Source organism: Tursiops truncatus, chromosome 6 (genome assembly GCF_011762595.2).
Source record: "Tursiops truncatus isolate mTurTru1 chromosome 6, mTurTru1.mat.Y, whole genome shotgun sequence".
Classification (NCBI taxonomy): domain Eukaryota; kingdom Metazoa; phylum Chordata; class Mammalia; order Artiodactyla; family Delphinidae; genus Tursiops; species Tursiops truncatus.
The window spans coordinates 45,790,784-45,862,195 of record NC_047039.1 but is presented as its reverse complement, the minus strand read 5'-3'; the positions used below and the strand labels follow the sequence as shown (position 1 = coordinate 45,862,195).

Here is a 71,412-nt window from a genome sequence, read left to right as displayed (position 1 = left end):
GAGCATACGCGCTTCTTAGACAGAAGCAGTGAAGGTTTTTAATGGGCTCCTTAGCAGGGAGAGTCTGGCTTGAACTCCAGAGTCACCCTCATGGCCTTGTATAGTTGTCTTTATTTAAATTTCTAGCCTCAGCCCATTAAAACATCATAATACTGAAGAATTGAAATAAAAATATTATTTAAAAAATCATTTGTTAATAAAATGATATTTTTAGCAGTAATATAGGAATGGTTTCTGCTTGTTTTAGGACCCTAATCCTTAGGAAGGTTTCCAAACCTCTAAATGTACTTTAAATGTCCTTCTGACTTTAAAACTACCTACTCAGTGCTGTATGCACCAACTGGAAAGAATAGAAAGATGATTGATCCATCAGTGTCCTCTTTCCAAAGTGCCTAAATTAAATAAATGAATTTCCACTTAGCTCTTTGTTGCTTTTAGAAATTGTGACCTTCCAGTGTGCATGTTACTGATACCTGCCCTGCTGGAAAGGCTCTACCCCAGTTGTTGCTAAATATATTAAAATCCCTGCCTGTGTCCCTTCTATTCAAGCATGTTTTATTTTGTTTGTCTTTCAAAGGGGCAAAGACATCATGATGGAATGTAAGAAATTCCTTGGATTGCATTGTCCCCAGGAATATCCTTCCCTGCTCTGTGATTACTTGCTGGGTCCTAAGGACAAAACAAGTTTGCAGCTGGCACTGAGGTAACCCTCGTCCCTTCCAAGACTCCGCAGGCTGCTGTGGTATCAGTGCTGGGGACACTGCTAGTGGCCACATCCTTATGGGAGAACTCTGTGCTATCGCATGCACCTCATTCTTTTCTTCTCTGAAAAGGAATGTTCTGGAGAACACATGCCTCGGTGCAGCTCATCTGTGTTCTTCCATGTCCTGAGGACCTGCCGCTGTTCCAGTGAACGCTTTAAACATCTCCGTTCTCCTTCCAAGTTCTCAAGCTGCTGCTGCCTTTCAACTCCATGTTTCCTGCGCTTTGGGCTTTTTGAGCAAATAAGAGTCCTGAACCAGGTGAGTTCCTCCTAGTGCAGTCAGCACGTGGAAGTGTGCAAATAGAGGCACAGGTGAGCTCCTGGATTCTCCACCACTGTTCAGTGTTGGGCAGGGTGCCATCTATTTACTGTGTTTCTCTGGGAGTCTGGACAGTCTGGACCTGCAGTGCTTGGCAGGCGGAGAGCGTGGAGTCATATGAGAGTTTCTGACAAACCTAGAACTTTCACTCAGCTTCTGCTTTCCATTGGTGGCTTTCTAGTCTTTAGGGGAAATTGACAGCCAGAAACCCTAATGGAGAAGGAAACAGCGGTATGAATGGGCAGTAGAGCTGAATGCAGAGTGAATGGGGAAAGTACACTATGGATTTCTACACTGGGTGGAACTGAATGATTGTGATATTTTAGTGAAAGAATGAGATCCAGGAAAACAGAGGGGAAGGGGAATTGTGCCATTCATCAGAATCAGCAGATAGATATATGGTATATTTTATACTATGTATTCATATATATGTACCATATATGTATATTATTGTATGTAAAATTACATACAATTGATGACGCACTTTCTCCCAGTTCTGTTTTTTAGGCTGTCATTGTTCTGCAGTCAGTGACAGAGAGAGGGGGAGGAGAATTCATTATTCCCATTTAGACCTATATGAAAAATATAGGAAACAACACACTACCTGTTTAGCCCTCACTCTGTGGATGATACTCTGCTAAGTGCTCTTAAATGTTCTGGTTGGTCTAATATTCAATACAACTCTAGGAATATTTTCCGTACTTTATATTTGAGGAAACTGAGGCTCAGGGAAGTTAAGTGATTCCCCAGCATCACACGTGTGTCCTGGCAGAATCTAGACTCAATGCAGAAACCCATATCACATATAAATAATTATTTAACTTCCATCCTCTGTAATTCTCAAGCTCTTTGTTTGCTTCTTTGGTGCTTTCTGAAGATCATTTTTCCCTGCTTGACTCCTAAGTGCACTGGCTACTCCAGCTTTGTGCCCTCTTCAGACTCTCCTTCTCTTTCTCACTCCTAAAAGTTGAAGGTCCTCATGAGCTTTCGGTCGTCATCTCGTTCTACACTCTACTCCTAAGGAACGACATCCACATATGCTGCTTCCAATGGGAAGTCTGTCTTTAGATGTTTCTTGGCCACTTTATGGAGTCCATGTGCTTTCTCCCCTTCTTGAGATGCCTCATTCCAGATTCTGGTGAGAGAATCCCCTTTTCCCTATCTCTCATTGTAATAGGAAACTTAATTGAAATAATTTAGCATGATTACTGTTTTTATATCTTTTATCTCTTGCAAACTGAACTCTCCAGAAGAATAGGTTTGGCATTCTCTTTTTTCACCTCTGTATTCTCAGAACTATCATATATCCAATATAGAAATATGAAGTTTTAAAATATAACCTGGAACTTCCCTGCTGGTGCAGTGGTTAAGAATCCGCCTGCCATTGCAGGGGAAACGGGTTCGATCCCTGGTCCGGGAAGATCCCACATGCCGCGGAGCCACTAAGCTTGTGGGTCACAACTACTGAGCCTGTGCTCTACAGCCCGTGAGCCACAACTACTGAGCCCACGTGCAGCAACTACTGAAACCCGCACGCGTAGAGCCCGTGCTCCACAAGAGAAGCCATCGCAATGAGAAGCCCGCGCATCACAACGAAGAGTAGCCCCTGCTCGCCACAACTAGAGAAAGCCTGCGCACAGCAACAAAGACCCAGCACTGTGAACAATAAATAAAATTTAAAAAAATAAAATAAAATATAAACCACTGAAATAAATGAATGATGAGAATGATGAGTAGAATTTATCATCCATGTTTCAGTATGCCTTGCAAATTAAAGCTACATCTTTTTGTAAGAAAAAAAAATCCAAATGTCATCTGGGGGAGAGTTTCATAAATTAAACAAGAAAATAATTTGAAACAATATAGAGGTAAGCATATTTTATTATACTGAATACACTATAAAGTTGAACATGGTATTATATGAACAAAACTATTTTAAATACCATACATAGTATGATTGAGATTAAGTAGAAGAATAAATAGATGACTTCATGAGAGCCCTTTGCACTTTAATCACTATCATTTTGACTCCTGGTCTGATCATTTCTAAATCTCTACTGTATATGAGTCTAGTTGTGATACTTGCTCTGTCTCTTCAAACTGTGTTTTTCACCTTTTAGTATGGTAAGTTTCTGTTGAAAGTTGAACATGATGTATGGGGTAAAAGGAACTGAGGTAAATTGGCCTTTAGGGTGAGGAGTTACATTTATCTTGCTACGAGGTTGGCTGTGTTTACTTCTAGTCCTGGGCTGTGTTTCTGCCCTCTTTATTTTCCATATCAGCGAAGCTGGCTTATCCTTTGGGATTGGTCTTCTTGAAAATAGATTTATTAGACCTGTTTGACAAGTAACCACCATAGGTGACAGGTCTATATCTTGTTCACCATTTTATCATTAGTACAGAGTTCATAATAATTATTCCAAATAATTATTAACAAAGAGTATTCTTAGATTTTCCATTAGACCTCCCATCAGAAGCTTCTACTGACCTCGCGTCAGAGCCTTATATTGAAGTAATTATTAAGCATCATTAGATGATTCAGTACATTTCTACTGAGCCTCTTGGTTCATCATTCTCCATCTCACAGTGAAGACGTAGGGTGGTAAAAATGTAGGGCATAGGATGCTAGATACAATTAGCCTTCTCTGCTTTCCTGGTGTCAGAGTCTTTGTAATGTTATACGTTCTTTTTCATTTAGTATTTTCTGGGCAGGGGTTGTCTTGCTACTACTGAATTACTTCCTTTATCATCTTGAGTTGAGTATCTTAAGAGGGAAGCAAAAATGGAAACATAAAGGGCCCATACCATGATTTTCCATAATGTGCAATACATCATTGATTTGCTTCTCCATTCAACTTTCTTGGAAAGCTGTCCTTGCATTTGATGTACTGAGGTAAAAGGAAAACAAATGCAAATCTGACTATGATGAGAGTGAAAGAAGTAAAGTGACTCCCCAGGTGAAATAATGACAATGGGAGTTCTACACTTGTTACCCTTCCACTTGCTCCAGAATGGGTTCTGCTGATTAATTTCAGCAAATCAGCTCTCACTAAGGTCAGTTCTATCTGTTTCCCTTGTAGTGGATGGTTTCAAGCGCAGAGCAGCTTACTGACATTCAACATCATATTCATCAAAATAATGATACATTATCACTGTAAGTGATTAAATGTCAGGATTTAAAGTAAATCAAATCTTGAACATTGATACGAGTTTTCAGTACATCAAATCCATGAAATGTCTTCAGAAGCAAAAAATAGTTCAAAAAAGGAAAACAATGCAGAGAAAAAAATAATCCACATCCATTCTAGGTTCCACCCTATGTCTCTCCTCCAATTCAGACGGCAACTATCTCAAACCTATTTTCTGTATATATTGTCATTCCCTTCTCTTATTCATCCTTCCACCTTCTCCACTATGGTTTCTGCTGATTAATTCTACCAAACAAGCTGTCACTAAGTCGCCAATGCCATCTCTTTCCCAATGTAGGAGAACTTTCCATCTACGTTTTCACGAATGCATTGAATCTTCTAAGCAGTTCCAGTCTTTCAGACATGGTGTTCTCACTTTTCTCTCTTGTCCTGTTAACATATGGCCATTCCCCTTGCTTTCCTTTGTAGCGTTCCCTCACTTTTAACGTTAAGGTCATAGGATTCAATTTTCAGTCCTTTTCTCATTTGATACTCTCCTCCTGTTTGATCACTTCTTCTGTTCTATGCTTTACACTTCATGGAATTGCTTATAAATTGCCATCTCCAGTATCCAATGGACATTTGCACTGAAATGTCTACTAGTTAACTATAGGTAATATCTACTGCTTTAATTTCTATATCCTCGCATGACATGATCCACCTTCTGCTGGGGGAATTCCATTTTCCCACCTTCTCACTGTAGCACTAAATTTAACCGATATTAATTTCTACTACAAATTAGTACTATTTTAAAAATAATTAAATTTAATTGTGAGTTAACTGATTTTTTAAATTTATTTATTTATTTATTTGGCTGTGCCAGGTGTTAGTTGTGGCACACGGGATCTTCATTGCTGCGTGCAGGATCTTCATCACGGCATTCGGGATCTTTGGTTGCAGCATTCAGGATCTTTTAGTTGCTTGCGGCATGTGGGCTCTTAGTTGTGGCATGCAGGGTCTAGTTCCCTGACCAGGGATGGAATCCGGGCCGCCTGTATTGGGAGAGCAGAGTCTTAAACACTGCACCACCAAGGAAGTCCCTGTATTAACTGATTATTGTTTTTAGGTTACTTTCCTTTAAAAAAAAAAATCAAAGTTACCCAAAGCAGAATTGGATTAGTTATGTTCACCTCTAGGTCCTGAGGGCAACCCACGACCTGGCTAGAAGCAGTCTATTTTTATTTCTAACGTGAAAATCGTAATGATGGGTCAAGGAATTGTAACATACATTCTTTCATCAGGTTGCACATTCAGGCTTGGTGTTTCTTTCTTTTTTTTTTTTTTTGTAGTGGTACGCGGGCCTCTCACTGTTTTGGCCTCTCCCATTGCGGAGCACAGGCTCCGGACGCGCAGGCTCAGCGGCCATGGCTCACGGGCCCAGCCGCTCCGTAGCATGTGGGATCTTCCCAGACCGGGGCACGAACCTGTGTCCCCTGCATCTGCAGGCGGACTCTCAACCACTGCGCCACCAGGGAAGCCCCTTGGTGTTTCTTTTTTAAAGAAAAAAAACAAAACAGGAAGTTTTCTCTAGTAAGAATTTAATGCACAAAGAAAACTCCTAAACTGAGTTAATACAAAGTATATATTTATTCTCTTAACCACATTGTATACATGCACATAATATTATGTAAATAAAAATAATTTAAATCTTTATAAATAGTGAAATAAATATTAAAATAGATAAATAAATATTTAAGTAGGTAAGTAAGTAGATAGATCAGCATGGGCATCTATGAGGGACGAGTGCCTGTAGAGTAGAACATCATGTTGCTTAATATTCCTGAAAACACTGGACAAATTAACTCAATTCAGGGCATGATGAGAGCAGAAATGAGAGTCTTTGACATGGCAGCACAGGTGGAAGTGTGGTCTTGTTAGTGAGAATCATTTCTCAGGTTGAACCAGGTGTGTGTCATTCCTTCCTCCTGAGTCTTTCTTGCAAGTTCCGTTGATGAAGAGAAGGATCTCATGACTTCTGCTCTGACAATCTCCCAGGCACAAGGGCTGTACTTCTTCTCTTGCAGATAGACAGTGATTCTGTGGAAGTATTTCCTCACAGCCAGGATGGAGTCCTCCTTGAGCAGGGGAGTCCCTTCCAGCCCCGCCTCCTGCATCAGACAGGCTTGCAGGTCAGTGAGCTGCTGATAAAGTGCAGTGCAGAACTTGTCCAGGAGGGTCTCATCCCAAGCGGCAGCCGAGCCCTCTGTGCTGAAGAGCTGGAAGGTCTGCTGGATCATCTCATGGACGACAGCGATGGCTTGAGCCTTCTGGAACTGGTTGCCTCCAAACGCCTCCTGGGGGAATCCAAAGTCATTTCTGTCCTTCAGGCAGGAGAAGGGGGAGATTCTCCTCATCTGTTGCAGGAGCATCAGGGCCCTCGTGTTAGCCAGGCTGTGGGTCTGAGGCAGGTCGCAGCCCAGAGAGCAGTTGGAGTTGCAGCTGAGCAGCACCAGGGGCAGGAGTAAGGACAAAGGTTGGGGCCATCGGGGACCCTGCAGATGCTGCCGGCCTGGCTGAGGTGGGGACTCTGTGAACCCTGCTCTCTAGGTTCTCTGAAGACCTTCCTTCAGGCCTGGGTCTTAAATGGGAGCGAATTGGTTTCCATTTTCTGAATGTTCCCTCTAACTTTCTACTTCTGTTTTTGCTTTTCATTTTGCACTCTCCAGATGGGTTAGGACAACATTTCTCAACCTTTTTTTTCCCCATTATTGCCTCTTCTCCTGCCCACAGATCCTTTTTAGATAGGTTTTTTCCTAATTGCCCCCAGCATGAAATTTTGATAACACAGATATACTGTGTGTCTAGTTTTGTACTTCATGGGTATATTTACTTTATATGTAGACAGAGAAAGTGCAAAGCTTACTGTTTGTATTCTATGCAGGGTTAAGAATGACATAAAATTGAAAGCTATAAATTAAGTGGAAAAGCTATTGAATTTTGTTATAACTTATGACTAAGTTTGCAGAATGATTTTTGAGGTAGGATATTTACTTATATAAATAGTAATATATCAAATTACATATCCATATAAGTTTTATATAAATACTTTATAATAATACCAAAGTATAGATATACTTAAAAATAATTTAAAATTGCTCAAAATCATTGAAAATCTTAAATTATTTTCTTAATATTTATTTTTCGGTAATTTAAATTTTGCTTCATATCAGAAAATAATTTTTAATTTCACTGGCTGCTAGATATTCATCAGATATTATCAACATTTTTTTTTGTTTATCACTTGCCATAATTATGGATGTGTTGAACAACTTTAGTAGAATTAAACAATAAAATATCATAGAACCTTCCCTGGAACCGGGAACAGCACTCTTCTCTACGCGGTCGCAAGAGGGCACAGGATGTCTTTTGATCGGATGTGTTAGGGAAACGCCCACGTCGGAGAGTTGCAGGTTCCGCGGTTTGGGCAGCACGAGAGGGAGTGGGTCGGGTTCTCACGGAGCAATTTTATACTGATATAGTAGTGCGAAAAACCCCCTTCATTTTCACGGTGCTGAGTGCTGCAGAGGGAACCTTAATGCGGCCTCTCCAGCGATATTTTTGTCTGGTAGCAAGCCCGGAACCTTGCATTTTCTGGGCTTCCCCTGAGTTTTGTGCTTTATTTTCGCACAGAAACTTGAGCGAGGCCATTTTTGGGAAAGAAGCCGTTTTCTGAGGGGTTTGAAGCTGGGAAGCGAGTTGGGGCCGATTTTACAGATTCGGGCTCGTTTCTGGCGCTGTGCTGCGAAGGCTCAGAGAGAGGGGAACGCGGCGGCGATGGGACGACAGGACAGTGTCGGGGACGCCTTGGGGGTGAGTCGGAGCGCGGCCACCACCGGGGCTGAGGACGCGGGAGCTGAGCGCGCCTGTAGATGCTCTGGGACTTCATGGTGTCTTTCAAGGATACAGCGTTAAAGTGGGGGAGGAAGTACTGAATAACTGAAAAGTGGGAATATTTTAAAACTCACAGTATTTTTTAATATTTTTAAATTAAATTTATATTGTTTTATTTAAATTAAATATTTTAGAATTTTTTACATTTTAATATATTTTCTGAAAATATTTTAAATATTGAAGGTAGGGTATTAAAATATATGGTTGTTAAAACACAGCATTTTATTAAACTGTTTAAACTATAGTTTCTTCATACTAAAACAAGAATTTAATATAATTTTACTTTCCTAGCTTTAATGGAAGCAAACTCATTAATATTTTCAAGACTACTTCTTTACCTGTTTGAGAGAACTGCAGTGTTTGACAATTTCTTGTGACTCTGTGACAGTCTTAAATAATTTCTATTTAACTCGAGTTTCTGAAACACCTTTCTCAGGACCCCAGCTCGACTGTAGTGTACAAAGACGAGTTAGTGTCCTGTTCAAGCAGTTGAGGACATTGACCGGGTCTGAGCTTCTCATTTTCTTTGGTAAGAATTTTAGAGACTGAACAGAAATTGCCCAAATTTCATTGGCAACGTGAAGCCTTCCTCTGTAAGACTGTCAGCGTCATCCAAATGCAGGGTCATTTCTGTCTTTATCTAAAATTTTGCTATTTTCTTCAGCATGTATGTTGTGGAATTTCCATTTTTATATATTGCGTTAAAATATGATTTATCTTGATCACTTAGATTTGGTGCCTTCTTACATTCCATGCTTGAGGGAAGCCCTCCCTTTCTTTACCCAAATAGCCAGGAAATAGCTTTCGAAGTAACGTTGTGACCTTCCATAGCTAAAAATATAGGAATGTCCCATTTTTCATCACCCTCTGCCCCATCTACATTTTATAACCTATATCCTGGTCTCTATAACTTTTATTTTTTTATTTCGTTTATTTATTTATTTTTGGCTGCGTTGGGTCTTCACTGCTGTGTGCGGGCTTTCTCTAGTTGCGGCGAGCAGGGGTTACTCTTCCTTGCGGTGCACAGGCTTCTCATTGCGGTGGCCTCTCTTGTTGCGGAGCACGGGCTCCAGGCGCGCGGGCTCAGTAGTTGTGGCACGTGGGCTTAGTTGCTCCACAGCATATGGGATCTTTCCGGACAGGGATTGAACCCGTGTCCCCTGAGTCGGCAGGCGGTTTCTTAACCACTGCGCCACCCGGGAAGTCCCTCTATAGCTTTTAAAAACATCTTTGTCTTAAAATAATATCACCAGAGGTGGTCTGAGACTAACTGAGGATGAGGGAAGGGACCGTTTATCTCATTTGTACTATACATTTATACAGAGCAGCCATTTTTCCTCGATGCTGGTTCTCTGCAAATGTTTCAAGTGCTGTAGGATTTCTCTCCTTAATGTACCAGACACTGCTCTAGGCCTGGAAACTTGGGCTTTGCTCCTTCACAGTCCAGAAGGCAACTCCTCTCCTAGAGTTTGCATTTGGGGCCTCAACACGCACACCCCTGACACTGTTAAGGGAGCGGCAGTCAAAGCCTCTCTTGGTGGGGCTGATCATGGACTCTACAAGTTACTATATGTCACATTAATGCTAAAGGCAGCTATGTTCACTAAATTCAGATTCTCAGACTATAATCTGCAAACTTCATTTAATCTTTACATTTGCCTGTGTGACAACTACTTGAGTTGTCTCAGTTTTTTAGAAGAGGAAATCAAAATCTGATGTCATTTAAATTGAGGAGCCCCAGATTTTTGTCAGAGTGGAGCCTTCTGCTGCTCCCAGGCCCTCCTCTTCATCAGCTCTGAGCACTGGCCCTCAGCTGCACTGAGCACGTGGTGCTTCCCTCATCCTAATCCTGCCTCTAGTGTCTGTCCTCCCTGCTCCCTGGAGGGCAGTCACCATCCCTGCCTTACTTTCCTAACAATCCACATTGCCAAGCACATTGTTACACATATATGCAGTGAGTACACTTTTGGTGACAGAAGGAAGAGAATGGTATGAATTAGCCCTTGGTGTTAATATTTATGCCACTCTTATCCGTAGACTATGTCTGAAAACATGAGCTATGACTCCTGTAAAGTCATGTAGAGGAATTCAAATCTAATGTCTTAACCCCTTAAAGGAGAAATGGAGAGAGGTGAGGCTAGTTGTATTTTGGTGCATTACAAAGCGTGAAAATAGAGTAAAATGTCAAATCTCTAAGTACTCTTATTAGAATTCAAAAAGAGATAGATTGAGACTCAGGTTTTTATTACAACCTTGGGTCTCATTTAGATGAATACATCCATTGGATTGATACTCTTTCATGTTCCAGGAGTGTAATTTCCAGTGTAATAAAGGAATTGAAGTTGCGACATTTTATGTTGCCCATAAATGGAAGACAAATTGCAAAAACGTGGAAACAACAGTGGGATAAGTAGAGAAATGACATTCCTGGCCTATTTAAGAATCTCATTTGCAGGCAGGTAGTCAGAGCAGCTGGATACAGGCTCCCACAGCCAGACACCTGCATCACCAGGCTCACCGGGGCCTGCCACCCTCCTCACTGAGGACACCCAGGATGATGTTCTCCAGCCCTGTCTGCACCCTTAGCTGTGACCAGCCCCAAACCATGGCCGGCCAAAGCAGGAGACCTTCACAGTTCTACACCTAAGGGGGAGAATCTTCCTTGTTTTCCTGCCTGAAGGACAAGAATGTTTTCAGGTTCCCTTAGGACAAGCTGGATGACAGTTGGTTCCAAAATGCTCAGGCTGCCTCATTCTTTATGAAATAATCCAGCAGATCTTCAGTCTCTTCAGCCCAAAGAGCTGAAATTCCTATTAGGCTTGATCGCCACTGGGAAGATCTAGAGACCAGTTTGGTGCAGGAGATGGAGAGGAAAAGACTCTGTTGGGCAATGAGGACTCCAGCCAGATTTTGAAGTACTCCTTCCAAAGGACCAGGCTTGATCTGAAAAGAAAGTCCACAGCTGCTGTGACCGGGACACTATCAGACTGGAAGCTGTGAAAGTCAGTGTGTGCTTTCCTCGTATGTTCAACCTCAGAGAGAACCCGGGAGTGGGAAAGGAGATTTGGACCCAGTCTTCCACAATGGGATCTTATCTACTTATAGGTAGCCTCAAGCATGTCAATATTCACTGAGTTCAGAACTTTTTCTTTGCTTCAGTTGTTAACTGCATTGAGTCATCTCAGCAGATTGTTTTACAATAGTAAGAGGAAAGTATAGTTTTGAGTTTTTATTTGTAATAATTAGAATTTATTTCTCTATGGTATTTTTTTACTTACAAAATTTATTCTTCATATTATTATGTGGTCCTTTGTGTCTTGTTCTGCTTTGCTTTTGGGTGCAAATGGTGTATTTTATTTTACTTTTAAATTTATTTTATTGAAGTATAGTTGATTTACAGTGTTGTGTTAATTTCTACTGAACAGCAACCTGATTCTGTTATAAATATATATACATACTTTTTCTTATTCTTTTCCATTATGGTTTATCACAGGATATGGAATGTAGTTCCCTGTGCTACACAGTAGGACCTGTTGTTTATCCATTCTCTATATAATAGTTTGCATCCACTAATCCCAAACTGCCAATCCAACCCTCCCCCTCGGCAACCACAAGTCTGTCTCTATGTCTTTGAGTCTGTTTCTGTTTTGTAGATAAGTTCATTTGTGTCATATTTTAGATTCTACATATAAGTGATACCATTATGGTGTTTGTCTTTCTCTTTCTGACTTACTTGACTGAGTGTGATAATCTCTACTTCCATCCACGTTGCTGCAAATGGCATTATTTCATAGTTTTTCGTGGCTGAGTAGTATTTAAATGGTGTGTTTTATTTTTCAATTTTTTAAAATTAATTTTTATTGGAGTATGGTTGCTTTACAATGTTGTGTTAGTTTCTACTGTACAGCAAAGTGAATCAGCTATACATATACTTATAGCCCCTCTTTTTTGGATTTCCTTCCCATTTTAGGTTACCACAGAGCATCCAGTAGAGTTCCCTGTGCTATACAAGTAGGTTCTCATTAGTTATCTATTTTATACATAGTATCAATAGTGTATATATGTCAATCCCAACTCCCAATTCCTCCTACTTCCCCTCCCCCCTTGGTATCCATACATTTTCTCTGCATCTGTGTCTCTACTTCTGCTTTGCAAATAAGATCATCTTTACCACAAATGGTGTGTTTTAAATGTTAGGTCTTCTCATACTCTTAAAGAGATAGGAAGTGTCCTTAAACCTTTAATCTGCCTTAAAATCCAAAAGGAATGTAAATAGTTTTGTTCGTTTCATTGATTTTGAAAATATTTTGAAGTATCTCTGCTCCCAGTAATTTTCTTGTGTTTGTGAATATATTGGCCAATAAAAGAAAGATATTACTTTCCTAGTGGAGCATTCTGTCAGAGAAGACAGGCATTAAACAGTAAGAAATTAGGTAGGAACCCTTTTCAGGGCTGTGAAGGAGACGCATAAGGCACTATGACAGGTTATAGCAGTGGAGATTCAATTAAAGGAATGCTAATACGGTGACAGGGAGAAAATAGGATACTGGGAGCATGTGGGATTGCATGGGTCAAGGAAAGCTTCCAGAGGAAGCAGTTGGTGATCTGGCATCTCAAGGGTCTGTAGGAGTTAGCCAGGTAATTAACTAATGGTCAATTTTGGACATATTATGTGGAAATATTCTAGGGTAGCAGGTACATATAAGTGCTTGGAGAGGAACAAGTGTTTGGAGATGTGACCCTGGGGAAAGACATGCATATGGAGGTCACAATCATAGAGAGGACATTTGGAACTATTTGGGAGGTTGAGAGTGTATGTGCAGAGAGGATGAAGTGTGGGACTAGCACGGAATTTTGAGGAACACCAATTCCCTAAGATGAGAGGGAGCAGTCAACAAAGGAAGGAGAGGAGGAGGGGCAGAAAAGCAGAGGATGGTGGTGACACGGAGACCAGATGAGCATCAGACCTTAAGATGGAGGGTGTGGTAACAAGTGTCCGATGCTTCTGAGATGTCAGCTGAGGCTGCCTGACAGCGATCTCTGATCTCAGTAACATGTAGCTTATTATAAATCTTGGCTGAGCAGGAGAACAGGGAGAACAGGGAGGCTGAAGCCAAATTATAACAACTGGAAAAATGAGGTGCATGTGAAGTTAGGGACGGATATTGCAGAGAATGCTCAAGATGTTTGGATGTGAACAGAATGACAGAAGCAAGATAATAACCTACAGGTGGTTATTAAGAAATGGGCATATTTAGGATGAAGAAGATGAAAATTAAGCATATTAATATTGATCAAAACTAGACAGTAAAAAGGAAAATGTTGATACAGCAGAGAGAGGAGGTAACTGATAAAGCATAAGCATCTTATTGTACTAAGGCCTTCTCTACTTTGCATCAAGGGAATCTCTCCCAAAAGCTAAACCTTCTGGAATTCTCCCTCTGTTTGCTCTCACAGAGGTTTTTCACCCTGGTTCAGTGAACCGTGGTGAGGCTTGGGATGAGTAAGAGGTACTTTCTTTTTTCTTTTATGAAGTGATATGTGGTCTAAATGTGAGAATGGCTAAATGTCCATCTCTCTTCTCAGGCCAATCAGTTCTATGCCAAGCATGATGGCGTTAAAAATCTGCTTATTGAAATATTTAAATAAATTTGAACACTTTTAAAAAAATATTATCTTCCGAATAATTTTTTAAAATACAGCTGTTTGATACAGGAAAAACAAAATTTTCCTTGTCATGTCAATAAGAGCATTTGGATAATTAGTAGCTAGGATTTATTATTAACACCATGAATTAATAAACTCAGAGAAACATTTTGTTTGATACTTATGACAATCATATATTGATTAAATATTATATATGTCTAAACATTTATAATAATTTTAAACTTGTATAGAAATATATTGTACTACAGATCTTCAAACCAGTATATTACAAAGTATAAAATCAAAAAATGTTTAAACATTTAATGAATTTGGATTCACCAGTAAATCCTGTCTTTCCTTATTAGCCCCTGTCTGATAGATATTACACATCCACTTTTGGATTCAATTATATATCGGTTTACTAAGAAACCAGGCAAAATGACTTCCTGCCTTAATATTTGTCCCTGAGCAGATTAAATTTTTAAAATATCTTTTTCCTGGCATATTCAAAGATAATAAGAAAATAAAAGAAAAACAATTCAGAACCTGGAAACAAGTAGGTTCTCTTCTTCATTAACAAGTTGACAGGAAAACTCAGGAATTAAAGAAAAAATACTTTGATTCTCAAGATACTGAAGTTCACTGACTTTCACTGGTACTTGAAGTTAAGCAAATTGGCTAATTTCACTGCCCCCTTTCTGACTGGTTACTAATTAAAGGAATGGTTGATGCAAATATTTAGACCAAGCCATGGTTAGGGAACAATTGGTTAAATGGTTTCAAAAAAATCCAAACTTTTTTCAAATAATAAATTACAGTAAAAATTATTTTAGATATTTATTTGGGATTATCCCTTGGGAGGAACCAGACAAAGCGTATTCTTTCTTGTAGCCTCATTTTACTTCTTGCTGTTTCCTTTCTCTCATCAATACTCCCTGTCAGGTATGATTTGAACTTGAACTATTTAGACACAATCTAACTAGTGTATTATATGAGCTAAATGACTGATGTCGTGCATCTTAGTTCAGGCTGCTCTAAAAAGGTACCAGAGACTGGGTGGCTTATAAATGGCAGAGTTTTATTTGTCAAAGTCTGTCGCCTGGAAGTCTGAGATCAGCATGCCAGCACTGTTGAGTTCTGGTGAGAGCCCTCTTCTAGGTTGCATACTGCCAGCTTCTCTTTGTATGCTCACATGGTGGAGAGCAAAGAGAGGAAGCAAACTGTCTTGTGAGTCTCATGAAGGCATTAATCCCATTCATGAGGGTTCACCCTCATAACCTCATCTACTCCTAATAACCTCCTAAATATCCCACCTCGTAATACCATCACATTGAGGGGTAGGGTTTCCGTATATGAATTTTGGATACGCACACACATTCAGTCTGTAAAGCGGTGATAAGAAGATCTGAAGGTATTGTGTTTATGGCAAGGATTCATTAGAATGTATTTCATCTTGACATTTATTTGAGGATAAAGAACACCTTCCTTGATGCTGCCCTTACTTTTAATGGCACATTAAAACCTGTACTGATTATTAATTAAATGTTACAATGCTACTGTGAACATGATTACCAAGGACCTGCCAGACAAATTCTACAGACTTTCAGTCTTTATCAAAAATGATGATGACAGCAACTACAAATTCCTTAGCCCTTATAGAGGACTCACTTAATCTTTCCAACATAGTTGAAACTGAGTTGTTAATATTCTAATATTCTCGTTTCCAAGAGTCACCTGCTAAGAGTTTATGTGTATAAAACAATCTAATAAGTAAATGGTAAGTCCAGGTTTCACAACCTAGTAGGTCATATTCCAAATTCCACCTCCCTATCCACACCTTAGACATCTGTGCAAACGGCATGTATTGAACCATAACTTATTTTCGGGAAAGCCCTATACTTTTCTCATAACATTGATATTCCTTTGTCGTCTCATACTTCGCTGTTACAAATTCTCTATATTTTCATAAGTTTATCGTCCACCTACAAATTTGTAGATGCGTTGACCAAATTACAAAGTGTCCTGATTATTTTACATAATAAACAAAATGAAATTATCAACTGGTAATTATTTCTGATAGCCTTAAATGTGATCAACAAAATTAATAATTCTAATTATTTTAAAATAATCATATTTAGCACAGGGAACTCTACTCAATATTCTGTAATAACCTATATAAGAATCTGAAAAAGAATGAATATATGTACGTGTATAACTGAATCACTTTGCTCTATACCTGAAACTAACACTATATTGTAAATCAACTATAATAAAAATTTTTTTAAAAATCATATTTAATTGTCCAAGGATGATTCATATAGATTGTTCAGTTAATTCTCACCATAAATTTATGAGCTGCGTGCTAGACAAGACCCTTGAGAGTTTTGACCCCTGCACCAGATTGGATTACAAACATTTCAACGAGTCCTCTGTAGACAACACCAAAGCTCTAGTGGATTCAGGCAACAAATACTTAACGCTACCAACTTACATGAATATGGGAAATGATTGGAAGAATATAAGACGATGTATACTAACGGGTAAAATGTGAGGGATGGAGCAGAGCATCCCCACGGCCATCAGCAGCGAGATCAGGAGTCCAGAAATTCAGCGCTTCACCTGGACCACCGCGAAAGGGAGCTCAGGTCCTCCGCAAGGCAAAGCCCTCAAAGCTGCCTTCGCTGCGCCGCAGCGGCCGGGAGGGGGCGCCCGAACTCGCCCCAAAGGACCGACGGGCACCGCCCACCCAGCGGGACCCGCTTCCGGATCCAGCTCCGCTAACTCCGGCGCAGCGCCCGCGGGAAGAACCGGCGAGTCGCCGTCTGCAGGAGCCCCGGCCCCGGAAAGGCGCCGCCGGGGCCCAGGGAGCGCGTGGGGCCGCGAGAGCAGAGAGGAAACTTCCTTTTCGGGCCTGACTGCGGAGGGGAGCTTTGCCGCGGCTTCGCAGTCTTCACTTTCTGCACCTGCCTCTGCGTCCATCCTTCCCTTCCTGGTAGGAGCTTTTAGCCAGACCGGTTGACGCCGGTGCCCATTTATGCAGGGATTGACGGCTCGAAATCAGAGCATGTCGTGGTATGTGTTCAGATTAACACACTTTTCTAGGGAGAAAGGAAATCGGGGAAAGGGTAAACGCATCTACATTCTGGAAGGGAAGCTACTAGATATTGGGACCCTCCAGTGGGAAGACTTGGGGACAAGGCTGAGACTTAAAGGAGCCTCGTGGGAAAGGGAGAATGTGAAATTAATTAACCTTTAATGTAAATGGTTAATTTCTCGTCCAATGTTTATGTTGTTGAAAAAATATTTTTAAATTTAAAAGTATTAAACTCACACTGTCTAAATATTTTATTTATGCCAAAAGAAGACTTTATTATAAGTTCCTGGCTTCAATGGAAGCAAAATCATCAGTAATATTTTCAGAATTACTTCTTTGCTTATCTCATTTCAATTGAGAGAAGGCCGTATTTGGCAATCTCTTATGACCCAGTAACTGTCTTTAATAATTAATCTAAAGTTACAGAATCTTTTGGTCCTCTCATTTGTTTTACTTGGGGTTTTTTTTGTTTGTTTCTTTTTTGTTTTTTGGCTGCATTGGGTCTTCTTGCTGTGCACAGGCTTTCTCTAGTTGCAGCGAACGGGCTTCTCATTGTGGTGGCTTCTTTGTTGGCAGAGCACGGCTAGGTGCATAGGCTTCAGTAATTGCAGCATGCGGGCTCAGTAGTTGCCACACACGGGCCCTAAATCTAGCAGGCTTCAGTAGTTGTGGTGCGTGGGCTCAGTATTGCGGCACACAGGCTCTAGGGCTCACAGGCTTCAGTAGTTGTGGTGCATGCACGGACTTAGTTGTTCCGTGGCATGTGGGATCTTCCCGGACCAGAGATCAAACCCACGTCTCCTGCATTGGCAGGCGGATTCTTAACCACTGCACCACCAGGGAAGTCCCCTCTCATTTGTTTTAAGCAAGTGTCTTCTATTAAACATTCAGCTTTATTATAGTCACGGTTTTTCATTGTAGAATTTTATTAACTTCTTCAGAATGTCATCTCATATGGATACGTTACATAAAACTTTGTAATCTGTATCAAGATGCTTTTAATTTCGGCATAGTGTAGATTTAAACTTAATATAACATTTTCTACTAAATACATAACTTCTGTGCCAATGCACTGATTGCATTTTGTTTTGATGCCCACTAGAGATCCATAGGTATTTTTAATCGAGTGTTTGGTACAGCCATGAGGATATTTCATTTGCGAGTAGAATTTAAAAATTTGTGTGTATGCTTTGTACAATGCTAAAAAAGATAACCCTATTTTAATTCACAGAGGTAGAATTTTTGCATAACCAGGTTATGAGCTGAGCAAGGCACAAATGTGCCATAATCATCTTTTGGGTGAGCATGAAATAATGGTTTTTACACCTTGTGTACACCCGTCACAGTAACAACTATCATAACTATGTGTATATGTCTCTGGTTATAAAATGTACTCAGTTATGATAACAGTTATGAGTTGTATTCTCATTAAATAGAGCATATAACATAAGATGGTACGTTCAATGGAGTATGGTATTCTCATTATCCCTATTTTAAAGCTGAGAAAAACTGTACAATAGGAAAAAGGAAACAGTTGATCTAAATCATGCAGGAGGTTGAAGGAAGACTAAGGAGATGCCTGGCTAACAAATTTACTGGTCACCTGAGAAGACAAGAGTAACCCACAAGAGAAAATGGAGGAAAACTATAGTTTTCAAACAGATTTACTGGCACAACTATGTTAAGCTTATTACATTTATCACTTTTATGAACAACCCTGAGGACCAGTAATATCCCTAACATTGTGCAGGATACTGGGTGGGAATAAGAAGTGTAGAAGTGCTTCTACTCTGGGGAGTAAATCACAAGCATTTAAGTGACTCTCAGTTACAAGGCCTTGGGTGAGTATGTGCACAGGGAAGGGTGGGGAGAGGGGTTGAAAGTAAAGGGCAAGACCTTGATCTTGAAAAGTACAGGAGCATAGGAAATTATTAGAGTAATAAAAGCTGAAATGTCTTATATGAAACATAGAAACCATGGTAGGATTTTGGGGAGTCAATTTTAATTAATTAACTCTGGCTCATTACAGTAGGGTTTGTAACCCCATGTTCAAATCTCAGCCAAACCTCAGTCTATGGTGGTAAATAAATGATGTGCTGGGATTAGATGAGATGCTTTGACACGTTGCAAATAGTCAAATATCAAGCTTCTAGCTTATATCTGCATATTGACATTTGATTTATTATGTTTGATTTATAAAATGTGAGTGACGTGCATGTAAGTGTCTTAATAGGCAAGGGAGACAGAGGAATGTAGGCTGGATTTAAAGGTAATATTTACAGACATAAATAACCTGAAAAGGTGCAGGGAGGAGTTTTCACAATAATTAAAGGCCTTCCCACTCTTTCTTAGGGTCACTTTCAGCCTTTAGCTTTTAGAATTAGCAGGCAAATTCTTCAGGGAAGTATCTTAAAGAACTGGTAGAATAGCAAGCATGTCAGAAAACACCAATAAATGTGTTAAAATATTTTCGTCAGAAAACACCTATAAATATGTTAGAATATTTTTAACACATCATGGGATAAAGTGAAAAGTCATCCACCTTCTTTTTCAAGAGAAATAAACTCCTGGTTCAAGGATTTTAAATGGGTTCAATAAGAAAAGAAATTCAGATTAAAAAAACAACTATGGATGCATAACAAATAAAATATCAGTAAAATAAATAGGCATGTTAATGATTAATAAATCATATAAGTAGAATTTAATAATTCAAGGATGATTACAGCATAGCTATTAATATAATTCAGTAGATTGAAGAAGTCTTGTGTTCAGAATGCAGAGCTTTACCAAGTTCTTGGATGAAAAACCTCAGCTGGTGTAAAACTTTGATTGCACTCAGACTGGTTGTGAGAGAGGAGCAGAGAATGATGTCATGTACTTTAACCTGAGAACCTGGAAATACAGAGTTGCCATTAACTGATTAGAGAACAATGAGAAAGGACGGGTTCTTGTTATTATTTTATTTATTTATTTTTTAAGGAGAGTTAATTTTGAATAACATAAATGTGAGATGATTACTAGATACCAGCTGTCAAATAGGCAGTTGGGTATGTCATTCCAGAACTTAGCTTTGGAAGACGTGAGTATCACGATTGTTTTTCAATCCCTGAAACTAGATTAGATCAGGACTTATTTCATGAGTTTAAACTGGAAAGAATTCTGGGCACAGAACACAGGAAAGGCACCAATGTTTGTGTCACGAATGAAACTCAGAATGGGCAGCCAGTGAGATGGGAGGAGCACAATGTGAGTGTGGCTTCTGGGATCCAGTTTAGGGCATGACAGACTATGTGTCTTCTACTTTTATAACACAAAGTTTGTATAAAAAATGAATAATGAATTTCTTTAAAGAGGTGAAAAAGTGTCAATGCAAGAGCAGTAGGTGCATTGTGTATGGATAGGAAACTCATGGGGACTTCCCTGGTGGTGCAGTGGTTAAGAATCCGCCTGCCAGTGCAGGGGACACGGGTTCAAGCCCTGGTCCGGGAAGATCCCACACGCCACGGAGCAACTAAGCCCGTGCACCACAACTACTGAGCCTGCGCTCTAGAGCCCACGAGCCACGCTACCGAGCCCATGTGCCACAACTACTGAAGCCCGCACACCAGAGCCCGTGCTCTGCAACAAGAGAAGCCACTGCAAGGAGAAGCCCACGCACCGCAGCGAAGAATAGCCCCCGCTCGCCACAACTAGAGAAGGCCCACGTGCAGCAACGGAGACCCAACGCAGCCAAAAATAAATAAATAAATGAATAAAATTTTTTTTAAAAAAAGGAAATTCACGGAGGAAACTTGAATTTCCAGTGGACACTGTCACCTATCTTAGTGTGCTGGTCTTGAAGCTAAAGCCTCAGCTCCACAGCTATCCTTCTCAACTCTGCTCTGTGATGCTGGGGCTCCAGTTCTTTTGACTACATTTCTCCTTTGCCAGCAGATTTTTTTCTTCTAAAGTTCTTCCATACAAGTTGCAAGAGATGGACTAGAAGGCTGGAGGAAATTTTTCTGTTTTTCTGACTAGACTGTGACTGATAACAGCGACCATCAATTAGGAAAACGACAACTAATGGTTGCTACTAGATGCTATCTGTCACCTATCAGGTTGGCAAAAACTGAAAAGAATGATAAGATTGTGTTTTGGATAATGTGTGGGAGCACATATAAACTTATATGCTCTTGAATATGGATCAACATAGCCATTTTATCGTGGAGAATTGGCGGTATGTATTTGCAATGTGTATGTATTTTGAGCAATATAGTTGACTGATGGCACCTTCTTCAGAGAAAGACTCTTACTTGGGTATAAGACACCTGCATGACACTTGTAGAAGTCTCTCCTCTGAAAGCACTAAATCCTGGGAAGGACCGGCTCTAGGATGTGACATTGCCAGCAATTATGGACCTGGGACTTTATGGAAAAGAGACTAAGATTAAACCTGGGAGAGCCCAGGATTGGAGAGCAAAACTTTACATTTCATAACTCCTGCTTTTTTCTTCCTGCCTCTGCATTGCTGCTGAAAGACCAAAAACCAAAACCAGTTCAGAAGCTATTTTTTATCTTTCTCATACTAAAAAAGCAACAAACAGTATTAATGAAAAATGCATGTGACTATCTGCATTGATATGAGATCTCTATTGTTTCCATTTTACTCACTTTTAAGGTAAATCAAAGTATCTTCTACTGATCGTTCTTTCTTAAAAAAGGTTTACTAATTCCTAGGAAATCTTTTAGAAGTATAATACACAGAAAATGCAAGTATCTTCAGCATACAGCACAAGGAAATTTCACACACTGAATACACTGTGAAACTAGCACCCAAGTTAAACGTAATAGATTTTGCCCAGGACCTAGCATGTTTCTTATGTTGCCTTCCAGTTGCTACCTCAGAGCAGCTCTCCTTCTCCTCCCTGATGGTAGCCACTCTGTGACTCTAACAGTCCTGATTATTTCTGACAGACACACTTTTATGCCTCTTGTGTATATTTACTCATTGAATCCTGAGAATAATCCTATGAGAAAATATTACTATTGTCCCCATATTAAAGATGAGAAAACTAGGGAGCTTAGTGTTTGTGCTATTTGTCAAGGTCACACTTCTATTAATAGAAGAGCTGGGATCCAGTGCCATGAACCCTGGCTCCTTCTCACAGACGTTTTGAAAATCCTAGAACTCTCCTTTAACTGTGCTCTCTTCCTGTGGCTTTCACTCTAACAGAAACCTTGAAGCTGGAAACCTGCACAGAACCAGAGCAGCTGTGTGGCTGGTCAGTGAGTTGGAGGGTCTGAAGTTATGTATAAGGGATGAATGGTTCAGTAAAGCAGGACCGAGGAGAAGGTGGGAGGAAGGTGCCAGGATTGGCCAGTCAACACCATATGTCACCAACTTCCCTCGTGGAGATGACTCCTTCCCACAGGTATTTGCACCGACCACTCTTTCCTGGTGGTATAGATCAGTTACACCTATGACATCAGGACTAACCATTCTCCATAATTTCCAGGACTTCCCTCAATTCCATGGAATGCCACCTTTTGACAAGCATTTCCTGATAGTGGTAGGACTGTTTCAAAGGACAAAATGGACAAATACTATTTGGAGATCGATTCATATAGAAAAAATAAGGATTTAGGTTTTCAGAATAAAAAAAAAAAAACTCATGTTTTCTTTCATAAGAATTGAAAAAAATAAAACAAAATGCAAATTTAGTAAAATAGGTGAATATATTTTCTAAATTTTAATACAGTGTACACATAAAAATATCTTTTACATTAAAATATAAATAAGATACAGGAATAAATATATAAATATAAGTAAGTAAACAATAAATAACATCAGGGCAGTCATCTCTTAAGGACTGATGCCCTTAGGGCTTAATAATTTTAAACATATACTTGTGTATTATTGCTGACAAAGTATCAGCTGAATTAATACAATAAATTCTGTGATTAAAGTTGAAATAAGAGCCTTCTGAAATGACCAAACACGTATGTGCAAGGGTGATATGGCATCTTAGCCAATGAGAAACATTTCAAGGTGACCCCAGGTCTCCATCCATAATTCTTATCCTTTCTTGCAAGTTGGTTGATGAATACAAGGATCTCATGATTTTCCACTCTGACAATTTCCCAGGCACAGTCACTGTATTTCTTCTCTTTCAGGTAGAGATGGATTCCCTGGAAGTACCTCTTCACAGCCAGTGTAGGGCCCATCACTCCCAGGGCAGTTTCTTCATCTTCCATCGCCTGCACCAAGCAGGCGTCCAGGTCCTCCAGCTGCTGATGGAGCCCAGTGCAGAGTTTGTCCAGGAGGGAGGTGTCCCAGGCGGCAGAGGAGCGCTCTGTGTGGAAGAGGCGGAAGACCTGCTGGAGCATCTCGTGGAGGACAGAGGTGGCCTGGGCCTTCGGGAGCTGGCTGCCATCCACCATGTCCTGGGGGAAACCGAAGTCTTTTCTGTCCTTCAGACAGAAGCGAGGGGAGATTCTCCGCATCTGGCCCAGAAGCATGAAGTTCTTCCTGCTAATCCGCACGTGGTTCTGAGACAGGTCGCAGCCCAGAGATCCACCAGGGCCGTAGCTGAACATCACCAGGGCGGTCAGTAGAGAGAGCACGAAGGCCATGGGGCAAATGAGGCTGCTGCTGGCCTGGCTGAGACGGGCGTCTGGGGGAGCCTTGGGGGTAGGTTCTCTGGTGACATTCTTTCTAAGCAAGGCCATTAAATAGGGAACACAGTAATTTTCATTTTCTAAACATTCTGTCACTTTTACTTCCTTTTTTGGGTTTCATTTATGTATTCTCAGTGTCTAAGATGTTATCAATCTAAACTATTAATTTTGCACTTTTCCCCAATAACTTCTGATGTGCCCATCCAAATGGATATTTATTAATCAAATGAGAAATGTCTGTGTGTTAAAGTCAGAAATGCTACAGTATGTAAGTACATTCTCTCTCTCCTTCTCATGCATAAATATTGCTTTTCTCTGTTCCAGGAACAAATTTTTAGCCATGACCTTAGTCTCCATTTTTACTGCCTACTTTATATAGAAAGGCAGGCTTCCTCAGCCCTATGGTTTCTGTACTTTTTTAGGGATTTACTAGACCACCTCTGGCATTTAAGCTCTTTGAAGCCAAAGAGGGGTTTCATAGCAGAGGCTGATGATTATAAGTGAATGAGCTTTTTAATGTTTCTCTTCCTTCACATTCATACATGTCCATGTAGTTATGCTTCAGGGGACCACAAGGTTAGTACTAGTACCCTTTCTTTCCACCATTTTCTTACTGGAGACCTAGTCCTCCACAGGCTGGGCCAATACTCCCACCGGGAATACTGGTTCTTTTCAGAGAATATGGGTGTTGAGGTCCTAATTCCAAGAAAATTGTATTTCCCCAGCAGCACCTCAGTCACAAGGGAGAGATCACATCTAGTCACACCCTCTCCTCTAGAGTGACAGAGTCCCCTTCCTAACCTGGACTCCCTGCCTGAGGGCAGGCTCACCACATCCCGAGGACTTTAAAATCTCCTTTTTGTGGAGGGATTTGTTTATTGTTGGGAAAATAATTCATCTTCCAGGACCCTCACCCTTGCCCCTGGAGTGTTTTTGTGAAGGACCTTAGTCCTCAGTGGTGACCTCCTCTTCTCCTGACCCGTATCAGAAGTGTCAGCAGCCCTCAGATGCTAAGAGCAAAAGTGTGTTTTCTCTAAGGAGGTGGAGGAATTATCCAATTCTAATCATTTCACCCTGAGTAAACAAATAATTTTTATTTTACCAAATACAAATTTTATTATTCAACTCTTTTACTAAAACTAGTGAACACTTGTTACATTCAGAATTTCTGAGCTGGGGGCAGAGAATTCAACGATGGTGTTGTCTCTCATTAAAGCTTATGTCACAGAAACCAGTGAGGTTCAGTTGTTCATTCAGTCAGTTGATGCCAGTGGGCTTCTCCCTTCCTCTGTCTCTGTCTCCCTCTGAGAATGCAGGGCAGCGAGGCCCAGGATTAGGTCAGAGAGAAATCGCCTTCTTTCCTCTACTTGTGTGCGATTCTACATTTAAAGTTTTAAAGTTTTTTATAAATTATATTCACTTAGTGACTTATTGGGCAAAATTTGTCTTGCTGCTCCTCGTTAGTTCTAATTCATGGTGAGGTAAGAGCAATACAGGGAAGTAAAAAAGGCAGAGGGGCTGCGGTCTCTATCATTTTCAATGCTTTAAATTTTTTGTTTCTCATTGCTACTTTCTTAGAAAGTAAAATTCCACAATTATTTTGTGGGTGAAAAGGAAACTAATGTAAGGTGAAATTCACGAATGTGAAAGAAGGGAAGTGATTTTCCACAGACACAATGACATATTCTAAGTTAGCAAAATTTAATACAGCATTGTTGGGGCAGGATAAAAGCCAATATGAATAACAGAAAGTCTGGAAAATGGCTGCTTCTGCCAGAAACTCAAAGAAGACCGAGTCCTGGGTTAACGGACTGCCTTCAGCTTTGCAAGACCAGGCACCTGATTTTTCTTTCATTTAATCGATATGTGATTATTTTTGAAGAAAGAGGGAAGAAGTCACACCGATCAGCTCACAAGCAACTGGCAACCAGAACCCAATGGCTAGAACACTAACCCTCTGTGGCAGGATCGTGGAGATCAGCCTTGCTGAGCATCTGTCTAGTTGATGAATCCATTCAGGTAATACGAAGAGTGCTTTGAGAACACTAGAATTAAAAGGAAGGGAATTAGATGACGCCAAATGATACTGATCTTAATCTGGATAGTAATCGTCATATAAAAGTAGCAACTGGGGACTTCCCTGATGGTCCAGTGGGTAAGACTCCGAGCTTCCAATGCAGGGGGCCCGGGTTCAATCCCTGATTGGGGAAGTAGATCCCACATGCATGCCACAACTAAGAGTCCACATACCACAACTAAAGATCCTGCATGCCTCAAAAAAGATCCCGCATGTTGCAACTAAGACCTGGTGCAGCCAAAATAAATAAATATTAAGAAAAAAAAAGGGAGAAACAGAGTCTTTGCTGAGAGATGTAGGGAATATGTTGAAAAAAAAAAAAGTAACAACCGAATTTTATTGCTTGCTTATAAGGAACTAGCCACTTTCTAAGTTCTGTTAACTTGGTCCTCTCAGTAACCCTATTTCGATCACACTCACTTATACAGCTGGAGACAAATATCAATCTGGACGGATGAACTATTCCAAACGTACCATAGATACAAGGGCAAACCTTAGTGAGGGGCTTTTCTGTGATTTGTCTGAAAGAGCCCAGTAAAGAAAGTGAAGGGTGGAAAAGAACATGATATTTAAGAACCAACTAAATCATCAGAGGGAAGATAGCGAGATGACAAAGTACCCTTAATTCCACTTCAGATGCCAAAGGATTGCTGTCGCTTGTTTTGGAGGGCTACACAGGGTGTGGTCTGTCAACCGAGCTGACTTTAAGTTCTAAGCAAAAATAGGCAAAATCCTTATTAAACAGTTAGAAAGGAGTGGATTTTTCTGCCAATTGAAGGAACAAGTCTAAGATTTTATGAGTTATTTCTTCAACGAAATACAGTAAATAGCTTTATTAATCCAAGAACAGCAGACTTCTGGAATCTATGTATTTTTAACTCTTGAGTTTTCTTGTGAGTTAAAGAACAAAGTAAAAGCACCTAACGATTTCTATCCATATGAGCTCTGACATTTCTTCTTCAGGATAACAACTAAAAAGTCACTCGCCATCCGGCTCTACAAGAATGAAGTCACTAGTCACTGTAGTCCCTGACCCCAGCGTGCCCTGTTAGGAGTTCAGGGTGGAGATGAAGAACGAGGCACGCTGTGCTCTGGGAAAACTGACAGAACAGGCCAGTAGGTCGTTAAATAATTTCCCAAGAAAATTTAATAAACGCAATTTCTTGCATGTTCTCCGTATGTAAAAAGCCCTAAAATCATTAACAGAGACATCTGTTCCTCATAACTAGCAGCAAACTTCTACCAAGTTGTGTCCTTGATTGCATGTACCTCCCTCACCAAAATCACCAGTATATACTGACGTCCCCCTTACGTCCTTGGGGCAGTTCGTCAGAGCTGAAAGGCTGTCCTCCAGGCTATAGTCCTCAGTAAGTCCTCCCAAAAAAATGAACTCTCAGCTCTCATGTTGTGGTTTGTTTTCAGTCGACAAGGACCTCACTGATTTCCCAGGAGACCTCCTCAGGTCAGCCTGTTCTCATTCTCAATGAAGACACCTCCATTTCTCACCTACAGTCCAGGCTGGACATCCGTTTGTCTACTGATAGAGTCCAGGGAAGGATCTCTACTCTATTGTTCCAACTATTGGTTAAGATATGGGTATGACCAAGACAGAAGCGCATATGCGCTTCTTAGACAGAAGCAGTGAAGGTTTTTAATGGGCTCCTTAGCAGGGAGAGTCTGGCTTGAACTCCAGAGTCACCCTCATGGCCTTGTATAGTTGTCTTTATTTAAATTTCTAGCCTCAGCCCATTAAAACATCATAATACTGAAGAATTGAAATAAAAATATTTTAAAAATCATTTGTTAATAAAATGATATTTTTAGCAGTAATATAGGAATGGTTTCTGCTTGTTTTAGGACCCTAATCCTTAGGAAGTTTCCCAAACCTCTAAATGTCCTTCTGACTTTAGAAGTACCTACTCAGTGCTGTATGCACCAACTGGAAAGAACAGAAAGATGATCCATCAGTGTCCTCTTTCCAAAGTGCCTAAATTAAATAAATGAATTTCCACTTAGCTCTTTGTTGCTTTTAGAAATTGTGACCTTCCAGTGTGCATGTTACTGATACCTTCCCTGCTGGAAAGGCTCTACCCCAGTTGTTGCTAAATATATTAAAATCCCTGCCTGTGTCCCTTCTATTCAAGCATATTTTGTTTTGTTTGTCTTTCAAAGGGGCAAAGACATCATGATGGAATGTAAGAAATTCCTTGGATTGCATTGTCCCCAGGAATGTCCTTCCCTGCTCTGTGATTACTTGCTGGGTCCTAAGGACAAAGCAAGTTTGCAGCTGGCACTGAGGTAACCCTCGTCCCTTCCAAGACTCCGCAGGCTGCTGTGGTATCAGTGCTGGGGACACTGCTAGTGGCCACATCCTTATGGGAGAACTCTGTGCTATCGCATGCACCTCATTCTTTTCTTCTCTGAAAAGGAATGTTCTGGAGAACAGTTGCCTCGGTGCATCTCATCTGTGTTCTTCCATGTCCTGAGGACCTGCCGCTGTTCCAGTGAACGCTTTAAACATCTCTGTTCTCCTTCCAAGTTCTCAAGCTGCTGCTGCCTTTCAACTCGATGTTTCCTGCGCTTTGGGCTTTTTGAGCAAATAAGAGTCCTGAACCAGGTGAGTTCCTCCTAGTGCAGTCAGCACGTGGAAGTGTGCAAATAGAGGCACAGGTGAGCTCCTGGATTCTCCACCACTGTTCAGTGTTGGGCAGGGTGCCATCTATTTACTGTGTTTCTCTGGGAGTCTGGACAGTCTGGACCTGCAGTGCTTGGCAGGCGGAGAGCGTGGAGTCATATGAGAGTTTCTGACAAACCTAGAACTTTCACTCAGCTTCTGCTTTCCATTGGTGGCTTTGTAGTCTTCAGGGGAAATTGACAGCCAGAAACCCTAATGGAGAAGGAAACAGCTGTATGAATGGGCAGTAGAGCTGAATGCAGAGTGAATGGGGAGAGTACACTGGATTTCTACACTGGGAGAAAGTAAATGATTATGGTATTTGAAAAATGAAAAAATGGGATCCAGGAAAGCAGAGATGAAGGAGAGTTATGCCATGTATCAGAATCAGCAGATAGATAAATAGAATTTTATATATATCGTATACCTTATACTATATATTCATACGTATGTAGCATAGATATGTATTATTATATTATTATGCATAAAATTACATACAATTGATGAAACAGTTTTTCCCAGTTCTGTTTTTTAGGCTGTCAGTGTTCTGCAGTCAGTGACAGAGAGAGGGAGAGGAGAATTCATTATTCCCATTTAGATCTGTATGAAAAAATAAGAAGATAGGCACTACCTGTTAGCTTTCACTCAGTGGATGATATTCTGCTAAAGGCTCTTTAATGTTCCAGTTTGTCTAATACCACAACAACTCTAGGAATATTTTCATTTACTTTATATTTGAGGAAACTGAGGCTCAGGGAAGTTACGTGATTCTCCAGGATCACACACATGTCCTGGCAGAATCTACATTCAATGCAGAATCCTATCTCACATATAAATAATTATTTAAATTTCATCCTGTTTAATTCTCAAACCCTTGGTTTCCTTCTTCAGTGTTTCCTGAAGATCGTTGTTCCCTCGCTGACTCCTAACTGCACTCGCTACTCCATCTCTGTGTCCTTGGCAGCCTCTCCTCCTCTTTCTCAGTCTTAAAAGTTGAAGGTCCTCATAAGCTTTAGGTCCTCTTCTCATTCTACATCCTACTCATAAGTAATGACATCCTTACCATATCTTGATTTTCAAATATGCAACAAACACAAATTAATATCTCCATGATGTACGTTGTTGTAGATTCCAGATCTGCATATGCATCCACCAATGGGAAATCTGTCTTTAGATGTTTGTAGAGCACTTTATAGAATACATCTGCCTTCTTGAAAAGCCTCATTCCAGATGCTAGTGAGAGAATCCCGTTTCCTTTATCTCTCATTGTAACAGGAAACTTAATTGAAATAATTTTAGCATGATTACTGTTTTTATATCTCTTTCTTTTCCAAACAGAACTCTTTGGCATTTGCTTTTTTCACCTCTTTATTCGTGGAACTATTATATATCTGATATAGAAATATGAAGTTGTAAAATATAACCTACTGAAACAAGTGAATGATGAGTAGAATTCATCATACAGGACTTCCCTGGTGGCGCAGTGGTTAAGAATCTGCCTGCCAATACAGGGGACACGGGTTTGATCCCTGGTCCAGGAAGATCCCACATGCCATGGAGCAACTAAGCCCGTGTGCCACAGCTACTGAACCTGAGTTCTAGAGCCCACAAGGCACAAATACTGAGCCTGCGAGCCACAACTACTGAAGCCTGTGCACCCTAGAACCCGCGCACCGGAACTGCGGAGCCCACTCGCTGCAACTGCTGAAGCCTGCGTGCCGAGAGCCTGTGCTCCGCAACAAGAGAAGCCACTGCAATGAGAAGCCTGCGCACCACAACGAAGGGTAGCCCCCGCTCGCCGTAACTAGAGAAAGCCTGTGCATACCAATGAAGACCCAACACAGCAAAAAAAAAAAAAAAAAAATTCATCATCCATTTTTCACTATGCTTTGAGAATTTAAGCTATTTCTTTTTGTAAGAATAAACCAATGCAGGCTGTCATCTGGGGAAGATTTTCATAAATTAAACAAGAAAATAATTTGAAAAAAGATAAAGGTAAGCATATTTTATTATATTTGAATACATTATAAAGTTGAACGTGATATTATACAAGCAAAACTATTTTAAGTACCATACATAGTTTGACTGAGATAAAGTAGAAGAATAAAATAGGTGAATACATTAGAGCCTTTCGCACTTTAATCACTGTTATTTTGAACTCCTGGTCTGATAATTCCTAAATTTCTACTGTATCTGAGACTGTTTCTGATATTTGCCCTATCACTTCAAACTGTGTTTTTCACCTTTTAGTATGGTAAGTTTCTTTAAAAGTTGAACGTGATGTACAGGATAAAAGGAACTGAGGTAAATTGACCATTAGATGAGTATTTACATTTATCTTGCTAAGAGGTTGGCTGTGTTTACTTCTAGTCCTGGACTCTGTTTCTACCGTCTTTATTTTCCATATCGGCCAAGCTGGCTTATCCTTCAGGATTGGTCTTCTTTTTTTTTTTTAATTAATTTATTTATTTCTTTATGTTTGGTTGCCTTGGGTCTTCGTTGCTGTGCATGGGCTTTCTTTAGTTGCGGCGAGCGGGGGCTACTCTTCTTTGCGGTGCGCGGGCTTCTCATTGCGGTGGCTTCTCTTGTTGCGGAGAACAGGCTCTAGGTGCACAGGCTTCAGTAATTGTGGCATGCAGGCTCTAGAGCACAGGCTCAGTAGTTGTGGCATACGGGCTTAGTTGCTCCGCAGCATGTGGCATCTTCCTGGACCAGGGCTTGAACCGTGTGCCCTGCATTGGCAGGCAGATTCTTAACCACTGCATCAGCAGGGCAGCCCAGGATTGGTTTTCTTGAACATAGATTTATTAGACCTGTTTGGCAAATAACCACTATAGGAGACAGGTCTGCATCTTGTTCACCATTGTATCATTAGCACAGAGTTCATAACAGTTACTCCAAATAATTATTAACAGAGTATTGGATTTTCCATCAGACCTCCCATTAGAAGCTTCTGTTGACCTCACATCAGAACCTTATATTGAAGTAATTAGTAACCATCATTAGATGACTCAGTAGATTTCTACTGAGCCTCTTGGTTCATCATTCTCCATCTCACAATGAAGATGTAGGGTGGTGAAAATTTAGGGCCTAGGATGCTAGATAAAGTTAGCCTTCTTTGCTTTCCTGGTGTCAGAGTCTTTGTAATGTTATACATTCTTTTTCAGTTCATATTTTTCTTCAACCTTGGGTCTCATTTAGATGAATACATCCTATTGGATTGATACTCTTTCATGTTCCAGGAGTGTGTTTAATTTCCAGTGTAATAAAAGAATTGAAGTTGTGACATTCTATGTTGCCCATAAATGGCCTATTTAAGAATCTCATTTGCAGGCAGGTACTCAGAGCAGATGGATACAGGCTCCCACAGCCAGACACCTGCATCACCAGGCTCACCGGGGCCTGCCACCCTCCTCACTGAGGACACCCAGGATGATGTTCTCCAGCCCTGTCTGCACCCTTAGCTGTCACCTGGCCCAGAACCACAGGCTGCCAAAGCAGGAGACCCTCACAGTCCTGCCCCTAACAGGGAGAATCTTCTTTGTTTTCCTGCCTGAAGGACAAGGAGGTTTTCAGGTTCCATCAGCACCAGCTGGCTGACAGCCAGTTCCCAAACGCTCAGGCCGCCTCATTCTCCATGAGACGATACAGCACTTCTCCATCGTCTTCAGCACAAAGAGCTGAAATTCCTCAGTGGGCTTGATCAACAGTGGGCAGATCTGGAGACTAGTTTGGTGCAGGAGATGGAGAGGAAAAGACCCTGCTGGGCAATGAGGACTCCAGCCTGACTTTGAAGAACTTCCAAAGGACCAGGCTCGATCTGAAAAGAAAGTCCACAGCTGCTGTGCCCAGGACAATATGAGAGTGGAAGTTAAGGCGTGAAAATCAGAGTGTGCTTTCCCTGTATGTTCAACCTCAGAGAATCCAGGAGTGGGAAAAGGAGACCTGGACCCAATCTTCTACAATGGAGTCTTCTCTGCTTAGAGGTGGCCTCTAGTGCGTCCATATTCACTCAGTTCAATGACTTTTCTTCTGATTCAGTTGTAAATGCATCGAGTCTTCTCAGCACATTGTTTTTCAACAGTAAGTGGAACAATACTTTTGAATGGGGAGAAAATTTATTTTTAATTTGTAATAATTAGAATTTATTTCTCTATGATGATTGTTATATTTACCAAATTTATTCTTCACATTATGATATGGTCAGCTTTGTATCTTGTTTTCCTTTGCTTTGGGGGTGCAAAAGGTGTATTTTAAGTGTTAGGTTTAACTCATACTCTTAAAGAAAATCAGAGTGTCCTTAAACCTTTAATCTGCCTTAAATCCAACAGGAACATAAATAGTTTTATTCATTTCATTGGTTCTTAAAATATTTTGAAGTATCTCTGCTTTCAGGATTTTACTTGTGTTTTTTAATATATTGGTAGATAAAACAAAGATATTACTTTCTTAATGGAGCACTCTGTCAGAGAAGACAGGCCTTAAAGAGTAAAAAATTAGCTTGAAACCCTTTCTAGGTTATGAAGGAGAAGCACAAGGCATTATGACAGGTTATAGCAGCTGGAGCTATTCTCTTTTACTTGTTTTTTCTGGAGAAAGCATGTCTAATGGTTGCTGATTCAGTTTCAGCAGTTGCATGATCAGTAAACTGTGGAATACTATTATAGAATCATGGAATTTAAACTTCAAAAAGAAGTGTGACTATCCCTTGTATTGTAGGCACTGTGGTGGGTGCCAGGTGCAATGAAAATAGTAGACACATTGCCCGCTGTCACAGAGCTTGCAGTCTGGTGGGGATATGGGTAACTAGGTGTTCAATGAAAGGAATGCTAATGCTGTGACAGGAAAAGTACAGGTTCTTGAGAGTATGTGGGCTTGCATGGATCAGGGAAAGCATCTGCAAGAGCAGTTGGTAAGCTGGCATCCCAGGGGTCTGCAGGAGTTTGCCAGGTAATTACATGCTGGTCAAGTTTGGCCATGTGTGGAGATTATCTAGGGTAGCAGGTAAATATGAGGGTTTGGAGCTAATGACATTTGTTTGGAGATGTGACCCTGGGTAAAGACATGCATATGGAAGTCAACAGTCATAGAGAGGACGTTTGGAACTATTTGGGAGGTTGAGACTATATGCGCAGAGAGGATGAAGTGTGGGACTAGCATAGATCTTTGAGGAACACCAATTCCCTAAGATGAGAGTGTGGAGTCAACAAAGGAAGGAGAGAAGGAGGGCAGAAAAGCAGAGGACGGTGGTGACAGGGAGAGCAGATGAGCGTCAGACTTTAAAATGGCGGGTATAATAACAAGTATCTGATGCTTCGGACATGTCAGCCAAGGCTGCTTCACGTTGATCTCTAACCTCAGTAAATTGTAGCTTATTGGCAATATCTTATGACCTAGTAAGTATCTTAAGAAATTAATCTCAATTTTCAAGATATTTTTTTCCTCTCATTTGTTTTAAGCAAGGGTCTTCTAAGACCCTTAAGGCTTCATAGATAAAGCATTCAGCTTTATATATATAATCAGGGTTTTTCCTTGGAGAGTTTTATTCACTACTTCAAAATGTCATTTTATATGGATAAATTGCATAAAAATTTGTAATCTGCATCAAAACGCTTTTAATTTCAGCATGATGTAAATTTAAATTTAATATATTACTTTCTACTTAATATTGATAAATATCTTCTGTGCCAATGCACTGACTGCATTTTGTTTTGATGCCCACTAGAGATCCATGGGTATTTGCAATCTAGTGTTTGGTACATCTGTGAGAATATTGCATTTGCTAGTAGAATTTAAAAAATGTGTTTGTATGCTTTGCACAATACTTAAAAAGATGATCCTATTTTAATTCACAGAGGTAGAATTTTTGCATAACAAAATTATGAGCTCAGTAAGGCACAAATATGGCATTATATCAATATCTTTTGGGGACTTCCCTGGCGGTCCAGTGGTTAAGACTTCTCCTTCCAATGCAGGGGGCGTGAGTTCGATCTCTCATTGGGGAGCTAAAATCCCACATGCCTCAGGGCCAAAATATCAAAACATGAAAAAAAAAAACAGAAGCAATATTGTAACAAATTCAAGAAAGACTTTAAAAATGGTCCACATCAAAAAAAAATCTTAAAAAAATATGTATCTTTTGAGTGGACATGAAATAATGGCTTTTACTCCTTTGTGCATACCTGTCACAATAACAACTATCATTGCTATGTTTAATATGTCCCTGGTGCTTAAAATAATCTGCTCACTTAAGATAAGTTTATGACTTGTTATATTCTCATGATATAGAGCATATAACATGCGATGGTATGTTGAATGGAATATAGTAGTCTCATTATCCCTATTCTAAAGCTGAGAAAACTGTACTGTAGGAAAAAGAAAACAATTGCCCTAAATCATGCATGAAGCCGAAGGAAGATAAGGGGATGCCGAGCTAACAAATTTACTGGTCACCTGAGAAGACAAGAGTAACCCACAAGAGAAGATGCAGCAAGACTGTCATTTTCAAACACTTTTACTGACACAACTATGTTCAGCTTATTACACTTATCGCTTTTATTAACAACTCTGAGGACCAATGATGTCCCTAACAGTGTGCAGGTTACTGGGTGAGAATAAGAAGTGTAGCTGGAGAGTGAGCTGAGTGCTACGGTACCTGATGTAGATGGAGATCTCTTTCCTAAGCCTGATAAGACTATGCAGTTCCACTCCCAGGTTTGCTACGACCCTATACTGCTCTGCCTCCCCTTTGGCCTCCTCTTGTCCCTGCTTGCTCAACCACAAACTATGGCCAGGAGTTCTGCATCCCTGCTGCTGCAGAGCCTGTCCCATGAGAAAGGAAAGGAGAAAAGTCCTCAGCTGTACACTTTCATTAAGGCTAAATTGAGAACTGGGGAGCTGAGCTGCTTTGCCCAGCCTTCATCAGGACGCAAGAAGGCCTTGGAGTTAGATGAAAGTTATTCTCCATCAAAATATTTGGGGTCCTCTGGTTTGTTCCATTTCCTTCTGAACTTGAGACCTCAGGAATGCCAAATTCCAGTGCTGTTTTGGGGAATATGTGAAGTTTCTTGTCTCTTTTCCTAGGGCTGATTGGGACATTGGGAATCTATGTGCCTGTGTAACCCGAAACATTCCAACCCATGGCTGTTTACAGATCAGTATCATGATGGAGAAGGGGAAGGACTGGGAAGTCCAGTTCCTGAGACTCGTTCTTTAATGGATTTTCTCAATTTGTAAAGCCCCTCAGCATTTGTCAAATTCCTATGCTTTTGTATTTGCTTTGTGAAGGGCTGTATTCATCATGACACAAATGAAGGTGGCTGAGATGGTAGAGGGTGTGCAAGGCCACTGTCAGACTCTCTCCCTAACCTTCCTCTGCCTCAAACACTCAAAGTCAGCTCTCAGTCAGAACTGGAGAACCTCTTCTTTTCCCTAGACCCAGTTCCTGGGCTACTGCATCCTTCCCCCAAATGCAGCAGAGACAAAAGAAAACATTCTCTTTTAGAAGAAACGATTTACTTGTGAAGAATGAACTTTGCTGTTTTTGAGAGAGACCATTTTGTTTTCAGAAGATGCCTTACCCCAAGGCTTCCTTCCATAATCTGTTCCCAGTGGGACTCCCTCGTGTCAACTTCTTGCTGGACTAGGACCCTGGAATTCCACAGGGCCAGCTAGCAAGAGGGATGCCTGAGATGACAGAAGATATGAATCACCTTTCTGAAGAGAGGGTGGGGCTGGTGTCACATGAGTGCCTTTCAGGTGAGCTCTGCAAACCAAAAATAGGAGCCTGGGTGTGTCTAGCGAGAGTGGAAGCAAAGAGAGAGTGGAACATACTGAGCAGACTGTTCTACTGGGAAGAGATTCTTTCAAGATTAATGCCCAGGAACTAGAATTATTCGAGGTCAGAGGTTCAATGACACTAATAGTAAGGTCCATGTGTGTAGAGCGGTGTCATTTCAAAGCTCTTTCACACACATTGCCCCAGGCAATCATCACAACAATCCTGGGACTCTCCCAGACACAGACTATGAAACTTAGGGAGGTTAAGTTGTCTGAGTCATTATCCAAAATTTTGCCCCCAAAACAGTCATTGTTCCACCACGTCTCACACTGTCACTTGATGAGTAAGCGCCATGGCCCAGCTTTCACATGGACGAACAGAGCCTGGGTTAGAAGTGTCCCAGGTCCTGACTTCTTTGCTTTCTAGCTCTGAGTCTCTCCTCTGGGGGGCCATTATTTTCTGAGAGTACAGGCTCTAGGAGGTGACATTGCCAGCAATTATAGACCTGGGACTGTATGGAGAAGAGAACTAAGATCAAACCCGGGAGAGCCCAGGATTGGAGAGCAGAACCTTACCTTTCATAGCTCCTGCTTTCTTCTTCCTGCTTCTGCGTTGCTGCTGAAAGCCCCCAAAATGAAAGAGTTCACAAGCTATTTTGTGCCTTTCTCATACTAAAGAAGCAACAAACGTTATCAATGAAAAATGTTTGTGACTTTTTGCATTATTTGAGGTCTCTGTTATTTCCATATTATTCATTTTTAAAGTAGATCCAAGTATTTTCTACTGATCCTTCTTTCTCAAAGAATTTTTACTAATTCCCAGAAAATCTTTCAGAAGTAGAATACACAAGTACTTCCCTGGTGGCAGAGTGGTTAAGAATCCGCCTGCCAATGCAGGGGACACGAGTTCAAGCCGTGGTCCGGGAAGATCCCACATGCCCGCGGAGCAACTAAGCCTGTGTGCCACAACTACTGAAGCCCGCGTGCCTAGAGTCCATGCTTCGTGACAAAAGAAGCCACCGCAAAGAGAAGCCTGCGCACGGCAAGGAAGAGTAGCCCCCAAATGCCGCAACAAAGACCCAATGCAGCCAAAACTAAAATGTAAATAAATAAATAAATTAAATTGTTTTGAAAAAAAAGAAGTATAATACACAGAAATTGCAAGTATATTCAACATGCAGCACAGGGAAATTTCACACACTGAATACACTGTGAAACTAGCACCCAAGTTAAACGTAATAGATTTTGCCCAGGACCTAGCATGTTTCTTATGTTGCTTTCCAGTTGCTACCTCAGAGCAGCTCTCCTTCTCCTCCCGATAGTAGCCACTCTGTGACTCTAACAGTCCTGATTATTTCTGACAGACACACTTTTATGCCTCTTGTGTATATTTACTCATTGAATCCTGAGAATAATCCTATGAAAAACTACTACTATTGTCCCCATATTAAAGATGAGGAAACTAGGGAGCTTAGTGATTGTGTTATTTGTCAAGGTCACACTGCTATTAATAGCAGAGCTGGGATCCAGTGCCATGAAGCCTGGCTCCTTCTCATAGAGGTTTTGAAAATCCTAGAACTCTCCTTTCACTTGTGCGCTCTTCCTGTGGCTTTCACTCTAACAGAAACCTTGAAGCTGGAAACCTGCACAGAACCAGAGCAGCTGTGTAGCTGGTCAGTGAGGTGGAGGGACTGAAGTTATGTGTAAGGGATGAATGGTTCAGTAAAGCAGGACCGGGGAGAAGGTGAGAGGAAGGTGCCAGGATTGGCCAGTCAACACCATATGTCACCAGCTTCCCTCGAGGAGATGACTCCTTCCCACAGGTATTTGCACCGACCACTCTTTCCTGGTGGTATAAATCAGTTACACCTATGACATCAGGACTAACCATTCTCCATAATTTCCAGGACTTCCCTCAATTCCATGGAATTCCACCTTTTGACAAGCATTTCCTGAAATGAAAGTGGTAGGACTGTTCCAAAGGACAAAATGGACCAATACTAGTCTGAAATAAATTTACAGAGAAAAAGATAAGAATGTAGGTTTCAGAACTTAAAAAACTCAAGTTTTCCCTCATAAGAATTTAATAAATAAAACAAAATGCAAATTTAATGAAATGGAAAGGTGAATATTTTCTAAATTTTAATACAATGTAAGTATAAATATATTGATATGAAAATATAAAAATAAGATACATAAATAAATAAATAAACAAATAGAATAAATAAATAACAGGGTAGTCATTGCTTAGGGACTGATGCCCCTGAAGCTGAATAAATTTAACATATACTTGCTTATCACTACTGACAAAGTAGTAGCTGAATTAATACAATAAATTCTGTGATTAAAGTTGAAATAAGAGCCTTCTGAAATGACTAAAGACATGTGTGCAAGGATGATAGGGCATCTTAGTCAATGAGAATCATTTCAAGGTGACCCCAGGTCTCCATGCATAATTCTTATCCTTTCTTGCAAGTTGGTTGATGAAGACAAGGATCTCACGATTTCCACTCTGACAATTTCCCAGGCACAGTCACTGTATTTCTTCTCTTTCAGGTAGAGGTGGATTCCCTGGAAGTACCTCTTCACGGCCAGTGTAGGGCCCGTCACTCCCAGGGCAGTTTCTTCATCTCCCATCGCCTGCACCAAGCAGGCGTCCAGGTCCTCCAGCTGCTGATGGAGTCCAGTGCGGAGTTTGTCCAGGAGGGAGGTGTCCCAGGCGGCAGAGGAGCGCTCTGTGTGGAAGAGGCGGAAGACCTGCTGGAGCATCTCGTGGAGGACAGAGGTGGCCTGGGCCTTCGGGAGCTGGCTGCCATCCACCATGTCCTGGGGGAAACCGAAGTCTTTTCTGTCCTTCAGACAGAAGCGAGGGGAGATTCTCCGCATCTGGCCCAGAAGCATGAAGTTCTTCCTGCTAATCCGCACGTGGTTGTGAGACAGGTCGCAGCCCAGAGATTCACCAGGGCCATAGCTGAACACCACCAGGGCGGTCAGTAGAGAGAGCACGAAGGCCATGGGGCAAATGAGGCTGCTGCTGGCCTGGCTGAGACGGGCGTCCAGGGGAACCTTGGCGGTAAGTTCTGTGATGACATTCTTTCTAAGCAAGGCCATTAAATAGGGAACACAGTAATTTTCATTTTCTAAACATTTCTATACACTTTTACTTCCTTTTTTTGATTTTCACTTATATCTTCTCAGTATGGTCTATGAAGATGTCATCATTCTAAACTATTAATTTTGCAAGAAGTTTAATTTTCCCAGTAATTTCAGATGTGCCCATCCAAATGGATATTTATTAATGAAATGAGAAAGGTTTTCGTCTTAAAATCAGAAGTGATGTAGGTTTGTAAATATGCACATTCTATATCTCTTTCATGCATAAATGTTGGTCTTCTCTGTTCCAGGAAGAAATTTTTAGCCCTGATCTTAGGTTCCATTTTTACCTCTTAGTTTACCTAGGAAGGCAGGCTCTCTCAGCCGTATGCTTTCTGTATTTGCTTAGGGATTTACCAGATCACTCTGGCAAAGCTCTTTGAAACAAAAGATGGGTTTTATTTAGTGTTTGATTTAGAGAAGAGGCTGATTATTATGAGTCCATGAGCTTCTCCCATGTTTCCTTTCCTTCTAGAACATGTTCCTCACATCCATGTGGTCATGCTTCAGGGGACCACGAGGTGAGGACTATTATAGATATTGTCCTTTCTTTCCACCATTTTCTTACTGGAGACCTATAGTCCTCCAATGGCTGGGCCAGTACCCCTACTGGGAATCCTGGTTCTTTTCAGGAGAATATGGGTGTGGAGATCCTAATTCCAAGACAATTGTATTTCCCCAGCAGCACCTCAGTCACAAGGGAGAGATCACATCTAGTTACACCCTCTCCTCTAGAGTGGCAGAGTCCCCTTCCTAACCTGGACTCCCACCCTGAGGGCAGGCTCACCACATCCCGAGGACTTTACAATCTCCTATCTGTGGAGGGGCTTGTTTATTTGTTGGGAAAATAATTCATCTTCCAGGACCCTCACGCTTGCCCCCGGAGTGTTTGTGTGAAGGACCCTAGTCCTCAGTGGTGACCTCCTCCCCTCCTGACCCATGTCCTCAGGTATCAGAAGTGTCAGCAGCCCTCAGATGCTGAGAGCAAAAGTGTGTTTTCTCTAAGGTGGTGGAGGAGTTACCCAATTCTAATCATTTTACCCTGAGTAGACACATAATTTTTATTTTGCCAAATACAAATTTTATTATTCAACTCTTTTACTAAAACTAGTCAACACTTGTTATGCTCAAAGTTTCTGAGCTGGGGGCAGAGAATTCAGCGATGGTGTTGTCTCTCGATAAAGCTTGTGTCACAGAAACCAGTGAGGTTCAGTTGTTCATTCAGTCAGTTGATGCCAGTGGGCTTCTCCCTTCCTCTGTCTCTGTCTCCCTCTGAGAATGCAGGGCAGCGAGGCCCAGGATTAGGTCAGAGAGAAATCGCCTTCTTTCCTTTACTTGTGTGTAATTTTTCATTTAAAGTTTTTGTCACTTATATTCACTTAGTGACTTATTGGACAAGATTTGCCTCGCTGCTCCTGCATTAGTTCTAATTCATGATGAGGTAAGAACAATAAAGGGAGGTAAAGAAAGGCAAAGGGGCTCCAGTCTCTATCATTTTCAAACTTTAGATTTTTTGTTTATCACTGCAACTGTCCTAGAAAGTAAAAGTCGACAGCTGTCTTGTGGGCATAAAGAAAACAAATGTGAGTCTGAATGTCATGAATGTGAAAGAAGGGAAGTGATTTCCCCCGACACATGCCGGATTCTAATATAGCTAACTTGAGTGCAGCACAGTTGGAGAGGAGGCTACGTCAGAGGAGAAGGATGAGGCCAATGTGAAAAACAGAAAGACAGGAACATGGTTGCTTCTGCCAGAAGCTCAGAAAAGACCAAGTCCTGGGTCAGTTGACGGCCTGCAGCTTCGCAAGACCAGCTCCCTCATTTTTCTTTCATTTAATCCATGAATGATCAGTTTTGAGGAGAGAAGGAAGAAGTCACACCCACCAGCTCACAAGTGACTGGCAACCAGAACCCCAGTTGCTAGAACACTAACCCTGTCTGGGAGGATCAGCAAGATCCGTCTTGCTGAGCATCCGTCTAGGTGATAAATGCATTCAGGCAATGAGAAGGGTACTTTAAGAAAACTAGAATTAAAGGAAGGGAATTAGATGATTCCAAAAGATCCTGATCTTATCTGGTTAATAGGAATCGTGATATTAAAAAGTAAGAACTGAATTTTATTGCTTGCTACTAATGGACTAGCCACTTTCTAAGTTCTTTAAAATTTAGGGACTTCCCTGGCAGTCCAGTAGTTAAGACACCGAGCTTCCACTTCTGGGGGCACAGGTTCGATCCCTGGTCGGGGAACTAAGATCTCGCATGTCCCATGGCACAGCCAGAAAATAGAAAAAGAAATTAACTCAACACTCTCAATAACCCTATTGGATCCAACTCACTTATACAACTGGAGAGAAATATAAATCTGGACGAATGAACTGTTCCAAATGTACCAAAGGTTCAAGGGCAAACCTTAGGGTGCTTACAATGATTTGTCTGAAAGCACCCATTAAAGAAAGTGAAGACTGCACATGAACATGATATTTAGGAACCAACAAAATAAGCAGACAGAGGATACTGAGATGACAAAGGACCCTTATTCCACTTAAGATGCCAAAGGGTTACTGTCTATGGTTTTGTAGGGCTACATGAGGTGTGGTCTGCGTCAACTGAACTGACTTTAAGCTCTAATCAAAATAGACAAAATCACTATTAAGTAGTTAGAAGGGAATAGATTTTTCTGCCTACTGAAAAAAAAAAAAAAAGTAAGTTTCCTAGTGGCCTAGTGGTTACGATCCGGCACTCTCACTGCCGTGGCCGTGATTCAATCCCCGGTGAGGGAACTGAGATCACTCAAGCTACGCAATGCCAAGTGTAAGATTTCGTGAGTGATTTCTTCAATGAAATATGGTAAAATAACTTTATTAACCCTAGAAGAGCTGACCCCTGGAATCTATGTATTTTTAACGCTTGCATTTTCTTGTCAGTTTAAGAGAAAAAAAAAAAGCACCTAACAATTTCTAGCCATGTGAGCTCTGACGTTTCTCCTTCAGGATGACAACTAAAAAGTCACTCACCATCTGGTTCTACAAGAATAAAGTCATTAGCCACAGCAGTCCCTTACCCCAACACGCCCTGACAGGAGTTCAGGGTAGAGATCAGGAATGGGGCACTCTCTGCTCTGGGAAAACTGACAGAATAGGCCTGCAGGTAGTTAGATAATTTCCTGAGAAATTCTATGAATTCAATTTTTTGCAACTTCTCATACTTAGAAAAGCACTAAAATCATTAATAGTGACAAATGCTCCTCATGACTAGCAGCAACCTTCTCCCAAGATGTGTCCTTGATTGCACGTATCCTCTTCACCACAATCACATATATACTGACATCCCCATTCTGTCCTTGGAGCCGTTCGTCAGAGCTGACTGAGAGGCTGTCCTCCAGGCTATAGTCCTCAGTAAGTCCTCCCAAAAAACTGAACTCCCAGCTCTTATGTTGTCGTTTGTTTCCAGTCAACAAGGACCTCACTGATTTCCCAGGAGACCTCCTCAGGTCAGCCTGCTGTTCTCAATCTCAATGAAGACACCTCCATTTCTCACCTACAGTCCAGGCTGGACATCCATTTGTTTACTGGTAGAGTCCAAATAAGAATCTCTACTCTTTATTGTTGCAACTGTTGGTTAAGATGTGGGTACCGAAGAGGCCTTATGTATGACCAAGACGGAAGAGCATACGCGCTTCTTAGACAGAAGCAGTGAAGGTTTTTAATGGGCTCCTTAGCAGGGAGAGTCTGGCTTGAACTCCAGAGTCACCCTCATGGCCTTGTATAGTTGTCTTTATTTAAATTTCTAGCCTCAGCCCATTAAAACATCATAATACTGAAGAATTGAAATAAAAATATTATTTAAAAAATCATTTGTTAATAAAATGATATTTTTAGCAGTAATATAGGAATGGTTTCTGCTTGTTTTAGGACCCTAATCCTTAGGAAGGTTTCCAAACCTCTAAATGTACTTTAAATGTCCTTCTGACTTTAAAACTACCTACTCAGTGCTGTATGCACCAACTGGAAAGAATAGAAAGATGATTGATCCATCAGTGTCCTCTTTCCAAAGTGCCTAAATTAAATAAATGAATTTCCACTTAGCTCTTTGTTGCTTTTAGAAATTGTGACCTTCCAGTGTGCATGTTACTGATACCTGCCCTGCTGGAAAGGCTCTACCCCAGTTGTTGCTAAATATATTAAAATCCCTGCCTGTGTCCCTTCTATTCAAGCATGTTTTATTTTGTTTGTCTTTCAAAGGGGCAAAGACATCATGATGGAATGTAAGAAATTCCTTGGATTGCATTGTCCCCAGGAATATCCTTCCCTGCTCTGTGATTACTTGCTGGGTCCTAAGGACAAAACAAGTTTGCAGCTGGCACTGAGGTAACCCTCGTCCCTTCCAAGACTCCGCAGGCTGCTGTGGTATCAGTGCTGGGGACACTGCTAGTGGCCACATCCTTATGGGAGAACTCTGTGCTATCGCATGCACCTCATTCTTTTCTTCTCTGAAAAGGAATGTTCTGGAGAACACATGCCTCGGTGCAGCTCATCTGTGTTCTTCCATGTCCTGAGGACCTGCCGCTGTTCCAGTGAACGCTTTAAACATCTCCTGTTCTCCTTCCAAGTTCTCAAGCTGCTGCTGCCTTTCAACTCCATGTTTCCTGCGCTTTGGGCTTTTTGAGCAAATAAGAGTCCTGAACCAGGTGAGTTCCTCCTAGTGCAGTCAGCACGTGGAAGTGTGCAAATAGAGGCACAGGTGAGCTCCTGGATTCTCCACCACTGTTCAGTGTTGGGCAGGGTGCCATCTATTTACTGTGTTTCTCTGGGAGTCTGGACAGTCTGGACCTGCAGTGCTTGGCAGGCGGAGAGCGTGGAGTCATATGAGAGTTTCTGACAAACCTAGAACTTTCACTCAGCTTCTGCTTTCCATTGGTGGCTTTCTAGTCTTTAGGGGAAATTGACAGCCAGAAACCCTAATGGAGAAGGAAACAGCGGTATGAATGGGCAGTAGAGCTGAATGCAGAGTGAATGGGGAAAGTACACTATGGATTTCTACACTGGGTGGAACTGAATGATTGTGATATTTTAGTGAAAGAATGAGATCCAGGAAAACAGAGGGGAAGGGGAATTGTGCCATTCATCAGAATCAGCAGATAGATATATGGTATATTTTATACTATGTATTCATATATATGTACCATATATGTATATTATTGTATGTAAAATTACATACAATTGATGACGCACTTTCTCCCAGTTCTGTTTTTTAGGCTGTCATTGTTCTGCAGTCAGTGACAGAGAGAGGGGGAGGAGAATTCATTATTCCCATTTAGACCTATATGAAAAATATAGGAAACAACACACTACCTGTTTAGCCCTCACTCTGTGGATGATACTCTGCTAAGTGCTCTTAAATGTTCTGGTTGGTCTAATATTCAATACAACTCTAGGAATATTTTCCGTACTTTATATTTGAGGAAACTGAGGCTCAGGGAAGTTAAGTGATTCCCCAGCATCACACGTGTGTCCTGGCAGAATCTAGACTCAATGCAGAAACCCATATCACATATAAATAATTATTTAACTTCCATCCTCTGTAATTCTCAAGCTCTTTGTTTGCTTCTTTGGTGCTTTCTGAAGATCATTTTTCCCTGCTTGACTCCTAAGTGCACTGGCTACTCCAGCTTTGTGCCCTCTTCAGACTCTCCTTCTCTTTCTCACTCCTAAAAGTTGAAGGTCCTCATGAGCTTTCGGTCGTCATCTCGTTCTACACTCTACTCCTAAGGAACGACATCCACATATGCTGCTTCCAATGGGAAGTCTGTCTTTAGATGTTTCTTGGCCACTTTATGGAGTCCATGTGCTTTCTCCCCTTCTTGAGATGCCTCATTCCAGATTCTGGTGAGAGAATCCCCTTTTCCCTATCTCTCATTGTAATAGGAAACTTAATTGAAATAATTTAGCATGATTACTGTTTTTATATCTTTTATCTCTTCCAAACTGAACTCTCCAGAAGAATAGGTTTGGCATTCTCTTTTTTCACCTCTGTATTCTCAGAACTATCATATATCCAATATAGAAATATGAAGTTTTAAAATATAACCTGGAACTTCCCTGCTGGTGCAGTGGTTAAGAATCCGCCTGCCATTGCAGGGGAAACGGGTTCGATCCCTGGTCCGGGAAGATCCCACATGCCGCGGAGCCACTAAGCTTGTGGGTCACAACTACTGAGCCTGTGCTCTACAGCCCGTGAGCCACAACTACTGAGCCTGCGAGCCACAACTACTGAGCCTGTGCACCACAAATACTGAGCCCACGTGCCGCAACTACTGAAACCCGCACGCCTAGAGCCCGTGCTCCACAAGAGAAGCCATCGCAATGAGAAGCCCGCGCATCACAACGAAGAGTAGCCCCTGCTAGCAACAACTAGAGAAAGCCTGCGCACAACAACAAAGACCCAGCACGGCGAAAAATAAACAAAATTTTAAAAAATCAAATAAAATATAAACCACTGAAATAAATGAATGATGAGAATGATGAGTAGAATTTATCATCCATGTTTCAGTATGCCTTGCAAATTAAAGCTACATCTTTTTGTAAGAATAAAAAAACCCAAGATGTCATCTGGGGGAGAGTTTCATAAATTAAACAAGAAAATAATTTGAAACAATATAGAGGTAAGCATATTTTATTATATTGAAAACACTATAAAGGTGAACATGATATTATATGAACAAAACTATTTTAAATACCATACATAGTATGACTGAGATAAAGTAGAAGAATAAATAGATGACTACATTAGAGCCCTTTGCACTTTAATCACTATCATTTTGACTCCTGGTCTGATCATTTCTAAATCTCTACTGTATATGAGTCTAGTTGTGATACTTGCTCTATCTCTTCAAACTGTGTTTTTCACCTTTTAGTATGGTAAGTTTCTGTTGAAAGTTGAACATGATGTATGGGGTAAAAGGAACTGAGGTAAATTGGCCTTTAGGGTGAGGATTTACAATTCTCTTGCTTAGAGGTTGACTATGTTTACTTCAAGTCCTGGGCTCTGTTTCTGCCCTCTTTATTTTCCATATCAGCGAAGCTGGCTTATCCTTTGGGATTGGTCTTCTTGAAAATAGATTTATTAGACCTGTTTGACAAGTAACCACCATAGGTGACAGGTCTATATCTTGTTCACCATTTTATCATTAGTACAGAGTTCATAATAATTACTCCAAATAATTATTAACAAAGAGTATTCTTAGATTTTCCATTAGACCTCCCATCAGAAGCTTCTACTGACCTCGCGTCAGAGCCTTATATTGAAGTAATTATTAAGCATCATTAGATGATTCAGTACATTTCTACTGAGCCTCTTGGTTCATCATTCTCCATCTCACAGTGAAGACGTAGGGTGGTGAAAATGTAGGGCATAGGATGCTAGATAAAATTAGCCTTCTCTGCTTTCCTGGTGTCAGAGTCTTTGTAATGTTATACGTTCTTTTTCATTTAGTATTTTTCTGGGCAGGGGTTGTCTTGCTACTACTGATTTACTTCCTTTTTCATCTTGAGTTGAGTATCTTAAGAGGGAAGCAAAAATGGAAACATAAAGGGCCCATACCATGATTTTCCATAATGTGCAATACATCATTGATTTGCTTCTCCATTCAACTTTCTTGGAAAGCTGTCCTCGCATTTGATGTACTGAGGTAAAAGGAAAACAAATGCAAATCTGACTATGATGAGAGTGAAAGAAGTAAAGTGACTCCCCAGGTGAAATAATGACAATGGGAGTTCTTCTCTTGTTACCCTTCCACTTGCTCCAGTATGGGTTCTGCTGATTAATTTCAGCAAATCAGCTCTCACTAAGGTCAGTTCTATCTGTTTCCCTTGTAGTGGATGGTTTCAAGCGCAGAGCAGCTTACTGACATTCAACATCATATTCATCAAAATAATGATACATTATCACTGTAAGTGATTAAATGTCAGGATTTAAAGTAAATCAAATCTTGAACATTGATACGAGTTTTCAGTACATCAAATCCATGAAATCTCTTCAGAAGCAAAAAATAGTTCAAAAAAGGAAAACAATGCAGAGAAAAAAATAATCCACATCCATTCTAGGTTCCACCCTATGTCTCTCCTCCAATTCAGACGGCAACTATCTCAAACCTATTTTCTGTATATATTGTCATTCCCTTCTATTATTCATCCTTCCACCTTCTCCACTATGGTTTCTGCTGATTAATTCTACCAAACAAGCTGTCACTAAGTGGCCAATGCCATCTCTTTCCCAATGTAGGAGAACTTTCCATCTACGTTTTCACGAATGCATTGAATCTTCTAAGCAGTTCCAGTCTTTCAGACATGGTGTTCTCACTTTTCTCTCTTGTCCTGTTAACATATGGCCATTCCCCTTGCTTTCCTTTGTAGCGTTCCCTCACTTTTAACGTTAAGGTCATAGGATTCAATTTTCAGTCCTTTTCTCATGTGATACTCTCCTCCTGTTTGATCACTTCTTCTGCTTTACACTTCATGGAATTGCTTATAAATTGCCATGTCCAGTATCCAGTGGACATTTGCACTAAAATGTCTACTAGTTAACTATAGGTAATATCTACTGCTTTAATTTCTATATCCTCGCATGACATGATCCACCTTCTGCTGGGGAAATTCCATTTTCCCACCTTCTCACTGTAGCACTAAATTTAACCGATATTAATTTCTACTACAAATTAGTACTATTTTAAAAATAATTAAATTTAATTGTGAGTTAACGGATTTTAAAAATTTATTTATTTATTTATTTGGCTGTGCCAGGTGTTAGTTGTGGCACACGGCATCTTCATTGCTGCGTGCAGGATCTTCATCGTGGCATTCGGGATTTGGTTGCAGCATTCAGGATCTTTTAGTTGTTTGCGGCATGTGGGCTCTTACTTGTGGCATGCAGGATCTAGTTCCCTGACCAGGGATGGAATCCGGGCCGCCTGTATTGGGAGACCAGAGTCTTAAACACTGTACCACCAAGGAAGTCCCTGTATTAACTGATTATTGTTTTTAGGTTACTTTCCTTTAAAAAAAAAAAATCAAAGTTACCCAAAGCAGAATTGGATTAGTTATGTTCACCTCTAGGTCCTGAGGGCAACCCACGACCTGGCTAGAAGTCTATTTTTATTTCTAACGTGAAAATCGTAATGATGGGTCAAGGAATTGTAACATACATTCTTTAATCAGGTTGCACATTCAGGCTTGGTGTTTCTTTCTCTTTTTTTTTTTTTAGTGGTACGCGGGCCTCTCACTGTTTTCGCCTCTCCCATTGCGGAGCACAGGCTCCGGACGCGCAGGCTCAGCGGCCATGGCTCACGGGCCCAGCCGCTCCGCGGCATGTGGGAACTTCCCGGACCGGGGCACGAACCTGTGTCCCCTGCATCTGCAGGCGGACTCTCAACCACTGCGCCACCAGGGAAGGCCCTTGGTGTTTCTTTTTTAAAGAAAAAAAACAAAACAGGAAGTTTTCTCTAGTAAGAATTTAATGCACAAAGAAAACTCATAAACTGAGTTAATACAAAGTATATATTTTTTCTCGTAACCACAATGTATACATGCACATATTATTATGTAAATAAAAATAATTTAAATCTTTATAAATAGTGAAATAAATATTAAAATAGATAAATAAATATTTAAGTAGATAAGTAAGTAGATAGATCAGCATGGGCATCTATGAGGGACGAGTGCCTGTAGAGTAGAACATCATGTTGCTTAATATTCCTGAAAACACTGGACAAATTAACTCAATTCAGGGCATGATGAGAGCAGAAATGAGAGTCTTTGACATGGCAGCACAGGTGGAAGTGTGGTCTTGTTAGTGAGAATCATTTCTCAGGTTGAACGAGGTGTGTGTCATTCCTTCCTCCTGAGTCTTTCTTACAAGTTCCTTGATGAAGAGAAGGATCTCATGACTTCTGCTCTGACAATCTCCCAGGCACAAGGGCTGTACTTCTTCTCTTGCAGATAGACAGTGATTCTGTGGAAGTATTTCCTCACAGCCAGGATGGAGTCCTCCTTGAGCAGGGGAGTCCCTTCCAGCCCCGCCTCCTGCATCAGACAGGCTTGCAGGTCAGTGAGCTGCTGATAAAGTGCAGTGCAGAACTTGTCCAGGAGGGTCTCATCCCAAGCGGCAGCCGAGCCCTCTGTGCTGAAGAGCTGGAAGGTCTGCTGGATCATCTCATGGACGACAGCGATGGCTTGAGCCTTCTGGAACTGGTTGCCTCCAAACGCCTCCTGGGGGAATCCAAAGTCATTTCTGTCCTTCAGGCAGGAGAAGGGGGAGATTCTCCTCATCTGTCGCAGGAGCATCAGGGCCCTCGTTTTAGCCAGGCTGTGGGTCTGAGGCAGGTCGCAGCCCAGAGAGCAGTTGGAGTTGCAGCTGAGCAGCACCAGGGCCAGGAGTAAGGACAAGGTTGGGGACATCGGGGACCCTGCAGATGCTGCCGGCCTGGCTGAGGTGGGGACTCTGTGAACCCTGCTCTCTAGGTTCTCTGAAGACCTTCCTTCAGGCCTGGGTCTTAAATGGGAGCGAATTGGTTTCCATTTTCTGAATGTTCCCTCTTACTTTCTACTTCTGTTTTTGCTTTTCATTTTGCACTCTCCAGACAGGTTAGGGCAGCGTTTCTCAAACACTGTTTTTCATCCTTGCCTCCCCTTCTCCTGCCCACAGAACCTTTCTAGATATTTTTTTTCCATATGGCTCCCCTATGAAATTTTGATACACAGATATACTGTGTACATTAGTATGTACTCCATGCATATCTCTACTTTATAAATAGAAAAAGAAAGTGAAAAGTTTTTTCTTTTTATTCAAAGCAGTGGTGAGTATGACAAAAATATTTAGGCTAAAAATTAGCTGTAAAAGCTACTGCAATTAATTTAACATTTTGGTTAAGTGTGCAGAATGACTTTTAATGTAATACATTTACTTAATAAATAGGAATGTATCAAATTACATATTCAATAAAAATTTATACAAATACTTCATAAGAATACCAATGTATAGATATATTTAAAAATCTATCAAAACTGCTAAAACCATTGAAAATTTAAATGATTTTCTTAACATTTATTTTTAAGTAATTCTTAGTTTTGATTCATACCATAAAATGATTTCTAACTTCACTAGCTGCTAGATATTCCTCTAGATATTGTCAACAACTTTTTCTCTTTAGGACTAGACATAATTATTGATCTCCTAGATAACTTTTTTAGAATTAAATAATAAACTACAACCTATTTGTGCTTAATTCCCGATGCCCACATCACACTGAGGCTCAAACATAAGCAAAATCCACAAGACAGACAAGGACAGCTCATAAGTAAGCAGAGGGCACCTCTCACATTATGACTTTGAGTTCAATCATATGATGGAGAGAAAGTCCTGTAATGAAACATCAAGCCACCATAGGCTTGTAGCACTGATCCTGCATATTGTGTATCTTCCATGCACTCAATGTCAATGCCTCTCGTCTCATACACAAGAAAACCCAAAGAGAAAAATGAATACAAAGGATAGGGTTGGATAGGGTTGAGCTTTGGAGTGCCACCCACCATTGTAGTAGCTAAGATTTGTTCGCACCCCTAACAACTACTGTTTGCACCCGTGGGAGCGATCTGCTCCCAGATGATTTAGGAATCATCATCGATTTGAATCTTTCTCTGTATTTTTGCATTGAATTTCAGATTCCCCAAAGGACTGTCAGAGGTTCCAATCCAAGCCTATTCTTTTCAAACAAAAGAAAACCATCTTTGTAATTAATTGAGAACTGGATAAATGTTGATTGGTATCATGGAAAGAATTCACTTTCAACTCTGATCATGAATTCTTTTATTTTGCAGTGGATGTTCTGTGGCCTCAGCCCCCTCTAATACCGATCTTTCAATAAATAATAGGTATGTGACTATCTGTGGCAAATCAGCTCTGTAGCAACTGGACTCTGTCGTATTCTCTGTGGTATCCTCGGCACCAGGCCCAGTGTAATCACGCAACAGGTAATTTTTTTTTTTTTTTTTTTTTTTTTTTTTTTTGCGGTACGTGGGCCTCTCACTGTTTTGGCCTCTCACATTGCGGAGCACAGGCTCCGGACGCGCAGGCTCAGCGGCCATGGCTCACGGGCCCAGCCGCTCTGCGGCATGAGGGATCTTCCCAGACCGGGGCACGAACCCGTGTCCCCTGCATCGGCAGGCGTACTCTCAACCACTGCGCCACCAGGGAAGCCCGAACAGGTACTTTTAACGAAAGCAGTTTCTCAGATGGTCTCCTCCCACTGGAAGGCAGTTACGAAGGACCAAGCTATTTTCCTTTATCACGGTCGTATTTGCTGGGATTATAATAGACAGTGGCTGGTATTCCCACTCTACTCCTACTGGTATCAGTCATGCCTACTGAGTTTGTTGCTAAAACCACTAGGATTCTCTTTCCTTTAAGGTGCCTGTGGCTCTGGGGATTCAAGTTGTAAGAGCAGCACAATTTTCAGCCGTTGCCCGGCACTCTATTAAACTCAGGAGGATGGCCTCGTCGCTAATTTGTCCTCTACTAGGTCATGACAGAAAATAACCAGCTTGATGTCACATACAGAGCCATGTATCTGAACTCAAAGTCTCCCTGATTCACACAGGTCACAGCAACCAGACAATTAACCACGTTACTCTTCGGTGGGTCTTTACGGATGTGGCAATGACTACCTATATCCTGAGATTCTTTGGAGACTCCTCACAAAGACTGATGAATGATCCTTTTCCTCCTGTGTCTTCATCCCCTTTCAAGGGACGATGGGGTCCATTTCAGTTTGATTTCCAAATTTTGACACATAATAATTAAAGCATTACTGCAGGTTTGAAGTCAAGAGTTTGGATTCTGAGTCCTCGGTCTGCTCTTTTGGCCTGGTAAATGGCTCATTCTTCTTTATTTACATGAATATATTCTCTCTTCTGGATGCCAAGACATGTAGCCTTCAATGCACTTTCTGGTCTGAATGTTTCCGTCCCCACAAAATTCATATTTGGAAGTCCTAACCCCCAAAGTGATGGTATCAGGTGGCGGGCCCTTTGGGACTTGATTAGGGTGTGAAGATGGAGGCCTCACGATGGAATTAGTGCCCTTATCAACGAGGTCAGAGATAAATGCCTCCCTCTCCTGCTGTATGATGATACAAGGAGAACTCTGCAGTGTGAGACCTGAAGCAGGCTTTCACCAGAACTGGACCGTTTCTGTATTGTAAATAAGTTCATTTGTATCCTTTTTTTTAGATTCCACATATAAATGATATCTCTCTTTCTCTGTGGGTCAGATTGTTTTTTAATGAAGTGTGTGCAAGCAAGAACATTAGTTGTTCCCCTCCACCCCACCCAGAACTTCATTAGGACAAATAGTGTAAAGATGAAAAGTGGTCTTATGCACTGAACTTGTCTCCTCGTCTATTAATCATCCAATAATTTCCCAACTTCTTTGCAGTGAGATTTCCACAAGGATAAATCCAGGCCATGTAATGTGAGCAGAAGGGCTCTTGCCCTGTATAGTCCTGGCCCTTGAAAACGTCCCATGTGATGCAGCAGACTTTTTCCCTTTACCACTGAGTGGAATAGACTCAAATACTGCAGAAAAATTTGCAGTCACCTGTTGATGATGGAAAAATCCACAAAACAGGGGGTACCCATGTCCCCGACTCACTCTTTGGAGAGCAACTTAGAACATCCATCTGATCAGGAATGCCTGCCTTGTGTTCTTATACCAGGGAAAGATAAGATTCTATTATGATCAAATTCCTGACAGCATTCTCTTTACCCGTTACAGCAGTCAGCATTAAGTTAACTGACAAATATCTTTAACACCACACTATCCAAAAAACCTTTCTATACTTCATGTGTTGAAAATAGCAAATACCTCTCCCAAAACTTAAAGTGATCTTTTAAATTACGTTATAAAATTATTTATACAAGAAAAGAGATTGTGTTCTGTCAAAACCTTTTTTAAAATCATGATTTTCTTTTCAGACATTTTTTCAGCCTGTGAGGAAACACAAGTCGAGATTGCTTTGGACTTGAACACTAATGTAATTGAATGAGAAGTGTCACGAGTATAAAAAATATTCTGTATTTGTTGACATTTCTTTGAGGATTCTTACATAAGGGAAAGGCACCTTTTAATTTCCACTCTGACAACCTCCCAGGCACAGGGGCTGTATTCCTTTGCCTTCAGATAGACATGGATTCCATGGAAATACTCCCGGGCAGCACGTCCCAAATCTCGACAATCCAGATTGTCTTTTTTCATCTGCTCCAGTCGGTGCAGCCTCAGATGAAGGCTAGAGAGAAGTTTATCGAGGAGGGTGTTGTTCCAGGCAGCACGGCTGTCCTCTGTGGTGAAGAGGTTGAAGATCTGCTGGAGCATCAGATGGTGGTGACAGGTGCCTTGAGTCACCTGGATTGGGGTGATATTCTCTCTTTTCCAAGGAAATTTGAAGTCGGTTCTGTCCTTTAGGCACCACTGAGAGGGGATTCTTTGCAACTGTTCCAAATGTTGGAAGACGTCCTTGTTTTCCTGGCTATGGCTTCTAGGCAAGTTCCAGCCAAGAGAGTAAGCAGGGATAGAGCAGAGCAGCACTCCTGCCACTAGCAAATAGATCTGGGCCATTAAGAAAGGGTGATTCACTAGACGGCCGCCAGGAGAGGCGTGGGCACCGCCGAACAATTAATGAGTGGGAAGCTTCCTTCCCTGGAACTGTGGACAGCGTTCTTCCCTAGGTGGCCGGTAGAGGGCGCAGGGTTTGTTTGGGAAACGCCGACTGTTGAGTTTGCCGTCTGCAGCTGTCTCCTGCAGCTCGAGAGACAGGGCGAAAAGTAGTCCCTGAGGCTGCTTTAATAATCAGCATACGCGAAACACCTTGGTTTTCTCGGTGCTGAGCGTTGAAGAGGAAGCCTTGTCGCGGCCTCGCCAGAGACATTTTTGTGTGGCTGGGAACAAGAACCGTGCATTTTCAGGCTTCCCCTGAGTTTTGCGCTTTATTTTCTCACAGAAACTTGAGCGAGGCAATTTTTGGGAAAGAAGCCTTTTTCTGAGCGGTCTGAGGTGGGAAATCAGAGCGATTCCCAGCCGCAGAGAAAGGGGAGCCGATTTTTTAGATTCGGGCTGGTTTCTGGCGCGAGACAGCGAAGGCCCAGAGAAAGGAGAACGCGGCGGCGGCGGCGATGGGACGACAGGACGGTGTTGGGGACGCTCTGAGGGGTGAGTCGGCGCGCGGCCACCACCGGGGCTGAGGACGCGGGAGCTGAGCGCCCCTGTAGATTCTCTGGGACTTCATGGAGTCTTTCAAGGATACAGCGTTAAAGTGAGGGAGAAAGTATTGAATATCTGAAAAGTAGGAATATTAAAAAAAACTCACAGCCTTTTATATTTTACATATTAAAATTAATTTTATATTTAACTTAATTCATATCATATTTAAATTAAATATTTTAAATGTTTGATATTTTTATAAATTTATGTTAAAATATTTTCAATATTAAGCATAGAATATTAAAATATATTTTCATATTAAAATATAGCATTTTATTAAACTTTATTTAAACTATATTGTCTTTCTACTAAAGTAAGTATTTCATATAATTATTTGTTTATTTATTTTAGGCTGGGTTTATTTATTTTAGGCTGGGTTCAGTCTTCATTGCGGTGTGCAGGCTTCTCACTGTGGTGGCTTCTCTTGTTGAGGAGCACAGGCTCTAGGTGCGCAGGCTTCAGTGGTCGTGGCTCGCGGGTTCCAGAGCACAGGCTCAGTAGTAGCAGCATATGGACTTAGTTGCCCCACGGCATGTGGGATCTTCCTAGACCAGGGCTCGAACCCGTGTCCCCTGAGTTGGCAGGCGGATTCTTAACCACTGCGCCACCTGCGAAGCCCCAAGTGTTTAATATAGTTTTACTTTTCTATCTTTAATGGAAGCCAACTCATTAGTATTGTCAAGATTACTTTTTTGCTTGTTTTTAATTGAGGGAATTACCATGTTTGACAATTTCTAATGACCCCGTGATAGTCTTAACTGATTTTAACTCATGTTCCTGAAATGTCTTTCCCAGGACCTCACCTTGACTATAAGGTTAGAAAGAAGAGTTGGTGTGTACAAGCAATTGAGGACGTTTAGCAGGTCAGACTTTTTCATTTTTCTTTAGTAGGAATTTTATACACTAAGTGGAATTTGCCCAGATTTCATTTACATCACGAAGGCTTACTTTGTAAGACTGTCAGGGCCATGCAAATGGAGGTCAGCTTCATTTCTTTACTTAAAATTTTTATATTTTGTTCCTCGTGCATATTTTGGTATTAATTTTCATTTTAAAATGTTGCATTAAAACATCCTTTACCTTGATGACTTAGATTTGGTGCCTTCTTACCATTCGTGCTTAAGAGAAGTACTAGCTTAACGTTGCCCTAATGCTAACCCAGGAAATAGCTTTTGAATTAGAGTATTGTGCTGTTCCATGGCTGAAAATCTAGGAATGCTTTAATTCTCATCATCTCTCCCCCATATATATATTTCTTACCATTTTCCTGGTCTCTACAACATTATTTTAATGTCTTTTTTGAAAGGAAGAAAAAACCCTTTTGACTGCCTTCATCTGATTTTCTCAACTCACACCCCCTTGGCTATGGTAACCACAAATCTGATCTTTTTCTCTGAGGTTATGTGTTTGTTTTTAAGGTATAATTTAATCTGTGTCTTAAAAATTAACACCAGAGGTGGTCTGAAACAAAATAAGGTGAGGAAAAGGACTATTTATCTCATTTATACTAGTCACAGAGCAGCCTTTTTTTTTTTTTATTCTTATGGGGAGGAGGCCAAAACACTTTCTTAGATGCTGCAAAGAGCCTCAGGTGCCGTAGGATTTCTCTCCTTAATGTACGGGGCACTGCTCTAAGGGTGGAGACTAGGTCTCTACTCCTTCGCAGGCCTACAGGCAATCCCTCTCCTAGAGTTTGCATTTGGGGGCCTCAACATGCAGACCCCTGAGTGTTAAGGAACCTGTATTCAGAGCTTCTCTTGGCTGGGCTGAGGGTGGACTCTAGAGGTTTCCATTTGTTATATTAATACAAAAGCCTTCTATCATTCACTCTGTTCAAATTCTCAGCCTGTACTTTGCAAACTTTATTTTATTTGATCTCGGCAATGTCTTGTGTGACCACAACTAGCGGTGTCTCCATTTTTTAAAAGATGAAATGAAAATCTGATGTCATTTAAATTCAGGAGCCCCAGATTTTTGTCAGAGTGGAGCCTTCTGCTGCTCCCAGGCCCTCCTCTTCATCAGCTCTGAGCACTGGCCCTCAGCTGCACTGAGCCCGTGGTGCTTCCTTCATCCTAATCCTGCCTCTAAAGTCTGTCCTCCCTGCTCCCTGGAGGGCAGTCACCATCCCTGCCTCACTTTCCTGGAATCCACATTGCCAAGCGCATTGTCACATATATACGCAGTCAGAACATTTCTGGTGACGGAATGAAGAGAACTGCATGAATTCACCCTTGCTGTTCATTTTTATGTCACCATTATCTGTAAACTTTCAGAAAATGTGAGCTATGGTCCTGTAAGGAAATGTGGAAGAATTTAAATCTGATGTATGAGTCCCTTTAGAGGAGAATGCAGAGAGGTGAGGCTAGTTGTATTTTGGTGCAATTTAAGAAGTGGCAAAACAGAGTACAGGGTCAAACCTCTAAGTATTCGTATTAGAACTGAAAAAGAGATATATTGAGACTCAGGTTCTTATTTCAACCTTGGGTCTCATTTAGATGAATACATCCTATTGGATTGATACTCTTTCATGTTCCAGGAATGTGTTTAATTTCCAGTGTAATAAAAGAATTGAAGTTGTGACATTCTATGTTGCCCATAAATGGCTTATTTAAGAATCTCCTTTGCAGGCAGGTACCCACAGCAGCTGGATACAGGCTCCCACAGCCAGACACCTGCATCACCAGGCTCACCGGGGCCTGCCACCCTCCTCACTGAGGACACCCAGGATGATGTTCTCCAGCCCTGTCTGCACCCTTAGCTGTCACCTGGCCCAGAACCACAGGCTGCCAAAGCAGGAGACACTCACAGTCCTGCCCCTAACAGGGAGAATCTTCTTTGTTTTCCTGCCTGAAGGACAAGGAGGTTTTCAGGTCCCATCAGCACCAGCTGGCTGACAGCCAGTTCCCAAACGCTCAGGCCGCCTCATTCTCCATGAGACGATACAGCACTTCTCCATCGTCTTCAGCACAAAGAGCTGAAATTCCTCAGTGGGCTTGATCAACAGTGGGCAGATCTGGAGACTAGTTTGGTGCAGGAGATGGAGAGGAAAAGACCCTGCTGGGCAATGAGGACTCCAGGCTGACTTTGAAGAACTTCCAAAGGACCAGGCTCGATCTGAAAAGAAAGTCCACAGCTGCTGTGCCCAGGACAATATGAGAGTGGAAGTTAAGGCGTGAAAATCAGAGTGTGCTTTCCCTGTATGTTCAACCTCAGAGAATCCAGGAGTGGGAAAAGGAGACCTGGACCCAATCTTCTACAATGGAGTCTTCTCTGCTTAGAGGTGGCCTCTAGTGGGTCCATATTCACTCAGTTCAATGACTTTTCTTCTGATTCAGTTGTAAATGCATCGAGTCACCTCAGCACATTGTTTTTCAACAGTAAGTGGAACAATACTTTTGAATGGGGAGAAAATTTATTTTTAATTTGTAATAATTAGAATTTATTTCTCTATGATGATTGTTATATTTACCAAATTTATTCTTCATATTATGATATGTTCAGCTTTGTGTCTTGTTTTCCTTTGCTTTGGGGGTGCAAAAGGTATATTTTAAGTGTTAGGTTTAACTCATACTCTTAAGGAGAATCAGAGTGTCCTTAAACCTTTAATCTGCCTTAAAATCCAACATGAACATAAATAGTTTTATTCATTTCATTGGTCCTTAAAATATTTTGAAGTATCTCTGCTTTCAGGATTTTACTTGTGTTTTTTAATATATTGGTAGATAAAAGAAAGATATTACTTTCTTAATGGAGCACTCTGTCAGAGAAGACAGGCCTTAAAGAGTAAAAAATGCGCTTGAAACCCTTTCTAGGTTATGAGGGAGATGCACAAGGCATTATGACAGGTTATAGCAGCTGGAGCTATTCTCTTTTACTTGTTCTTTCTTGGAGAAAGCATGTCTAATGGTTGCTGATTCTGTTTCAGCAGTTGAATGATCAATAAACTGTGAAATACATTATAGAATCATGGAATTTAAACTTCAACAAAGAAGTGTGACTATCCCTTGTATTGTTGGCACTGTGGTGGGTGCCAGGTGCAATGAAAATAGTAGACACATTGCCTGCTGTCACAGAGCTTGCAGTCTGGTGGGGATATGGGTAACTAGATGTTCAATAAAAGGAATGCTAATGCTGTGACAGGGAAAGTACAGGTTCTTGAGAGTATGTGGGCTTGCATGGATCAGGGAAAGCATCTGCAAGAGCAGTTGGTAAGCTGGCATCCCAGGGGTCTGCAGGAGTTTGCCAGGTAATTACATGCTGGTCAAGTTTGGCCATGTGTGGAGATTATCTAGGGTAGCAGGTAAATATGAGGGTTTGGAGCTAATGACATTTGTTTGGAGATGTGACCCTGGGTAAAGACATGCATATGGAAGTCAACAGTCATAGAGAGGACGTTTGGAACTATTTGGGAGGTTGAGACTATATGTGCAGAGAGGATGAAGTGTGGGACTAGCATAGATCTTTGAGGAACACCAATTCCCTAAGATGAGAGTGTGGAGTCAACAAAGGAAGGAGAGAAGGAGGGGCAGAAAAGCAGAGGATGGTGGTGACAGGGAGACCAGAGGAGCGTCAGACTTTAAAATGGCGGGTATAATAACAAGTATCTGATGCTTCGCACATGTCAGCCAAGGCTGCTTCACGTTGATCTCTAACCTCAGTAAGATGTAGCTTATTGGCAATATCTTATGACCTAGTAAGTATGTTAAGAAATTAATCTCAATTTTCAAGATATTTTTTTCCTCTCATTTGTTTTAAGCAAGGGTCTTAGAAGACCCTTAAGGCTTCATCGATAAAGCATTCAGCTTTATATATATAATCAGGGTTTTTCATTGGAGAGTTTTATTCACTACTTCAAAATGTCATCTTATATGGATAAATTGCATAAAAATTTGTAATCTGCATCAAAATGCTTTTAATTTCAGCATGATGTAAATTTAAATTTAATATATTACTTTCTACTTAATATTGATAAATATCTTCAGTGCCAATGCACTGACTGCATTTTGTTTTGATGCCCACTAGAGATCCATGGGTATTTACAATCTAGTGTTTGGTACATCTGTGAGAATATTGCATTTGCTCGTAGAATTTAAAAATGTGTTTGTATGCTTTGCACAATACTTAAAAAGATGATCCTATTTTAATTCACAGAGGTAGAATTTTTGCATAACAAAATTATGAGCTCAGTAAGGCACAAATATGGCATTATATCAATATCTTTTGGGGACTTCCCTGGCGGTCCAGTGGTTAAGACTTCTCCTTCCAATGCAGGGGGCGTGAGTTCGATCCCTCATTGGGGAGCTAAGATCCCACATGCCTCAGGGCCACAAAACCCAAACATAAAAAAAAAACAGAAGCAATATTGTAACAAATTCAATAAAGACTTTAAAAATGGTCCACATCAAAAAAAAATCTTAAAAAACTATGTATCTTTTGAGTGGACATGAAATAATGCCTTTTACTCCTTTGTGCATACCTGTCACAATAACAACTATCATTGCTATGTTTAATATGTCCCTGGTGCTTAAAATAATCTGCTCACTTAAGATAAGTTTATGACTTGTTATATTCTCATGATATAGAGCATATAACGTGCGATGGTATGTTGAATGGAATATAGTAGTCTCATTATCCCTATTCTAAAGCTGAGAAAACTGTACTATAGGAAAAAGAAAACAATTGCCCTAAATCATGCATGAAGCCGAAGGAAGACTAAGGAGATGCCGAGCTAACGAATTTACTGGTCACCTGAGAAGACAAGAGTAACCCACAAGAGAAGATGCAGTAAGACTGTCATTTTCAAACACTTTTACTGACACAACTATGTTCAGCTTATTACACTTATCGCTTTTATTAACAACTCTGAGGACCAATGATGTCCCTAACAGTGTGCAGGTTACTGGGTGGGAATAAGAAGTGTAGCTGGAGAGTGAGCTGAGTGCTACGGTACCTGATGTAGATGGAGATCTCTTTCCTAAGCCTGATAAGACTATGCAGTTCCACTCCCAGGTTTGCTAAGATCCTATACTGCTCTGCCTCCCCTTTGGCCTCCTCTTGTCCCTGCTTGCTCAACCACAAACATGGCCAGGAGTTCTGCATCCCTGCTGCTCCAGGGCCTGTCCCATGAGAAAGGAAAGGCGAAAAGTCCTCAGCTGTACACTTTCATTAAGGCTAAATTGAGAACTGGGGAGCTGAGCTGCTTTGCCCAGCCTTCATCAGGACGCAAGAAGGCCTTGGAGTTAGATGAAAGTTATTCTCCATCAAAATATTTGGGGTCCTCTGGTTTGTTCCATTTCCTTCTGAACTTGAGACCTCAGGAATGCCAAATTCCAGTGCTGTTTTGGGGAATATGTGAAGTTTCTTGTCTCTGTTCCTAGAGGCTGATTGGGACATTGGGAATCTATGTGCCTGTGTAACCCGAAACATTCCAACCCACGGCTGTTTACAGATCAGTATCATGATGGAGAAGGGGAAGGACTGGGAAGTCCAGTTCCTGAGACTCGTGCTTTAATGGATTTTCTCAATTTGTAAAGCCCCTCAGCATTTGTCAAATTCCTATGCTTTTGTATTTGCTTTGTGAAGGGCTGTATTCATCATGACACAAATGAAGGTGGCTGAGATGGTAGAGGGTGTGCAAGGCCACTGTCAGACTCTCTCCCTAACCTTCCTCTGCCTCAAACACTCAAAGTCAGCTCTCAATCAGAACTGGAGAACCTTTTCTTTTCCCTAAACCCAGTTCCTGGGCTACTGCATCCTCCCCCCAAATGCAGTAGAGACAAAAGAAAACACTCTTTTTTAGAAGAAATAATTTACTTGTGAAGAATGAACTTTGCTGTTTTTGAGAGAGACCATTTTGTTTTCAGAAGATGCCTCACCCCAAGGCTTCCTTCCATAATCTGTTCCCAGTGGGACTCCCTCGTGTCAACCTCTTGCTGGACTAGGACCCTGGAATTCCACAGGGCCAGCTAGCAAGAGGGATGCCTGAGATGACAGAAGATATGAATCACCTTTCTGAAGAGAGGGTGGGGCTGGTGTCTCATGAGTGCCTTTCAGGTGAGCTCTGCAAACCAAAAATAGGAGCCTGGGTGTGTCTAGGGAGGGTGGAAGCAAAGAGAGAGTGGAACATGCTGAGCAGACTGTTCTACTGGGAAGAGATTCTTTCAAGATTAATGCCCAGGAACTAGAATTCGAGGTCAGAGGTTCAATGACACTTATAGTAAGGTCCATGTGTGTAGAGCGGTGTCATTTCAAAGCTCTTTCACACGCATTGTCCCAGGCAATCATCACAACAATCCTGGGACTCTCCCAGACACAGACTATGAAACTTAGGGAGGTTAAGTTGTCTGAGTCATTACCCAAAATTTTGCCCCCAAAACAGTCATTGTTCCACCACGTCTCACAGTGTCACTTGATGGGTAAGCGCCATGGCCCAGCTTTCACATGGACGAGCAGAGCCTGGGTTAGAAGTGTCCCAGGTCCTGACTTCTTTGCTTTCTAGCTCTGAGTCTCTCCTCTGGGGGGCCATTATTTTCTGAGAGTACAGGCTCTAGGAGGTGACATTGCCAGCAATTATAGACCTGGGACTGTATGGAGAAGAGAACTAAGATCAAACCCGGGAGAGCCCAGGATTGGAGAGCAGAACCTTACCTTTCATAGCTCCTGCTTTTTTCTTCCTGCTTCTGCGTTGCTGCTGAAAGCCCCCAAAATGAAAGAGTTCACAAGCTATTTTGTGCCTTTCTCATACTAAAGAAGCAACAAACGTTATCAATGAAAAATGTTTGTGACTTTTTGCATTATTTGAGGTCTCTGTTATTTCCATATTATTCATTTTTAAAGTAGATCCAAGTATTTTCTACTGATCCTTCTTTCTCAAAGAATTTTTACTAATTCCCAGAATATCTTTCAGAAGTAGAATACACAAGGACTTCCCTGGTGGCAGAGTGGTTAAGAATCCGCCTGCCAATGCAGGGGACACGAGTTCAAGCCGTGGTCCAGGAAGATCCCACATCCCGCGGAGCAACTAAGCCTGTGTGCCACAACTACTGAAGCCCACGTGCCTAGAGTCCATGCTTCGTGACAAGAGAAGCCACCGCAATGAGAAGCCTGCGCACCGCAAGGAAGAGTAGCCCCCACTCGCCGCAACGAAGACCCAATGCAGCCAAAAATAAAATGTAAATAAATAAATAAATAAATTGTATTGAAAAAAAAGAAGTATAATACACAGAAATTGCAAGTATCTTCAACATGCAGCACAGGGAAATTTCACACACTGAATACACTGTGAAACTAGCACCCAAGTTAAACGTAATACATTTTGCCCAGGACCTAGCATGTTTCTTATGTTGCTTTCCAGTTGCTACCTCAGAGCAGCTCTCCTTCTCCTCCCCGATGGTAGCCACTCTGTGACTCTAACAGTCCTGATTATTTCTGACAGACACACTTTTATGCCTCTTGTGTATATTTACTCATTGAATCCTGAGAATAATCCTATGAAAAAATACTACTACTGTCCCCATATTAAAGATGAGGAAACTAGGGAGCTTAGTGATTGTGTTATTTGTCAAGGTCACACTGCTATTAATAGCAGAGCTGGGATCCAGTGCCATGAAGCCTGGCTCCTTCTCATAGAGGTTTTGAAAATCCTAGAACTCTCCTTTCACTTGTGCTCTCTTCCTGTGGCTTTCACTCTAACAGAAACCTTGAAGCTGGAAACCTGCACAGAACCAGAGCAGCTGTGTAGCTGGTCAGTGAGGTGGAGGGACTGAAGTTATGTGTAAGAGATGAATGGTTGAGTAAAGCAGGACCGGGAGAAGGTGGGAGGAAGGTGCCAGGATTGGCCAGTCAACACCATATGTCACCAGCTTCCCTCGAGGAGATGACTCCTTCCCACAGGTATTTGCACCGACCACTCTTTCCTGGTGGTATAAATCAGTTACACCTATGACATCAGGACTAACCATTCTCCATAATTTCCAGGACTTCCCTCAATTCCATGGAATTCCACCTTTTGACAAGCATTTCCTGAAATGAAAGTGGTAGGACTATTCCAAAGGACAAAATGGACAAATACTACTCTGAAATAAATTTACACTGAAAAAGATAAGAATGTAGGTTTCAGAACTTAAAAAACTCAAGAAGTTTTCTCTCATAAGAATTTAATAAATAAAACAAAATGCAAATTTAATGAAATGGAAAGGTGAATATTTTCTAAATTTTAATACAATATAAGTATAAATATATTTCTATGAAAATATAAAAATAAGATACATAAATAAATAAACAAATAAACAGAATAAATAAATAACAGGGTAGTCATTGCTTAGGGACTGATCCCCTGAAGCTGAATAATTTTAACATATACTTGCTTATCACTACTGACAAAGTAGTAGCTGAATTAATACAATAAATTCTGTGATTAAAGTTGAAATAAGAGCCTTCTGAAATGACTAAAGACATGTGTGCAAGGATGATAGGGCATCTTAGTCAATGAGAATCATTTCAAGGTGACCCCAGGTCTCCATGCATAATTCTTATCCTTTCTTGCAAGTTGGTTGATGAAGACAAGGATCTCACGATTTCCACTCTGACAATTTCCCAGGCACAGTCACTGTATTTCTTCTCTTTCAGGTAGAGGTGGATTCCCTGGAAGTACCTCTTCACGGCCAGTGTAGGGCCCGTCACTCCCAGGGCAGTTTCTTCATCTTCCATCGCCTGCACCAAGCAGGCGTCCAGGTCCTCCAGCTGCTGATGGAGTCCAGTGCGGAGTTTGTCCAGGAGGGAGGTGTCCCAGGCGGCAGGGGAGCGCTCTGTGTGGAAGAGGCGGAAGACCTGCTGGAGCATCTCGTGGAGGACAGAGGTGGCCTGGGCCTTCGGGAGCTGGCTGCCATCCACCATGTCCTGGGGGAAACCGAAGTCTTTTCTGTCCTTCAGACAGAAGCGAGGGGAGATTCTCCGCACCTGGCCCAGAAGCATGAAGTTCTTCCTGCTAATCCTCACGTGGTTCTGAGACAGGTCGCAGCCCAGAGATCCACCAGGGCCGTAGCTGAACACCACCAGGGCGGTCAGTAGAGAGAGCACGAAGGCCATGGGGCAAATGAGGCTGCTGCTGGCCTGGCTGAGACGGGCGTCCGGGGGAACCTTGGCGGTAAGTTCTGTGATGACATTCTTTCTAAGCAAGGCCATTAAATAGGGAACACAGTAATTTTCATTTTCTAAACATTTCTATACACTTTTACTTCCTTTTTTTGATTTTCACTTATATCTTCTCAGTATGGTCTATGAAGATGTCATCATTCTAAACTATTAATTTTGCAAGAAGTTTAATTTTCCCAGTAATTTCAGATGTGCCCATCCAAATGGATATTTATTAATGAAATGAGAAAGGTTTTCGTCTTAAAATCAGAAGTGATGTAGGTTTGTAAATACGCACATTCTATATCTCTTTCATGCATAAATGTTGGTCTTCTCTGTTCCAGGAAGAAATTTTTAGCCCTGATCTTAGGTTCCATTTTTACCTCTTAGTTTACCTAGGAAGGCAGGCTCTCTCAGCCGTATGCATGGTTTCTGTATTTGCTTAGGGATTTACCAGATCACTCTGGCATAAGCTCTTTGAAACAAAAGATGGGTTTTATTTAGTGTTTGATTTAGAGAAGAGGCTGATTATTATGAGTCCATGAGCTTCTCCCATGTTTCCTTTCCTTCTAGAACATGTTCCTTCACGTCCATGTGCTCATGCTTCAGGGGACCGCGAGGTGAGGACTATTATAGATATTGTCCTTTCTTTCCACCATTTTCTTACTGGAGACCTATAGTCCTCCACAGGCTGGGCCAGTACCCCTACCGGGAATCCTGGTTCTTTTCAGGAGAATATGGGTGTGGAGATCCTATTTCCCCAGCAGCACCTCAGTCACAAGGGAGAGATCACATCTAGTTACACCCTCTCCTCTAGAGTGGCAGAGTCCCCTTCCTAACCTGGACTCCCACCCTGAGGGCAGGCTCACCACATCCCGAGGACTTTACAATCTCCTATCTGTGGAGGGGCTTGTTTATTTGTTGGGAAAATAATTCATCTTCCAGGACCCTCACGCTTGCCCCCGGAGTGTTTGTGTGAAGGACCCTAGTCCTCAGTGGTGACCTCCTCCCCTCCTGACCCATGTCCTCAGGTATCAGAAGTGTCAGCAGCCCTCAGATGCTGAGAGCAAAAGTGTGTTTTCTCTAAGGTGGTGGAGGAGTTACCCAATTCTAATCATTTTACCCTGAGTAGACACATAATTTTTATTTTGCCAAATACAAATTTTATTATTCAACTCTTTTACTAAAACTAGTCAACACTTGTTATGCTCAAAGTTTCTGAGCTGGGGGCAGAGAATTCAGCGATGGTGTTGTCTCTCGATAAAGCTTGTGTCACAGAAACCAGTGAGGTTCAGTTGTTCATTCAGTCAGTTGATGCCAGTGGGCTTCTCCCTTCCTCTGTCTCTGTCTCCCTCTGAGAATGCAGGGCAGCGAGGCCCAGGATTAGGTCAGAGAGAAATCGCCTTCTTTCCTTTACTTGTGTGTAATTTTTCATTTAAAGTTTTTGTAACTTATATTCACTTAGTGACTTATTGGACAAGATTTGCCTCGCTGCTCCTGCATTAGTTCTAATTCATGATGAGGTAAGAACAATAAAGGGAGGTAAAGAAAGGCAAAGGGGCTCCAGTCTCTATCATTTTCAAACTTTAGATTTTTTGTTTATCACTGCAACTGTCCTAGAAAGTAAAAGTCGACAGCTGTCTTGTGGGCATAAAGAAAACAAATGTGAGTCTGAATGTCATGAATGTGAAAGAAGGGAAGTGATTTCCCCCGACACATGCCGGATTCTAATATAGCTAACTTGAGTGCAGCACAGTTGGAGAGGAGGCTACGTCAGAGGAGAAGGATGAGGCCAATGTGAAAAACAGAAAGACAGGAACATGGTTGCTTCTGCCAGAAGCTCAGAAAAGACCAAGTCCTGGGTCAGTTGACGGCCTGCAGCTTCGCAAGACCAGCTCCCTCATTTTTCTTTCATTTAATCCATGAATGATCAGTTTTGAGGAGAGAAGGAAGAAGTCACACCCACCAGCTCACAAGTGACTGGCAACCAGAACCCCAGTTGCTAGAACACTAACCCTGTCTGGGAGGATCAGCAAGATCCGTCTTGCTGAGCATCCGTCTAGGTGATAAATGCATTCAGGCAATGAGAAGGGTACTTTAAGAAAACTAGAATTAAAGGAAGGGAATTAGATGATTCCAAAAGATCCTGATCTTATCTGGTTAATAGGAATCGTGATATTAAAAAGTAAGAACTGAATTTTATTGCTTGCTACTAATGGACTAGCCACTTTCTAAGTTCTTTAAAATTTAGGGACTTCCCTGGCAGTCCAGTAGTTAAGACACCGAGCTTCCACTTCTGGGGGCACAGGTTCGATCCCTGGTCGGGGAACTAAGATCTCGCATGTCCCATGGCACAGCCAGAAAATAGAAAAAGAAATTAACTCAACACTCTCAATAACCCTATTGGATCCAATTCACTTATACAACTGGAGAGAAATATAAATCTGGACGAATGAACTGTTCCAAATGTACCCAAGATACAAGGGCAAACCTTAGGGTGCTTACAATGATTTGTCTGAAAGCATCCATTAAAGAAAGTGAAGACTGCACATGAACATGATATTTAGGAACCAACGAAATAAGCAGACAGAGGACAGTGAGATGACAAAGGACCCTTATTCCACTTAAGATGCCAAAGGGTTACTGTCTGTGGTTTTGTAGGGCTACATGAGGTGTGGTCTGCGTCAACTGAACTGACTTTAAGCTCTAATCAAAATAGACAAAATCACTATTAAGTAGTTAGAAGGGAATAGATTTTTCTGCCTACTGAAAAAAAAAAAAAAGTAAGTTTCCTAGTGGCCTAGTGGTTACGATCCGGCACTCTCACTGCCGTGGCCGTGATTCAATCCCCGGTGAGGGAACTGAGATCACTCAAGCTACGCAATGCCAAGTGTAAGATTTCGTGAGTGATTTCTTCAATGAAATATGGTAAAATAACTTTATTAACCCTAGAAGAGCTGACCCCTGGAATCTATGTATTTTTAACGCTTGCATTTTCTTGTCAGTTTAAGAGAAAAAAAAAAAGCACCTAACAATTTCTAGCCATGTGAGCTCTGACGTTTCTCCTTCAGGATGACAACTAAAAAGTCACTCACCATCTGGTTCTACAAGAATAAAGTCATTAGCCACAGCAGTCCCTTACCCCAACACGCCCTGACAGGAGTTCAGGGTAGAGATCAGGAATGGGGCACTCTCTGCTCTGGGAAAACTGACAGAATAGGCCTGCAGGTAGTTAGATAATTTCCTGAGAAATTCTATGAATTCAATTTTTTGCAACTTCTCATACTTAGAAAAGCACTAAAATCATTAATAGTGACAAATGCTCCTCATGACTAGCAGCAACCTTCTCCCAAGATGTGTCCTTGATTGCACGTATCCTCTTCACCACAATCACATATATACTGACATCCCCATTCTGTCCTTGGAGCCGTTCGTCAGAGCTGACTGAGAGGCTGTCCTCCAGGCTATAGTCCTCAGTAAGTCCTCCCAAAAAACTGAACTCCCAGCTCTTATGTTGTCGTTTGTTTCCAGTCAACAAGGACCTCACTGATTTCCCAGGAGACCTCCTCAGGTCAGCCTGCTGTTCTCAATCTCAATGAAGACACCTCCATTTCTCACCTACAGTCCAGGCTGGACATCCATTTGTTTACTGGTAGAGTCCAAATAAGAATCTCTACTCTTTATTGTTGCAACTGTTGGTTAAGATGTGGGTACCGAAGAGGCCTTATGTATGACCAAGACGGAAGAGCATACGCGCTTCTTAGACAGAAGCAGTGAAGGTTTTTAATGGGCTCCTTAGCAGGGAGAGTCTGGCTTGAACTCCAGAGTCACCCTCATGGCCTTGTATAGTTGTCTTTATTTAAATTTCTAGCCTCAGCCCATTAAAACATCATAATACTGAAGAATTGAAATAAAAATATTATTTAAAAAATCATTTGTTAATAAAATGATATTTTTAGCAGTAATATAGGAATGGTTTCTGCTTGTTTTAGGACCTTAATCCTTAGGAAGTTTCCCAAACCTCTAACTGTACTTTAAATGTCCTTCTGACTTTAAAAGTACCTACTCAGTGCTGTATGCACCAACTGGAAAGGATAGAAAGATGATTGATCCATCAGTGTCCTCTTTCCAAAGTGCCTAAATTAAATAAATGAATTTCCACTTAGCTCTTTGTTGCTTTTAGAAATTGTGACCTTCCAGTGTGCATGTTACTGATACCTGCCCTGCTGGAAAGGCTCTACCCCAGTTGCTAAATATATTAAAATCCCTGCCTGTGTCCCTTCTATTCAAGCATGTTTTATTTTGTTTGTCTTTCAAAGGGGCAAAGACATCATGATGGAATGTAAGAAATTCCTTGGATTGCATTGTCCCCAGGAATATCCTTCCCTGCTCTGTGATTACTTGCTGGGTCCTAAGGACAAAACAAGTTTGCAGCTGGCACTGAGGTAACCCTCGTCCCTTCCAAGACTCCGCAGGCTGCTGTGGTATCAGTGCTGGGGACACTGCTAGTGGCCACATCCTTATGGGAGAACTCTGTGCTATCGCATGCACCTCAATCTTTTCTTCTCTGAAAAGGAATGTTCTGGAGAAGCACTTGCCTCGGTGCAGCTGATCTGTGTTCTTCCATGTCCTGAGGACCTGCCGCTGTTCCAGTGAACGCTTTAAACATCTCTGTTCTCCTTCCAAGTTCTCAAGCTGCTGCTGCCTTTCAACTCCATGTTTCCTGCGCTTTGGGCTTTTTGAGCAAATAAGAGTCCTGAACCAGGTGAGTTCCTCCTAGTGCAGTCAGCACGTGGAAGTGTGCAAATAGAGGCACAGGTGAGCTCCTGGATTCTCCACCACTGTTCAGTGTTGGGCAGGGTGCCATCTATTTACTGTGTTTCTCTGGGAGTCTGGACAGTCTGGACCTGCAGTGCTTGGCAGGCGGAGAGCGTGGAGTCATATGAGAGTTTCTGACAAACCTAGAACTTTCACTCAGCTTCTGCTTTCCATTGGTGGCTTTCTAGTCTTAAGGGGAAATTGACAGCCAGAAACCCTAATGGAGAAAGAAACAGCGGTATGAATGGGCAGTACAGCTGAATGCAGAGTGAATGGGGAAAGTACACTATGGATTTCTACACTGGGTGGAACTGAATGATTGTGATATTTTAGTGAAAGAATGGAATCCAGGAAAGCAGAGAGGAAGGGGAATTGTGCCATGTATCAGAATCAGCAGATAGATATATGGTATATTGTATACTATGTATTCATATATATGTACCATATATGTATATTATTGTATGTAAAATTACATACAATTGATGACACACTTTCTCCCAGTTCTGTTTTTTAGGCTGTCATTGTTCTGCAGTCAGTGACAGAGAGAGGGGGAGGAGAATTCATTATTCCCATTTAGACCTATATGAAAAATATAGGAAACAACACACTACCTGTTTAGCCCTCACTCTGTGGATGATACTCTGCTAAGTGTTCTTAAATATTCTGGTTGGTCTAATATTCAATACAACTCTAGGAATATTTTCCGTACTTTATATTTGAGGAAACTGAGGCTCAGGGAAGTTAAGTGATTCCCCAGCATCACACGTGTGTCCTGGCAGAATCTAGACTCAATGCAGAAACCCATATCACATATAAATAATTATTTAACTTCCATCCTCTGTAATTCTCAAGCTCTTTGTTTGCTTCTTTGGTGCTTTCTGAAGATCATTTTTCCCTGCTTGACTCCTAAGTGCACTAGCTACTCCAGCTTTGTGCCCTCCAGACTCTCCTTCTCTTTCTCACTCTTAAAAGTTGAAGGTCCTCATGAGCTTTCGGTTATCATCTCGTTCTACACTCTACTCCTAAGGAATGACATCCACATATGCTGCTTCCAATGGGAAGTCTGTCTTTAGATGTTTCTTGGCCACTTTATGGAGTCCATGTGCTTTCTCCCCTTCTTGAGATGCCTCATTCCAGATTCTGGTGAGAGAATCCCCTTTTCCCTATCTCTCATTGTAATAGGAAACTTAATTGAAATAATTTAGCATGAATACTGTGTTTATATCTTTTATCTCTTGCAAACTGAACTCTCCAGAAGAATAGGTTTGGCATTCTCTTTTTTCACCTCTGTATTCTCAGAACTATCAAATATCCGATATAGAAATATGAAGTTTTAAAATATAACCTGGAACTTCCCTGCTGGTGCAGTGGTTAAGAATCCGCCTGCCATTGCAGGGGAAACGGGTTCGATCCCTGGTCCGGGAAGATCCCACATGCCGCGGAGCCACTAAGCTTGTGGGCCACAACTACTGAGCCTGTGCTGTACAGCCTGCGAGCCACAACTACTGAGCCCACGTGCAGCAACTACTGAAACCTGCACGCGTAGAGCCCGTGCTCCACAAGAGAAGCCATCGCAATGAGAAGCCCGCGCATCACAACGAAGAGTAGCCCCTGCTCGCCACAACTAGAGAAAGCCTGCGCACAGCAACAAAGACCCAGCACGGAGAACAATAAATAAAATTTAAAAAAATAAAATAAAATATAAACCACTGAAATAAATGAATGATGAGAATTATGAGTAGAATTTATCATCCATGTTTCAGTATGCCTTGCGAATTAAAGCTACTTCTTTTTGTAAGAATAAAAAAATCCAAATGTCATCTGGGGGAGAGTTTCATAAATTAAACAAGAAAATAATTTGAAACAATATAGAGGTAAGCATATTTTATTATATTGAAAACACTATAAAGGTGAAC

The 71,412-nt window shown here is 41.4% G+C and overlaps 5 protein-coding genes, 1 long non-coding RNA gene and 1 pseudogene across 6 annotated transcripts; 1 reads left to right on the top strand and 6 right to left on the bottom strand.

The window, feature by feature from the left end:
• Window positions 1–6,144: 6,144 nt before the first annotated feature.
• On the bottom strand, window positions 6,145–10,768 carry LOC117312798 (interferon alpha-4-like). Its single transcript, XM_073806931.1, has 2 exons — window positions 10,702–10,768; window positions 6,145–6,779 (listed from the first exon to the last, which is right to left on the bottom strand). Exons 1-2 carry the CDS (start codon window positions 10,766–10,768, stop codon window positions 6,145–6,147), a joined length of 702 nt encoding a protein of 233 aa, XP_073663032.1.
• Window positions 10,769–22,924: 12,156 nt separating this feature from the next.
• Window positions 22,925–23,528, bottom strand: LOC117312606 (interferon omega-1-like; annotated as a pseudogene).
• Window positions 23,529–28,082: 4,554 nt separating this feature from the next.
• On the top strand, window positions 28,083–52,696 carry LOC117312614 (uncharacterized). The gene is made up of 4 exons (XR_012332487.1): window positions 28,083–28,252; window positions 29,648–30,304; window positions 51,166–51,264; window positions 51,891–52,696. It is a non-coding gene; the product is annotated as an uncharacterized lncRNA (long non-coding RNA).
• Window positions 38,339–39,103, bottom strand: LOC109549916 (interferon omega-1-like). The gene has a single exon (XM_033858038.1). It carries the CDS (start codon window positions 39,101–39,103, stop codon window positions 38,516–38,518), a length of 588 nt encoding a protein of 195 aa, XP_033713929.1. The 3' UTR covers window positions 38,339–38,515.
• Window positions 48,955–49,858, bottom strand: LOC109549914 (interferon alpha-1). Its single transcript, XM_033858044.1, has one exon. The coding sequence runs from the start codon at window positions 49,690–49,692 to the stop codon at window positions 49,147–49,149; it is 546 nt and encodes a 181-aa protein (XP_033713935.1). The 5' UTR covers window positions 49,693–49,858; the 3' UTR covers window positions 48,955–49,146.
• Window positions 52,697–53,302: 606 nt separating the features above from the next.
• Window positions 53,303–53,905, bottom strand: LOC117312612 (interferon alpha-13-like). The gene has a single exon (XM_033858048.1). It carries the CDS (start codon window positions 53,903–53,905, stop codon window positions 53,393–53,395), a length of 513 nt encoding a protein of 170 aa, XP_033713939.1. The 3' UTR covers window positions 53,303–53,392.
• Window positions 53,906–63,859: 9,954 nt separating this feature from the next.
• On the bottom strand, window positions 63,860–66,611 carry LOC117312601 (interferon omega-1-like). Its single transcript, XM_033858036.1, has one exon. The coding sequence runs from the start codon at window positions 64,727–64,729 to the stop codon at window positions 64,046–64,048; it is 684 nt and encodes a 227-aa protein (XP_033713927.1). The 5' UTR covers window positions 64,730–66,611; the 3' UTR covers window positions 63,860–64,045.
• Window positions 66,612–71,412: the final 4,801 nt, after the last annotated feature.

Excerpts from the sequence above, each read along its gene's own strand:
- LOC117312798 (XM_073806931.1), bottom strand. The coding sequence starts at position 10,768 with ATGGTTTGGGGCTGGTCACAGCTAAGGGTGCAGACAGGGCTGGAGAAC. Across the intron at positions 6,780-10,701 it reads CATCATCCTGGGTGTCCTCA|GCCGGCAGCATCTGCAGGGT; the intron begins GTGAGGAGGGTG and ends CACCTCAGCCAG.
- LOC109549914 (XM_033858044.1), bottom strand. The coding sequence starts at position 49,692 with ATGTCCCCAACCTTGTCCTTACTCCTGGCCCTGGTGCTGCTCAGCTGC.
- LOC117312601 (XM_033858036.1), bottom strand. The coding sequence starts at position 64,729 with ATGGCCTTGCTTAGAAAGAATGTCATCACAGAACTTACCGCCAAGGTT.
- LOC109549916 (XM_033858038.1), bottom strand. The coding sequence starts at position 39,103 with ATGGCCTTCGTGCTCTCTCTACTGACCGCCCTGGTGGTGTTCAGCTAT.
- LOC117312612 (XM_033858048.1), bottom strand. The coding sequence starts at position 53,905 with ATGGCCCAGATCTATTTGCTAGTGGCAGGAGTGCTGCTCTGCTCTATC.